The sequence below is a fragment of the Nicotiana tabacum genome, chromosome 6 (assembly GCF_000715075.1).
Source record: "Nicotiana tabacum cultivar K326 chromosome 6, ASM71507v2, whole genome shotgun sequence".
Classification (NCBI taxonomy): domain Eukaryota; kingdom Viridiplantae; phylum Streptophyta; class Magnoliopsida; order Solanales; family Solanaceae; genus Nicotiana; species Nicotiana tabacum.
In genome coordinates this window covers 109,484,928-109,557,016 of record NC_134085.1, presented here as the reverse complement: position 1 = coordinate 109,557,016, position 72,089 = coordinate 109,484,928, and the positions used below count along the sequence as shown (strand labels likewise).

The window sequence follows — 72,089 nt, the reverse complement described above, 5'->3', positions numbered from 1 at the left end:
CAATTCTGAACCTGGAGTATTGTGCAGATACCAAGAGAAGAAAATGTTGAGGCAGACGCCTTAGCTAATCTTGCATCTGCAGTGGAAGTGACAAATGATGAAAATGCTTCTGTAATTCATCTATTCCATTCTGTACTTGATCAGGACAAAAACGAGGTAAATTTCAATAATTTAACTTGGGATTGGAGGAACGAGATTGTCACTTTTTTGCAGTATGGAATTGTCCCTAAAGATAAGAAAAAGGCTCACGTGCTTCACAAAAAAGCTGCTCGGTACTGTTTAAAGTAAGGCAATCTTTATCGTAAAATGTTCGGTGCTCCCCTAGAAAGATGCCCCGGACCTTCTCAAACAGATTATGTGATGAGAGAAATACACGAGGGGCATTGTGGAAATCACTCGGGAGGAAGATCTTTAGTGAAAACCATGATTAGAGCAGGCTATTATTGGCCCAAAATGGAAGAAGAAGCGGAATATTTTGTGGCTAAATGTGACAAGTGCCAAAGATACGATAACAATATGCATAGACCTGTAGAGTTATTACATCCGGTCATTACACTGTGGCCCTTAATGAAGTGGGGGATGGATATCGTGGGTCCACTACCACAAGCAAAAGACAAGGTAAGATTTTTGCTAGTACTCACTGATTACTTTACTAAGTAGGTAGAAATAGGTGCTTTTAAACAGGTACGAGAAAATGAGGTCAGAGATTTCATTTGGCGAAATATCATATTCCGATTCGGCGTACCAAAGAAAATCGTATGTGATAACGGGCCGCAATTTATAGGCGCACAAATCACTGAATTTTTTCAGAGTTGGCAGATTAAAAGGATTGCTTCAACGCCTTACCATCCGGTGGGTAATGGACAAGCTGAATCAACGAATAAAGTCATTATCAACAATTTGAAGAAAAGATTGGAGGAATCCAAAAGCAATTAGCCAGAGGTATTACCTGGTGTTTTGTGGGCTTATCGCACAACAGCAAAAACAAGTACGAGAGAAACACCGTTCTCACTTGTATATGGAGCTGAAGCCTTGATCCCAGTCGAGATAGGGGAGCCAAGCACGAGATATACACAAGCAATTGAGGAATCTAATGAAGAAGAAATGCGAGTAAACCTAGATTTACTTAAAGAGAGAAGGGAAGTTGCACTAATAAGGATGACAGCGCAAAAATAAGTTATGGAACGATACTATAATCGGAAAGCTCGTATAAGATACTTCAAGATTGGGGACTTCGTACTCAAGAAGGTTTTTCAATCCACGAGAGCAGCTAATGCGGAAAAGTTAAGTCCAACTTGGGAAGGACCCTATAAGATTCATCGTATCTTATAGGAGCATACGAGTTGGAAACAATGGATGGCAAGATTTTACCTTCACATTGGAATGTTGTTCATCTGAAGAGATACTATTTCTAAGGAAAGGAAGTATCCACGGGCAGGTACCCTTATTTTAAAATTTTATTTTTGAATTGTTAAAATTTTACTAACGATTTTAGATGGTAGGCAAAAAGCTAACCGTACTAAGTGATGAATCACGACCTGCAAGACACGTGGAAAAATATAAATTCCCAGTCTATGGTTACAACTATTCTGATAGAAATTTAAATGGTCTAAGCAGTCTTCATCTAAAATCGTACCTCCGAGTCCCGTATGTTTTTCCTTTTCAGGAAAAGGACCTCATGATAGGAGTAATCAAGTGCTTGAGATTTCATACTTCAAAGATCAAATACTTGGGGGACTATATAATATACATAGAACATATGTATAAAGAAGGCAAAGAAGATTGAATGCAAGTTAAATTCAAGGCAAGCCCAAAAATCTACTAATCAAATATAACAAGTGCAGAGCAAAGTCACGAGCCAATAATACAAGCCAGTCAAAAAACCTTCATACAGATTTAACAATCTTATGATGTCTAGGTTAAAGGCAATGTTTAGTCATGGGTTAAAAGAAAAAACCCTTGGATTTTATTTCTTTTTTTGCAAATCTGTTGTAATCAAAATAATTACGAAAAGTTATAGAAGATATTTAAATACATGTAAGATGTTACTTAAACTTGACAAAGTTCCGATGAAAACTTTATCAAAGTTATTTCAAGAAACATGTATGTTCCTATTTTTTCCGTATATTTACACCATTATGAAGTTGATACGTCTTCTTCATTAAGTGTCGAGTATAAAAGGGTCCTCTTTTATAAAATTCATGTTTGATTCAGACATCCATGAAGTTAATAAAGCATCTTATAAAACAAAAAAAAAATGCAAAAAGGGTAAAACATAAACCCACAAATTAACTAACAAGTCCTTGAGTATAAAGGCAAGAACGAGCAAAACAGAAGCTCAAGATAATTAAGTTAAAACAAAAACTTCTTAATATTAAAGTTTAGACTAAGTATGAACCTAGTCGTAAACTATTTGTCAAAATGCCTCGAAAAGGTCTGGGGACTTGTCATTTCCAAAACACTAAACCCTCAAATGGGACCGAGGGTTAAAACCACATTCCACCAAGTTAGTAAAAAAAGTCACACTTCATAAGCTTTCACTGAGGGGCTAAAGAAGGATCTAAAGCAGTGTCACTTGTAGCAGAAGGTTCGGGTTGGCTTGAAAGAGTTGGGGCATTCACCGTACCCATGTCATCTTCAACATGCTCGGGAGTATCAGCCATAGGAGAATGAAAGTTTTGACCTTGCTGAGTTTTTTCAATAGTCTCCTTTATCTTGGCTAACTCGGCATCTAAGTTAAAACCCTCTTGGCTAGCCTCCACAAGGGTATCATGGTGTGTGTTTAAAATTGCTCAACTCACTTCAATAGTAGTCTTGTCCTCGAGAATCTCATAATCTTTCTCCCATTGGCCAATCTCATTTTTGAGCTTTTTATTCTCAGCCAAGGCCGAATCATAAGAAGCTTGTAGAGGAGCAAGTGAACTTTCTAAAAAATTGACCTTATTAGAAGACTCACGAAGATCTTCTTGGGTCTGAGTGAGTGATTGAACAAGTTCACCAACGCAAACTTCTTTTTCATTCAGCAAAGCCCTCAATTCTCTAATCTCTTCACTGGTTTTGGAGAGTTGCTCAGAAAACGATTTCTCGAGGAGATTTTTATCTTTGCCAGCTTGATTTGAGGAAGCTTTCTCAACCGCCAACTCTGAAGTTAAAACCTTCAATTATTGCTCTAAGGTGCACTTGTTTTCTTCTAACACTTCCATATCAATTTGAAGGCTTTCATATTGTTCTCTCTAGTTGTCCGCTTCAATTTGATAATCATGCATTAACTGCTCCGTGTGGGAAACCCTCTTCATCATCTATGTGCCAGCAAGATTGATCTAAAAAAAAAAGGGTAAGAACCTTAATAGAAAAAGGATGTAATAAAGTAACAAAAGAAACAAATACCTTTAATAATGACTGCACTATGTCATTCATCCAAGTTAAAGAGTTGTGACTCTCAAGCTTGGATTTCTCAACTGGACCGATCAGAGGTTTCAACCACACATCAGCCCGACCTGATTTTCTCAAAAGGTTACCATCGGCAGGAAACTCGATGATAATTTGCTTCATAGCTCCACTTCCACTTGAGGACCCAACCTCAGTATGATGGACAGTAGTAGGGGGAACTATGGAAGAAGTCAAAACAGCTTGGGGCAGAGCAGCAACGACAGCAGTTACAACTGGTAAAGAAGATGTCACAGGAACAGGCATGGAAAATGAGGCAAGGGGTACTTCATCAGAAACTAAACCCAAATTGTCACTATCAAACCCTCGAGCAAAAAGCTGATCGTCAGAGTCACGAGCTGCCACGGGAGTGTCATCATCAGAGATTACCATGGTGGCTTCAACAGGACCGATAATGGGAACAAAACAGGGATGAGGCGCTTCATTATCTGAAAAGACACGTCTTCTGGCTCGCGGCCTTTTTATCAAGGAACCCCTATCCTGTTCCTCCTCCTCTTCAGAATCTTGGACTGCAGCAACCTTCCTTTTCTATGAAGAACCCAAGATTATCTCTTGAGCTCTTTCCAAAGAAACTCTGGAAGCTATGACAACATCAACATTTATACCTTGAATAGGAAATCCTGATAAAAAGAAGGATCAAAACAAATTTCAAAGGAAAAAGTGAATGAAAGTACGAAGGATATATGAGAAAAAGCATTTACCATGAGTCTTCACTTTCCAACCAAACCGATGCGAAAGGTTTTTCTAAGATCTACCTTTCATCGGAGCAACATTCAATAACTTTCCTACCCAACCACGGAAATTGGGAATCTCATCAACAGTTCCCATGGTTGCTAAAAAAGAGGAAAAAGTTAGATGGTATCAAGTAAAATTGAGAGAAAAGGTAGAAAAAAGTTATAAAAAGAAAACTTACGTGCAAAATTCCACTTCTCAGGAAATGGAACATTTTCTTGACCCACTAGACCAACAGTGGAGGTAGCAACAAACCTGGCATACCAGCCACGGTCTTTATCATCATTTGGGCTAACTAGCACTCTCTTACTTCTCGCTACTAAAGTAAAAACCCCTTGGCGGAAAAGTTTAGGAGAGTAGAGATGAATCAGGTGAAATAAAGTAAAAGGCAAACCAGCCATATTGGCTAAATGCCTCAAGCAAGCAACAACCCTCCACACGATGGGGCCAATTTGTCCTAAACAAACGTCGAAAAAATGACAGAATTCGATGATAACGGGATCAATGGGGGGCTTGAAATTTAGTGTAAAAGGATATGTATACACAAAAGAAAACCCATTCAAGTAAGATGTAATCCTTTGTTCGCATTAGGAATTATAATGGGGAAATCATGTCTCCAGTGGCAATCCCTACTAACAACAGAGATCAGACCTTCAGTAATTTGAGATGGGTAAATATCAACACGATTTAAAGAAGACATAGAAGAAACTTGGTTTCTGATTGATTCTCTATCAGTATAAAAAGATAGTTCAGCAGGGATAATTTCGTCTACCAAAGGCTCACGAAGAGGTGCATTAGAGTCTTTATTCTAGAGGAAGACCTCTGGGAAAGAGAACCTCTAGTTCTCGAAGGTGGAGTAGAACATACTGAAGGAATAAAAGGGCCTCGTAACGATGAAGACCCTAAACTACGAAGTCTTTCTCCTCTCCTACTTCTAACAGGAGCAAGAGGAAGGTTATCAACAATGGGGACTCTTCAAGGGTTAGGGTTTGAAGAAGACATAGTAGTACGAGGAAGAAGAAAACAAGAACTAAATATTCTAAAACTTTTTATGAGAAAGACAAAGACGAAAAGTTATATTTATACTTAGAAGCAACCTTCAAAGGAAAAGGTGTAATAATGGAAACGTCATGATGGAAGCTGTCGCTTCGTAATTGATGAAGCCGTAAAAAAGCGCTAAAAGACGCCAAAAAGTTGCAGAAACAATCGGGGAATACCACGCGTCATGACCATTAAATGAAAGTGACATATGAAACGTCAGTTCTAGAGAAGAAATAATGGCGGCAAATATTCCTGCTTTAATAAGATCCACTTTTCAAATATTCTATTGAAGAATAAATGGCAAGTGGGGGGGGGGACTATCTGTATTGGAAAAATTAAGTTTATATATAGATTAATTATGCGGTGACATGTCATGACACGTGGACTGGTAAAAGAATGACAGTTGGCAAAAATAGTTGAAGAGGCACGAGCTTCAGTAGGCACGGGCAGAGATTCAAAGAAGTCAGAAAGGATAGGTGCTCGAACCTATTGATATTCAGAAGTCGCATCAGAAGAATGAACCTAAATAGCAAAAGGGGTATAGATATAAATTATTGGTAATTAATAGGCATTAATCACGGAAAACGTTATGGATTCTGTATTGAATCAGTTATGATTACCAATTATAACGTTACATTAAATGCCATTAATTGTCCATAATGACTCAATTATGAGAGAAACAAAACGTATTACTTAGAGATAGCTATAAAAGGTGAGGATTGAACATTTGTAAGGACACGAAATACTATTTAAATATACTGATTTACTTTACTTTCTATTCAGTTATTATTTACATCAATTATTTCTATTTCTATTTGATTATCAGTAACTCGAGTTCTTCTAAAATTAAGCTTTTGACCGAAATTCCTATTTTTGGTTAAACAGGTACAACTCAAGTTATGTAATAAACTTCCTTAGTATTAGTAACATAGTATCCTTTTAAGTTAAAAAGATACAGAGTTTGAGTTCCAGACAGTTGGAACTTGTGTACAAGTACACCTATTTATATGTTGGCCTTTACTGATGATATATTCCATATTGGCAAGCAGCACAATTAATGATGGGCCTTTCAAGTAGCCCTAGTGCAGGATGTGTATTTTATGTTTCAACTCATTTTCCCCCTATCTTTTCAAGCTCCCAAAGGTTGCATTTGGAACTTTAACATTACGTTAATATGGAATGGAAGTATATATATGTCTAAAGATTCTTAAAGAGCAGTGATACAGTGTAGTTCAGACTTCAGACCTCAAAGTTGACCATATTTGTGGTCCTTAATTTTGTCCATCTCCTCTGTATTCATGACACATTCGAACCAAGCTAGTACCGCTTGTTCCTGAAATTGCTTATACGCACAAGATTGACAAGGCCCAATAAAGCGAGGGCACTGCTCTAGCCTCTACAGAGAAATAAGAATGGATCAGTAGATATTTGTGAATAGTCGAAATGTGTGCAAACTTATTTCAGCATCCATTTTATGTATATAAAGAAAAAGGATGGCAAAAGAGTTACGAGGCATGTATAAGACACTTGTAATTGCAATGTCTTTTTTGTTGTTGAGGGAAGAATAAATTCTGCTACGGAACTTTTAGTTTGATTTACTTATGTTTCGCGTTCATCTAAGGTTGATACTTAATAGTATAATGAGATCGAGATCTTTCGATTTGTGAATATCTACTTGATGAACTTTAGTTAGTTACTTTGTGCTTTTAGTCGGAAGTTGACAATTTCCTTTTGTGTTTTGAGCATTTGAATATGTCCATATGGTTTGAAGGGACCCGAGGACCGTAGGTAAGTTTTCACGCGTTTGGAGTAAGTTTTGAAGTATCATATATAATGAAAGTAAAGGTTAAACATGACAAATTTACAAAAGAAATAGTAAAATAAAATTGGGTAAACCATCAATGTATGGTCAATTATCAAATGTACACAAGAGTACTGGCCAGTTAAACATTTGACTGAATATGTATACGAAAGGTTTTTTTTTAGGTGAGGGGACCAGCAACTATATTTCATATCCCCTTTTGATTTGACTCAATTGGCCAAAAGCGAGAGAAATCATAGATGTCGTTTTGACCTTAAATTTTGGGGGGAAAAGAACAAATACATGTTGTTTTGAAGTTCATTTTGACTGCATTCAGTGCCACTTCCACTAAATTGTGGTGTTGTGTACAAGTTTTCGTCAGCTCAGTTGGTGCCCAAAAGCCCAGGCCAAGTTCCAGTGCTTCTGACAATTTCCATTTCCCACTTAACTACTGTTCACCTACATGCATACCTTAGGCAATTTACTGCACCACTAAATCGTCAAATTTGGTCCCCCACAATGTTGATTATGGGTTCGTATTTGATTTTATATGATATCTTATCTTCAAAACAAAAGAAGTTTTTGGAGGTGTCAGCGAGTAGAGTCAAGATTGGACATGTTAATATAGAGTATTATTATTATTATTATGGATGTCTACTAATCTATGGATAATCCCCACTACTTCTCACAATTATAGTTGTAACTCTCACACCTTTATAACCTCTTTTATCAGTGTGGATCAACAATTACAATACTAGTCTGAATCCAGTACTTTCGACGTGCAACATAAATTTATGCGTAAAAATTCACTAAAATTGTAACAAATAGTAGATATGAACCCGTACTTTAAAATATAATGAGCTCAATGATAAAAACCTTAAAGGTTGAACGTATAGAGTTTAAAGCAATTTAATATTATGGTTGGATTAAAAGAATATCTCGCCATCCATTTACTTCATATTTAGTTTGATTTTCATATAGAGAATATTCAAGTTATTATTTTAGCCTAACGTAGACGGAGGAGAAGTAACATGTTGGCTTGCAATAGTTTAGCTTTTTCTGCACAGAAATTTTGGCATACAATTTGTATCCAACCCATTTTGATGATTTTAAATTATATCTCACACCTATGCTATTCAAATTTGGACGAGTACATAATTTAGGCTAAATTTCTATGCCTTAAAAAAAATTATAAAAAGAATTAATCCAAAACAACATATATAAGGTCGTAACCGTTCCCCAGTTTCCCCAGCTTTACTTTTTACAAACTACTTCATTTTCCTTTAGAATTTATTGCCTCCTCTTTATTGAGAACCTAAGTCTTTTCTAATAAATTCGCGGTTTCAAAATTTAAATATACGCTCTCACAATGCAAATTTTATTTTTTCACCCTCAAAATAATGCAAATTCACGAAGTTTGAAATTTACAAACACGTGCTTGAAATGAATCTATCTAGAATTATTTTCCAATATTTTATTGACATGCAAGAGAGAATTGTTTTTGACCCCAAATAATTGACCCACTGATACTAGGAGCTTAAATTCAGAGTGCAATTCTCAAGTCTCTTTGATAATGATAATCATACCACTTCTTTTTAGTGGTCAGCCTCCTACTCATGAAGAAGATTCAGTATCTACTTGCATTTTCTAGTGGAAGGAAGTCTACAAATGGTTTCAGTTTGTATTATCAATCATGCCATATGGGTCCGAATGTCGCTGCAATGGATGATTCCTTCTTCATTTTATTTTTTTTAAGCGAATATAACCGGCCGGATTAACTATTATTTTTTTAATCGATATACATAAATTATATATTAGTTATATACGATTATACGCATAATATACATGAATTATATATCTATCTTTAGTTTAAGCGATTAGATGAATGATTATTAGGATTAATTCTTCTAAATTGGATGGGTTACCGGGGAGGGGGGGGGGGGGGAGTTTATGACACACAGCAAGGATAGGCAAGGCTCAAACAGGTAAAATCCATGCATGTGGCTTTTCTGCATGATATCCAGGGGCAAAATCAACCTTGTTCCAAGGTACTTCCCTACCCAAAAATCAAACTGCGCGATACTATACACATCATCGGAGCAAGCTAGAAAATTGACAATCATACGTTCCACTAGAATTGAAACAAAAAAAATATCCTTCAAGAACTCCAAAATTAGGAAAACTTCAAGGAAATTATGGGTGACAAAATTAATCCATAAAATATGACCGGCCCAATTCATTTGTGTTTGGACTGGTTGGGCTGGGCATATTTTTATGGTGGGTCAATCTGGGAACAACCTAAGTTAGCCCATTTAAAAGTTGGACTGATTTGGGTTAAGTATGTGAGTTCTTTCGCAAATAGCCGGTTGGATTTCATTATTTACCTTTTACCGGTATACATAGATTATACACTGATTATATGCATTTATACGCATATTATATATGACTTATACATATACAGCTATTTAGGTTAATTCTTCTACAAAGATATACGTAGCCAATATTAACTCATAAGAAAGGGGAAAGTGTAGATATATCTGTATTATATAAAAATGTCACGACCCGGATTTTTCACCGTCGGGATCATGATGGCGCCTACTCTTGAAAGCTAGGCAAGCCGACAGATACAATTTTTCCACACTAATTATTAACCAGAACAGGAATAAATAATAGCTAAAGCCAAACAGAGATAAAATGCAGAAATTTTATAACATTTCAACAACTCTAATACATGACTACCCCATTGATCTGGTGTCACAAGTTCACGAACATCTACGAATTTTTACAAACACTGGTTTAGACGAAATACAACTGTTCTCGAAATGAAAAGAGACAGGAAATCTAAAACAGAAAGAAGGGGACTCCGGGGTCTGCGAACGCCGGCAGATCTACCTTGGGTCTCCTGTGGACTGAAGGCAGCAACCCAAGATCTACTCACGAGGTCCGTCACCAAAATTTGCACAAAACGTGCAGAGTGCAGTATCAGTGCAACTGACCCCATGTACTGGTAAGTGTCGAGCCTAATCTCAGCGAAGTAGTGACGAGGCTAGGACACGACAACAATATAAACCTATGTGGTTAAATCATATACGAGTAACAATAATAACAGAAATTTAACAGATAAAGACGGGAAAGGGAAACATGCTGAGGGGAATATCAAATTCTGACAGTAATAAAGTAAAAAAGCAAGGTAAATATCAAACTTTGAACCAACAGAAATGATAACACAGTAACACGTGCACAACATCATCCTTCGTGCTTTTACTCTCGTCCTCACCATAAAAATCAACAGAAACGGCACGACATCACCCTTCTTGCATTAACTCTTTCATAATCATGACACGACATCACCCTTCGTGCATTAACTCTCTCATAATCATGGCACGACATCACCCTTCATGCATTAACACTCACAGAAATATGGCACGACATCGCCCTTTGTGCATTAACACTATATCACAATATCGTGCACGGCATCACCCTTCGCGCTTTACACTCTTTTTTGCCCAAGCAATAGAAACAACAACATCCCAGCAAGGGAATCAGCTATAACCACTCTTGTTTCAACAGTTAAATTCACAATGTAAGTCTCAACTTGAGTCAATACTCAACAATGATCCAATACCAAGAAAATATCATAAGACTTGTTCAACATGGATAATCATCAATTTAAGCATGAACAGTACGTAATAAGAGACACAACAGTCACAGTATAAGACTCACTTACATGCTCGACACCAACGTATAGATACTCGTCACCACACCTATACGTCGTACTCAATAATAATACGTAGCAAATAAGACAACAAAACCTATTCCCTCAAGCTAAGGTTAGACCAAATACTTACCTCAATTATATGGCTAAAATCAAGCCCCAATCACCGCTTTACCCCTCGGTTCCACTTCCAATCCGCTTGTAGCTAGCCATAATTAACTTAATAACATCAATAAATGCTAAATAACTCAATTCCAATGCTTATTTATAGATTTCCCAATATTTTTCTCAAAAAGTCAAAATTCGACCCCGGGCCCGCTTGGTCCAAACTCGAAATTCGGACCAAAACCCGATTTTCCATTCACCCCCGAGCCCGGATATACAATTGATTTTGGAACCCAACCTCAATTTGAGGTCAAATTTTCCAAATTTTGAAATTCCTAAATTCTACCCAAAAACACCCAATTTCCCATGAAAAACCCTTGATTTTGTGATGAAATATTGTAAAAATATGGAATAGATTGAAAAAAATGAGTTAGAAATCGTTTACCTATGATTTGGGGAAGGACTCTCCTTTGGAAAGTCGCCTATGGGAGCTTAGGGTTTGAAAATTTGAGGAATGAGTTTAAAATCCTATCCAAGTGATACTTTGATCAGTTGCAGATGTCGCATGCGCGACAGGAGCTTCACAAATGCGAACCTGCTGCATGTCTGCTACTGTCACAATTGCGAACAATTTGTCGCAATTGCGAAGGTTGACCCTCCCTGTTGACTTTGCAAATGCGAAGGAATGTTTGCAAATGTGAACATGCTGGCCTAGCCTTTTGGTCGCATTTGCGATGAAAGGCTCGCAATTACCAAGTCTGTGAAGCTCGCAATTGCGAAGCCTGATCTCGCAATTGCGAGATCAGAGGCCTACAACAGCTGAAGCATACCAGCAATATTTTCCTAAGTCCAAAACACACCGTGGCCTATCCAAAACTCACCCGAGCCCTCGGGGCTCCAAACCAAACATGCACACAAGTCTAAAAATATCATACAGACTTTCTCGTGCGATCAAATCGCCAAAATAACATCTTAAACAACGAATTTAACACTAAAACTCATGAAATTCTCAAGATAGTTCAAAATTTCTATTTTCTCAACCAAGGGTCCAATTTATATAAAATCTCTTCCGTTTTTTTACCAAATTTCACAGATACGACTTAAATACTATATCAAACCTGTACTTAGCTCTAGAACCACAATACGGGACCGATACCAACGAGATTACACACTATTCCATTTCTAAAAATGCTTATATTTTCCATCAAATATTTTTCTTCAAAAATTCATTTCCCGGGGTAGAGACCTCAGAATTTGATTTCGGGCATACGCCCAAGTCCCATATTTTACTACGGGCCCTACGGGACCGTCAAATCACGGGTCCAGGATCGTTTATCAAAAATATTGACCGAAATCAACTTTAATCAATTTTTAAAGGCAAATTTTAACATTTTTCTTAAATTTCAAGGCTTCAGAACCCGAATTTGGATTTTAAAACAAAAGATGATCTTTTGGGTCATCACATTCTCCACCTCTAAAACAACCGTTCGTTCTCGAACGGACATAGAAAAGTAAATGAGTCGGTGAAAAGATGGGGATATCGGCTCCGCATATCGGACTCGAACTCCCAGGTAGCTGCCTCGACAAGCTGACCTCTCCTCTGCACACGAACCGAAGGATAACTCTTTGATCTCAACTGTCGAACCTGCCGACCGATAATAGCTACTGGCTCCTCCTCATAGGTCAAATCCTTGTCCAACTGGACAGTGCTGAAGTCTAACATGTGGGATGGATCATCGTGATACTTCCAAAGCATGGACACATGAAACACTGGATGCACTGCTAATAAACCTAGTGGCAACACAAGCTCGTAAGCTACCTCTCCCACTCTCCAAAGAATCTCAAAAGGCCCAATGAACCTAGGGCTTAACTTGCCCTTCTTCCCAAATCTCATCACGCCCTTCATGGGCGACACTCGAAGAAACACTCGCTCTCCGACCATGAATGCCACATCAAAAAACGTACGGTCGAAGTAACTCTTTTGCCTAGACTGAGCTATATGAAGTCTATCCTGAATAATCTTAACCTTATCCAAGGCATCTGTACTAAGTCTGTACCCAACAACCGAGCCTCGCCCGGCTCAAATCGCCCAACTTGTGATCGACACCATTTACCATATAATTCCTCATAAGGAGCCATCAGACTGCTCGACTGATAGCTGTTGTTGTAGGCAAACTAGCTAATGGGAAGAACTTATCCCAAGAACCTCCAAAGTCAATAACACAGGCGCGAAACATATCTTCCAAGATCTGAATAGTATGCTCGGGCTGTCCATTAGTCTGAGGATGAAATGTTGTGCTCAATTCGACCCGTGTACCCAACTCGTGCTATACCGCCCTCCAGAAATACAAGGTTAACTGCGTACCCCAATCAAAAATGATAGACACAGGCACACCACAGAGACGAATAATCTCACGGATGTAAATCTCTGCCAACATCTCCGAAGAATAGGAAACTGCCACAAGAATGAAATGCGCTAACTTAGTCTGCCTATCCATAATAACCCATATTGCATCGAACTTCCTCTGAGTCCGTGGGAGTCCAACAATGAAATTCATAGTGATACGCTCCCACTTCCACTCAGGAATATCAATCTATTGAAGCAAACCAACAGGTCTCTGATGCTCGTACTTTACCTGCTGACAATTCAAACACCGAGCTACATATGCCACAATATCCTTTTTTATTCTCCTCCACCAATAATGCTGCCGCAAGTCCTGATACATCTTAGCAGCACCAGGGCGAGTAGAATATCGGGAACTATGGGCCTCCTCTAGAATCAACTCCTGAAGTCTATCCACATTAGGCATACAAACATGACCCTGCATCCTCAAAACCCCATCATCTCCAATTGTAACCTGCTTGGCATCTCCGTGCCACACTGTGTCCCTAAGGACAAGTAAATGAGGGTCATCATACTGCCAATCCCTGATACGCTCAAATAATAAAGACCGAGCAACTGTACAAGCTAGAACACGACTGGGCTGAGAAACATCCAACCTCACGAACTGATTGGCCAAAGCCTGAACATCCAAAGCAAGCGGTCTCTCACCGGCCGAAATATATGCAAGACTGCCCATACTAGCTGACTTCCTACTCGGAGCATCGGCCACCACATTGGCCTTCCCAGGATGATACAAGATGGTGATATCAGTCCTTCAATAACTCTAACCACCTTCTCTACCTCAAGTTTAGATCCTTCTGCTTGAACAAGTATTGCAAACTCTTGTGATCCGTGAATACCTCACATGACATGCCATATAAATAATGCCTCCAAATCTTCAGCACGTGAATAATGGCTGCTAGCTCCAAGTCATGAACTAGATAATTCTTCTCATGGATCTTCAACTGTCGCGAAGCATATGCAATAACCTTTCCATTCCACATCAACACCGCACCAAGTCCAATACGAGATGCGTCACAATACACTGTATATGGCCCAAAACCTGTGGGCAACACCAACACCGGCGTCGTAGTCAAACTGTCTTGAGCTTATGAAAGCTCACCTCACACTTGTCCGACCATCTGAACTAGGCACCCTTCTGGGTCAATCTGGTCATCGGGGCTGCTATAGATAAAAACCCCTCCACAAACCGACGGTAATAACCTGCCAAACCCAAGAAACTCCAGATCTCTGTAGCTGATGTAGGTCTAGGCCAGTCCTTGACTGCCTCAATCTTCTTAGGATCCACCTAAATACCCTCTGCTGATACAACGTGACCCAATAGTGCAACTGAAATCAACAAAAACTCACATTTCGAAAACTTAACATATAACTGACTGTCTCTTAGAGTCTGAAGAGCGGTCCAAAGATGCTGCTCATGCTCCTCCCGACTGTAGGAGTAGATCAAGATATCATCAATGAAAACAATCACGAAAGAATCCAGGTAGGGCTTGAACACTTGGTTCATCAAATCCATAAGTGCTACTGGGGTATTTGTCAACCCAAATGACATCACTAAAAACTCATAATGCCCGTACCTAGTGCAAAAAGTTGTCTTAGGGACATCGTATGCCCTAATCCTTAACTGATTGTAGCTAAATCTCAAGTCAATCTTCGAAAAAACTTTGGCACCCTGAAGCTGATCAAATAAATCATCAATCCTCGTCAATGGATACTTGTTCTTGATGGTGACTTTGTTCAATTGCCGATAATCTATGCACATCCTCATTGATCCATCTTTCTCTTAACAAACAACACTGGCGCAACCCAAGGCGAGACATTGGGCCTAATGAAGCCCTTATCAAGCAAATCTTGCAATTTCTCCTTCAATTCTTTCAAATCTGGAGGGGCCATACAGTATGGCGATATAGAAATGGGCTGAGTGCCCGAAGCCAAATCAATGCAAAAGTCAATGTCCCTGTCGGGTGGCATCCCCGGTAGGTCTGCAGGAAATACCTCTGGAAACTCGCGAACAACTGGTACGGAATCCATAGAAAGAACCTCTGCACTGGAATCGCAAACATAATCCAGATAAGGCAAACACCCCTTCTCGACCATACGCCAAGCCTTCATATAAGAAATGACCCTACTAGTAGAATGACCAGGAATCCGTCTCCACTCCAATCAAGGCAACCCCGGCAAGGCTAAGGTCACGATCTTGGTGTGATAGTCCAATATAGCATGATAAGGTGACAACCAATCCATCCCTAAAATGACATCAAAATCGACCATATCAAGAATGAGGAGATCTACACGGGTCTCAAGACCCCCAATAATAACCACACACGAGCGATAAATACGATTTAATACAATAGACTCACCCACCGGTGTGGACACATATATAGGAGCACTCAAAGAATCACGAGGCACAAGGAAATATGTAGCAAAATAAGATGACACATAGGAGTATGTAGACCCTGGATCAAATATGTCACGACCCAAAAATCCCTCCAAAGAAGTCGTGATGGCACCTAGTCTCTAAACTAGGTAAGCCTAACATTTACTGAAATAATATGGGTATTTACTAACTTTAAATTAAATTACTCTAAACAAATTACAATTCCCAAAAACCGGTAGTACAAGTCATAAGCCTTTCTAGGAGTAGTTATACAAAATAAATACATCACTGTTCTGAAACAAGGGAACATCTGGAAATAAGTACAATTGAAGGTGACTCCGAGGCCTGCGAACACTGCAACAATTTTACCTTGAGTCTCCACCACAACGATCCATACAACCACTAACGATCAATTACCTGGATCTGTACAAAAAAATATACAGAAGAGTAGTATGAGCACACCACGGCGGTGCCAGTAAGTATCAAGACTAACCTCGGTGGAGTAGTGACGAGGTACAGTCAAGACACTTACTAGTCTAACAACCTATGCAATATAGTGTACAAAAATAATAGGAAGCAGATAACAATGATGGAAACAATGATCAACCAGTAATATAAATAGCAAGCAACAAGAACACCATAAATATTTCTCAACAAGTAATAAATACAAGTGTAATCAATTAATCAAGTCCTTCAATTATAAATCTTTCGAGTAAAGGTCACCTTGTGACGCCTCATTTCATAATCATAAATAATATAGCTCTCAACCCACTTTCATAAATTTTTTACGGCATCTCGTGCCCATATTTCTATTATAGCCGCACGGACAACTCACGTGCCATTAAATAAAATCATAATAGTTTCCCCGACACCTTGTCCCCACATATTTCTGTCTCACATTGCGCAACAGCGTTCTCAAGTTACTCAATTCATAGGGTCCATAACCTAATACAATTAAGAATGTTCACGGAGCCTCATTTACTTAACATGAATTAGAGTACAACTTCTAAACCAATTAGGAACTCATCAAGAAAAGATGAAGTTATTTTTAGAAATCATTTGAATAAAGAATGTATCATTTCCAATTAGAATACAACATCGAATGAATTATTACGTTTATCACAAGAAATCAATAAATTAAAACATAGTAGAAATTCCTTTTTAAGTAAAAATACGACCTCGGACGTTCTAAGGAGATTTAATTATGAAGCCAATTGAATTAAAGGCATAATAATTATTGAAAATTTAAGTATTGAAAGCTTTATATAAACACGGCGAAATATTGAAAACACTATGGGTTACAATACAAATTATCACATCGATAAACGAATCTGAACAGTTAAAATACTTGAATTGGTAACAACAAATAAAAATAGCAAACAGAAAATGCACGGCATCACCCTTCGTACTTTTACTCTCGTTCTCACCATAAGAATCAATATTCACTTTCATTCTTTCTTGTTGCAGGCGTGCAACCCAATCCCATTAAAAATGGTACCGTGGAGGCGTGCCACCCGATCCCATTTCATATATCTTGTTGCAGGCGAGCAACCCGCTCCCATTTCATATATCTTATTGCAGGCGTACAACCCGATCCCATTTCATATATCTTGTTGCAGGCGTGCAACCCGCTCCCATTTCATATATCTTGTTGCAGGTGTACAACCCGATTCCATTTCATATATCTAGTTGCAGGCATGCAACCCGATCCCATTTCATATATCTTGTTGCAGGCGTGCAACCCGATCCCAATATACTAATCAACACCAATCACAAAAGAATCCCAAATAATAACATCCCGGCAAAGGAACAATAGCATAACAATAATATCCCGACAAGGGAAATAATATCGTAAGCAATAATATCCAACAATCCAATCACAAGGAAATTTCGCCACCAATAGTATGATTACATGGCAACAAGAGAATCGCGGAGAAACCAAGAAGTGCAATAACCTTAACAAAACAAGACATAATAAGCACGTGATAACTACACCGACAATCACAACATTTTGGACACATAGCATATATACACGGGGTCATAGAGGAATTTCCAATTAAGAGATAACAAAACAATAAGGAGAACAGTTACTTCAATTAAGGCAAATAAGGCCACGTAACATGTAAGAATTAGAGAAAGGCTAACAACATTGTATGGAGCATATAGAGGTAAATTATGTAATTAGGTAACTTAATCATAACTGAATATTTCTCACATAATGAACATAAGGACCTAAGAATCTTAAAGGGTAATTCTCCCACAAATAAGACCGAGCACACGCTCGTCACCTCGGGTGCACAGACTACAATTAGCATAGAGGACTCAAATCCTAAGGGGTAGTCCCCCACACAAGGTTAGGCAAGATACTTACCTTAACGGAGTTAGTCCGATATTTCAAAATAGAATTCTTGCTCGAAACGACCTCCGGACGGCTCCAATCTTTCTTGAGCTTTTCTTACCTTACTACAATGTTCCGGAAACTCTAGCAACTTCAATCTATTTAGAATCATACAAAACTGAACCATAATTAGGAGGATATTCGTGGATTTACCTCATTTAGGCATTTCATCAAACACTATGTGTGTACATTTGACTACATCTCTTACCCATAGAATTAGTTCATCCAACTACTACAATTTACCAACAATTCATCCCACCATTATTCTTTAACAATTTATAATCCTAACATCACATGTGTGATCAACCATTCACACCCAACCAACAAAATTCCATCAAATAATCACCTTAAATCCCTACCATGATCATGTATTTAAATTGGGAATTTATGGCTTCCAATCACCATACCACAAGTTGTAATACTTGATTCATACTCATAATTCCATAATAACTCCATATATGTAAGACTAAGGGTAGAAGATTACCTCTTGTAGACCAAATCTTGAAAGACAACTTTGGGGTGTTCTTGAGATTTCGAACAAATCCTATGAAATCCAATCAAAACCATGTTGTAACTAGTGATTGAGAAGTCAAATCACCATGAAAATACACTTAAAAACTCACCTTAGGTGTGCAATTGGATGCCTTGGCCGGATTAGGGATGGAGAGGATGCGCTAGTCTTGAAAAATGACTTAAATCCTCTCCTTTCCCGTACTTCGGTGTATTTAGAGGTCTGCTACTAGCGCGGCCGCGCTAAGGCCGCGCTTGCGAGATAGAAATTTTTGAATATGCGAGGTCACGCACCTGGCCGTGCATATGATACAGGTTCAGTACAATGGTCATAACTTTCTGTATACACCTCCAAATGACGAACGGTTTGATGCGATGGAAACTAGACTCATAGAGATTTAATTTGATAGGTTGTGTATCACACAACTCCTTATATATATATATGTATATATGCTCGTCCAAAGTGAGGTCATGTGCGTACTCATTTGCAACTTTAGTCTATTATGAACTTTTCCAACTTGGCTTAGACTTAGGCCTTTCCTTAGACCCCATATATCTTGTAGTATACCTAGTACACTTGATATCATATCCAATTGGTATCCATCATAGTAATATACCTCTTCCACATATAAAATAATATAATTAGAACACGTCAACTTTCTTACTTCGCCAAAACGCGCCGAATTGTCCTATAGACTTCCAAATCCAATTTCGGACACACGTCTAAGTCCGAAATCACCATACGAAGCTATTGACATCATTAAAATTCCAATTTGGGGTCGTTTGCTCAAAGTCAACTCTCCGGTCAACTCTTTCCATTTGAGCTTCAAAAATAAGATTTTGATTTTTCTTTAAATTTAACTCCGAATCTTACGAAAACCAAACTTGACCATACATGCGGATTATAATGTGTATTACGAAGCTTCTCGGGGTCTTAAGACGTTGAACGAGATGCAAATTCTTAAAACGAAAATTCGGTTTGTTACATTCTCCACCTCTTAAACAAACGTTCGTCCATGAACGTGCTAAGATTGTTTTGAGGTTACCAAGTTGATGTTTCTACTTTTACACATATACTCGTGGTTGATCCTACATTACCAAATCCGAAATAAGTTCGACAATACCATTTCAATTGAGGCTATTTCTCTTACCCATATTTGTAAACTTTAAGACTGAATTTCTTACACTTCGAACATTTTCAAAAAGGTCCGATTTTCACATATCACACGATCTTAGTCTCACCTGGCTATAGCAACTCGTGCCTACGCACACATCAACTTTTTAATAGCGCTTAACGGTTGTTACATCCTCCCCCACTTAGGATCATTCACCCTCAAATAAGAAGTAGAGTCCGCTCTCAAATACATAATGTAACTTTTCTTTTTCTTCGCACATCTCAATGTCCCAAATTTTTTTCTAACTCTCAAATTTTTCAGAATTTTCGGCAGAGTCTCCCCTGTAATTAGGCCTATCCACCTGTCAGAGTAACACCAAAACAACTCCTAACAACACATCCACAACCCAACAAAGCACCACAATGTATATATCGATAACACAAATCTCCGCATTACAAGCGTGACATTATCACAAAGATATCTAGACATGAAACACATCATATGTATGACCATAACCATATCTCTGGTCTTAATAGTTGTTCATAATCAATTACAAATCGCCAATTAATCTCGTGCCAACAAAAATCTCGTTTCAAACCTCCATTTTCTAACAACGAGGCATGAAGACCTCATAATTAATTACCCGAATTAACGCCACCTGGGCAGTTATCTTGTGGGCTAAAACTCAATAGTTACAATACAAATTGGCAAATTATGCACAAAGATATTCATACAAGAATTTTCAAATAAGCCTCATAGGCATGACTCCCTTTAAGTACTATAGTAAAAAATTTTAATTTCACAAGGGAGAATTTAAATACATAAATTTTTCACCACAAGGATCTCGTCCTTATATAACTTTCACCGCAACTTGTAGCTGCGTTAAATATCTCACATCATATAAAAATACGAGGATCTCGTCCTTAACTCCGTACCACAAGTAATATGCACATTGTGCCAACTGAAATTTTGCATTTCCTTTCTTTCTTCTTCTAAATAAATTCCGTCAAACAAAATCACAACATATAATTAACCCTCATACCGGTAGGGCATATAATTCACAGTTGAAATAAATTATTTGGAAATTACATCAAACCCTGAAATGGTTAACAAAAGTCATTTTTAGCCTCACAACTATTTTTTTAGTGACCAACACATAATGATAGACATAGATATCTTCATATAATCTCCCAACATGAGTATTCACATAAATAGATTTCAAGATTACGAATCTCACTCATGATTGGCGTATATTAGGAGGACTTGCCTCGATACTCAGAAACGAATCAAGTTAATGAAATTGTTACTTTATAATAACTCGAGATCATACTTGTAATGACATTATCTGGTGTAGCGATATCAGCCATACCGTAGCAAATACATCAATAGGTCGGGCCTCCACCTCTTAGGTGCCATCTACCCTTTTTTCCTCCACTCTTAATTGGTAGTGTGAGTAGAGTACTAACTGTAATGGAGTACGTGGCATGTGTGCTCTGATGGAAAAGATTTCTCTCAAGTCTAGGACAATTTCTCAGGATGTTCCTAGTATCACCATATTCATAACAACCCATTCGCAATTCGACTGCTCATACTGAGTCCGTACCGGATAACTTAAATAACCATTGCAGGAAATTCCACGCCACTGGTACATTAAAAGATGACTGCCCCACGCGAGTATTGTGATTAACTTAAGTACTACGAGTGTACTGAATATGTTTCCACGACCCCGCTGATACTGAAATGTAGAATTATTAAGAATGCGGGAATACTAAAAGTCCCATCGTCATCTCATTCAAATCTCAGCTCTTAATCATATACAAGTTTCGACAAACCTTTTAATACAACATATATACATCCCAGGCCAAAATTGGTATAACACATGACCCCGCAAGTTGATCGTTGATAGTGGACTCCCCTCACTTGGCACGAAGCTATAGGTCACAACATCCGATAATCCACAATGTTAACCTTCACAGCTCATATAAGTCAACCAGACGCCAGGGCCCATTGCACCCCTACATGATTCACTGGGTGATCTCTCAATACTTTCGCATCTTCAATCTTGGAAACACGTGGTAACAATGATTGAGCAATCTTGGCTCCCTTATAACCCCTCTGTGGTACCACTGACCGTTGGCGCATAATTATTAGCGAGTGTCATACACGAGTGGATGTAAAAGAACATAAGATATATGCTTCAAGCTGAATAAATGTTGCACGATAAGGAATGAATGAAGTGGATTTTTTTTCCTACTAGTTCTGTAGCCTCTCGAAGATAAGTACAGACGTCTCCGTACCGATCCGCAAGACTCTACTAAACTCGCTTATGACTTGTAGCACCTATGAACCTAGAGCTCTGATACCAACTTGTCACGACCCAAAAATCCCTCCAAAGAAGTCGTGATGGCACCTAGTCTCTAAACTAGGTAAGCCTAACATTTACTGAAATAATATGGGTATTTACTAACTTTACATTAAATTACTCTGAACAAATTACAATTCCCAAAAACTGGTAGTACAAGTCATAAGCCTTTCTAGGAGTAGTTATACAAAATAAATACATCACTGTTCCGAAGCAAGGGAACATCTGGAAATAAGTACAATTGAAGGTGACTCCGAGGCCTGCGCACGCTGCAACAGTTTTACCTTGAGTCTCCACCGCAACGATCCGTACAACTACTAACGATCAATTACCTGGATACAATACAAATTGGCAAATACAAATTGGCAAATTATGGACAGAGATATTCATACAAGAATTTTCAAATAAGCCTCATAGGCATGACTCCCTTTAAGTACTATAGTACAAATTTTTAATTTCACATGGGAGAATTTAAACACATAAATTTTTCACCACAAGGATCTCGTCCTTATATAACTTTCGCCGCAGCTTGTAGCTGGTTTAAATATCTCACATCATATAAAAATACGAGGATCTCGTCCTTAACTCCGTACCACAAGTAATATATGCACATTGTACCAACTGAAATTTTCCATTTCCTTTCTTTCTTCTTCTAAATAAATTCCGTCAAACAAAATCACAACATATAATTAACCCTCATACCGGTAGGGCATATAATTCACAGTTGAAATCAATTATTTGGAAATTACATCAAACTAACTGAAATGGTTAACAAAAGTCACTTTTAGCCTCACAACTATTTTTTTAGTGACCAACACATAATGATAGACATATCTATCTTCACATAATCTCCCAACAGGAGTATTCACATAAATAGATTTCAAGATTACGAACCTCACTCATGATTGGTGTATATTAGGAGTACTTGCCTCGATACTCAGAACCGAATCAAGTTAATGAAATTGTTACTTTATAATAACTCGAGATCATACTTGTAACGACACTATCTGGTGTAGCGATATCAACCATACCATAGCAAATACATCAATAGGCCGGGCCTCCACCTCTTAGGTGCCATCTACCCTCTTTTCCTCCACCCCTAATTGGTAGTGTGAGTATAGTAGTAACTGTAATGGAGTACGTGGCATGTGTGCTCTGATGGAACAGATTTCTCCCAAGTATAGGACAATTTCTCAAGATGTTCCTAGTATCACCATATTTATAACAACCCATCCGCAGTTCGACTGCTCATACTGAGTCCGTACCGGATAACTTAAATAACGATTGCAGGAAATTCCACGCCACTGGTATATTAAAAGATGTCTGCCCCATGCGAGTGTTGTGATTAACTTAAGTACTATGAGTATACTAAATATGTTTCCATGACCCCGTTGATACTGGAATGTAGAATTATTAAAGATGTGGGAATACCAAAAGTCCCATCGTCATCTCATTCAAATATCAGCTCTTAATCATATACAAGTTTCAACAAACCTTTCAATACCACATATATACATCTCAGGCCAAAATTGGTATAACACATGACCCCGCAAGTTGATAGTTGATAGTAGACTCCCCTCACTTGGCACGAGGCCATAGGTCACAACATCCGATAATCTACAATGTTAACCTTCACAGCTCATATAAGTCAACCAGACGCCAGGGCCCATTGCACCCCTACATGATTCACTGGGTGATCTCTCAATATTTTTGCATCTTCAATCTTGGAAACACGTTGTAACAATGATTGAGCAATCCTGGCTCCCTTATAACCCCTCTGTGGTACCACTGATTGTTGGCACATATTTTTTACCGAGTGCGCAATTTCATATACGAGTGGATGTAAAACAACATAAGTTATATGCTTCAAGTTGAATAAACGTCGCACGATAAGGAATGAAAGAAGTGAGGTTATCCTAATAGTTCTGTAGCCTCTCGAAGATAAGTACAGACGTCTCCGTACCGATCCGCAAGACTCTACTAAACTCGCTTATGACTTGTAGCACCTATGAACCTAGAGCTCTGATACCAACTTGTCACGACCCAAAAATCCCTCCAAAGAAGTCTTGATGACACCTAGTCTCTAAACTAGGTAAGCCTAACATTTACTGTAATAATATGGATATTTAGTAACTTTACATTAAATTACTCTGAACAAATTACAATTCCCAAAAATCGGTAGTACAAGTCATAAGCCTTTATAGGAGTAGTTATACAAAATAAATACATCACTGTTCCGAAACAAGGGAACATCTGGAAATAAGTACAATTGAAGGTGACTCTAAGGCGTGCGAACACTGCAACAGTTTTACCTTGAGTCTCTACCGCAACGATCCGTACAGCCACAAACGATCAATTACCTAGATCTGTACAAACAAATGTACAGAAGAGTAGTATGAGCACACCACAACGGTGCCCAGTAAGTATCAAGACTAACCTCGGTGGAGTAGTGACGAGGTACAGTCAAGACACTTACTAGTCTAATAACCTGTGCAATATAGCGTACAAAAATAATAGGAAGCAGATAACAATAACGGCAACAATGATCAACTAGTAATATAAATAGCAGGCAACAAGAACACCAAAAATATTTCTCAACAAGTAATAAATACAAGTGTAATCAATTAATCAAGTCCTTCAATTATAAATCTTTCGAGTAAAGGTCACCTTGTGACGCCTCATTTCATAATCCTAAATAATATAGCTCTCAGCCCACTTTCATAATTTTTACGGCATCTCGTGCCCATATTTCTATCATAGCCGCTCGGGAAACTCACGTGCCATTAAATAAAATTATAATATTTTCCCCAGCATCTTGTGCCCACATATTTCTGTCTCACATTGCGCAACAACATTCTCAAGTTACTCAGTTCATAGGGTCCATAACCTAGTACAATTAAGAATGTTCACGGAGCCTCATTTACTTAACCTGAAGTAGAGTACAGCTTCTAAACCAATTAGGAACTCATCAAGAAAAGATGAAGTTATTTTTAGAAATCATTTGAATAAAGAAAGTACCATTTCCAATTAGAATACAACATCGAATGAATTATTATGTTTATCACGAGAAATCAATAAATCAAAATATAGTAGAAATTCCTTTTTAAGTAAAAATACGACCTCGAACGTTCTAAGTTGATTTAATTATGAAGCCAATTGAATTAAAGGCATAACAATTATTGAAAATTTTAAGTATTGAAAGCTTTATATAAATACGGCGAAGTATTGAAAACACTATGGGTTACAATACAAAGGATCACAGCGATAAAGGAATCTGAACAGTTAAAACACTTGAATTGGTAATAACAAATAAACATAGCAAACAGAAAATGCATGGCATCACACTTCGTTCTTTTACTCTCGTTCTCACCATAAGAATCAATATTCACTTTCATTCTTTCTTGTTGCAGGCGTGCAACCCAATCCCATTATAAATATTACCGTGGCGGCGTGCCACCCGCTCCCATTTCATATATCTTGTTGCAGGCATGCAACCTGCTCCCATTTTATATATCTTGTTGTAGGCATGCAACCCGATCCCATTTCATATATCTTGTTGCGGGCGTGCAACCCGCTCCCATTTCATATATCTTGTTGCAGGCGTGCAACCTGATCCCATTTCATATATCTTGTTGGAGGCTTGCAACCCGATCCCATTTCATATATCCTGTTGCAGGCATGCAACCCGATCCCAATATACTAATCAACACCAATCGCAAAAGAATCCCAAACAATAACATCCCGGCAAGGGAACAATAGCATAACAATAATATTCCAGCAAGGGAAATAATATCGTAAGAAATAATATCCAATAATCCAATCACAAGAAAATTTCGCCACCAATAGTATGATTACATGGCAACAAGAGAATCGCGGAGAAACCAAGAAGTGCAATAACCTTAACAAAACAAGACATAATAAGCACGTGATAACTACACCGACAATCACAACATTTTGGACACATAGCATATATACACGAGGTCATAGAGGAATTTCCAATTAAGAGATAAAAAAACAATAAGGAGAACAGTTACTTCAATTAAGGCAAATAAGGCCAAGTAACAGGTAAGAATTAGAGGAAGACTAACAACATTGTATGGAGCATATAGAGGTAAATTATGCAATTAGGTAACTCAATCATAACTGAATATTTCTCACATAATGAACATAAGGACCTAAGAATCTTAAAGGGCAATTCTCCCAAAAATAAGACCGAGCACACGCTCGTCACCTCGTGTGCACGGACTACAATTAGCATATAGGACTCAAATCCTAAGGGGTAGTCCCCCCCACAAGGTTAGGCAAGATACTTACCTTAACGGAGTTAGTACGATATTTCAAAATAGAATTCTTGCGCGAAACGACCTCCGGACGGCTCCAATCTTTCTTGAGCTTTTCTTACCTTACTACAATGTTCCGGAAATTCTAGCAACTTCAATCTATTTAGAATCATACAAAAGTGAATCATAATTAGGAGGATATTCGTGGATTTACCTCATTTAGGCATTTCATCAAACACTATGTGTGCACATTTGACTACATCTCTTAACCATAGAATTAGTTCATCCAACTACTACAATTTACCAACAATTCATCCCACCATTATTCTTTAACAATTTATACTCCTAACATCACATGTGTGATCAACCATTCACACCCAACCAACAAAATTCCATCAAATAATCACCTTTAAATCCCTACTATGATCATGTATTTAAATTGGGAATTTATGGCTTCCAATCACCATACCACAAGTTGTAATACTTGATTCATACTCATAATTCCATAATAACTCCATATATGTAAGTCTAAGGGTAGAAGATTACCTCTTGTAGACCAAATCTTGAAAGACAACTTTGGGGTGTTCTTGAAATTTTGAAGAAATCCTATGAAATCCATTCAAAACCATGTTGTAACTAGTGATTGAGAAGTGAAATCACCATGAAAACACACTTAAAAACTCACCTTAGGTGTGCAATTGGATGCCTTGGCCGGATTGGGGATGGAGAGGATGCCGTAGTCTTGAAAAATTACTTAAATCCTCTCCTTTCCCATCGTTAAGTGTATTTAGAGGTATGCTACTAGCGCACCCGCGCTAAGGCCGCGCTCGCGAGGCAGAAACTTCTGAATATGTGTGGTCGCGCACCTGGCCGCGCATATGAAACAGGTCCAGTACAATGGTCAAACTTTCTGTATACACCTCCAAATGACGAATGGTTTGATGAGTTGAAAACTAGAATCATAGAGCTTTAATTTGATAGGTTGTGCATTATACAGCTCCTTATATATATTTAGATATGCTCGTCCAAAGTGAGGTATTGTGCGTACTCATTTGCAACTTTAGTCTATTATGAAATTTTCCAACTTGGCTTAGACTTAGGACTTTCCTTAGACCCCATATGTCTTGTAGTACACCTCGTACACTTGCTATCATATCCAATTGGTATCAATCATAGTAATATACCTCTTCCACATATAAAATAATATAATTAGAACACGTCAACTTTCTTACTTCGCCAAAACGTGCCGAATTGTCCTATGGACTTCCAACTCCGATTTCGGACACACGTCTAAGTCCGAAATCATCATACGAAGCTATTGACATCATTAAAATTCCAATTTGGGGTCGTTTGCTCAAAAGTCAACTCTCCGGCCAACTCTTTCCATTTGAGCTTCAAAAATAAGATTTTGATTTTTCTTTAAATTTAACTCTGAATCTTAATAAAACCAAACTTGATCATACATGCAAGTAATAACGTGTATTACGAAGCTTCTCGGGGTCTTAAGCCATTGAACGAGATGCAAATTCTTAAAACAAAAATTAGGGTCATTACAAAATAGAACTGAAACATATCTACTGCAAACTGAAACTGTACTTGTGATAACGGCATCGGATGCCTCAACCTCAGGCCTGGTTGGGAAAACATAACATCGGAGCTGGGCCGCACCTCTCTGGACTACATCTCTGGGATGGCCTCCTGCTGGCTGGCCTCCACCTCTAGCGGCCTGACCTCCACCTTTAACACCTCGACCTCTACCTCTAGCTGCTTGACCCCTACCTCTAGCTGGCCGAGCGGGTGGTGGAACACCCGGTGCCGGAACTATGGCACGAGAGCCCATATGTAGAGAACTGCTCGATGCTCGAGGGCAAAATCTAGCAATGTACCTTGGATCACTACATGTATAACAAGACCTCGGTTGCTGAGACTGCTGACCCCGAAACTAACCCTGACGGCCGGAGTAACCACCCTGAAAACTCTGGATCGAAGGTGCACTGATAGGAGATGGTGGTGCACTGTAGGGTAGCTGATCAGACTACTGCATGTGAGAACCACGACCACCTGGAGCACCGTGAGAAGTCTGAAGTGCTGAATGAAACGGCCTAGGAGGATGGCCTCTACCGAAAGAATCCCTACCTCTAGACGAGGCACCACTGAACCTGCTAGAATGATGGGGCCTCTTGTCAAACCCCTAACCACTCCCCTGAGCTAAAACTATCTCAACTCGCCTGGCCACATTTGCTGCATCCTGGAAAGAAATCTCACCTCCTGTCTCCTTAGCCATCTGCAATCTGATAGGCTGAGCCAGTCCCTCAATAAACCTCCTCACCCTCTCCCTCTCGGTGGGAAGTATAAGAAGAGCATGATGGGCCAAGTCAATAAATCTGGTCTCCTACTGAGTGACGGTCATAGAACCCTATTGAAGACACTCAAACTGCCTCCGATAGTCCTCCCTCTAAGTGATAGGAAGAAACTTCTCCAGAAATAGCTGAGAGAATTGATCCCAAGTCAAAGCCGGTGACCCAACTGGTCTAGACAAACAATAATCCCTACACCAATTCTTTGCGGAACCTGACAGACGAAAAGCAGCAAAGTCGACCCCATTGGTCTCCATTATCCCTATGTTCCGTAGAACCTCGTGACTGTTGTCCAATTAGTCCTGGGGATCCTATGAAGATGTACCGCCATAGGTAATAGTGAAAAGCTTGGTGAACCTGTCTAATCTCCACAAAGCATCAGAATACATAGCTGCTCTATCACCGGTCTGAGCTACAACACCCGGCGGAACTACCCCAACTGGTTGAACTGCTGGAGTCTGAAACTGGGGAGCCATCTGCTCCGGAGTGCGAGTAGCGGGAGTCTGTGCTCCTCCCCCAGCCTAAGAGCCGGCTGGTGCTACATGAAGTAAGCCTGCATGGGCAACACTCTCCATAAGGCCCACTAGACGGACCAAAGCATCCTGGAGTATCGGGGTAGCGATGAACCCCTCTAGGACCTGAGCTGGCCCTGCTGGAATGGCCTGGGCTGGAGCCTCCTCCTCAAACTCTGCTTGAGGCGCCGCTGCTGGTGCTACTGCTCTGGGCTGAGCCCTGCCCCTGCTTCGACCTCTAGCACGGCCTCGGCCTCATCCTCTGTCCTCGTAGGAGCTGCCACTAGGGGCTCGGGTTGCAGATCAGCTGATGAAGCGGTACGTGTTCTCGCCACATGCGAAAGAACAGAGTAGAGAGTTCAATTAGTATTGAGAGATCAAACCGTACGACAGAGATGAATAGAAGTAAAATTCTACCTAACTTTGTAGCCTCTAGGGGATAAACACAGACGTCTCTGTACCGATACCTCAGACTCTACTGAGCTTGTTTGTGAATTGTGAGACCTAGACAACCTAGTGCTCTGATACCAACTTGTCACGACTCTGATTTCCCACCATCAGGATCGTGATGGCGCCTACTCTTGAAAGTTAGGCAAGCCGACATATACAATTTTACTACATTAATTATTAACCAGAACATGAATAAATAATAGCTAAAGCCAAATAGAGATAAAATGCGGAAATTTTATAATAGTTCAACAACTCTAATACATGACTACCCCAATGATCTGGTGTCACAAGTTCACGAACATCTACGAATTTCTACAAACACTGGTTTAGAAGAAATACAATTGTTCTCGAAATGAAAAGATACAGGAAATCTAAAACAGAAGGAAGGGGACTCCGGGATCTGGGAACGCCGTCAGATCTACCTCGGGTCTCCTGTGGACTGAAGGCAGCAACCCAAGATCTACTCACGAGGTCCGTTACCGAAATCTGCACAAACAGTGCAGAGTGCATTATCAGTACAACCGACCCCATGTACTGGTAAGTGTCGAGCCTAACCTCAGCGAAGTAGTGACGAGGCTAGGACACGACAACAATATAAACCTATGCAGTTAAATCATACACAGGGAACAATAATAACAGAAATTTAACATATAAAGATGGGAAAGGGAAACACGCTGAGGGGAATATCAAATTCTGACAGTAATAAAGTAAAGAAGCAAGGTAAATATCAAACTTTGAACCAGCAGAAATGATAACACAGTAACACGTGCACGACATCACCCTTCGTGCTTTTACTCTCGTCCTCACCATAAAAATCAACAGAAACGGCACGACATCACCCTTCGTGCATTAACTCTCTCATAATCATGGCACTGCATCACCTTTCGTGCATTAACTCTCTCATAATCACGGCACCGCATCACCCTTCGTGTATTAACTCTCTCATAATCACGGCACAGCATCACCCTTCGTGCATTAACACTCTCTCACAATATCGTGCACGGCATCACCCTTCGTGCTTTACACTCTTCATCACCCAAACAATAGAAATAATAACGTCCCGGCAAGGTAATCATCTATAACCAATCTCGTTTCAACAGTTAAATTCACAATGTAAGTCTCAACTTGAGTCAATACTCAACAATGATCCAATACCAAGAAAATATCATAAGACTTGTTCAACATGGATAATCATCAATTTAAGCATGAACAATGCGTAATAAGAGACACAACAGTCACAGTATAAGACTCACTTGCATGCTCGACACCAATGTATAGATACTCGTCACCACACCTATACATCGTACTCAATACTAATACGTAGCAAATAAGACAACAACACCTATTCCCTCAAGCTAAGGTTAGACGAAACACTTACCTCGATTCCACGGCCAAAATCAAGCCCCAATCACCGCTTTATCCCTCGGTGCCACTTCCAATCCGCTTGTAACTAGCCATAATTAACTTAATAACATTAATAAATGCTAAAAAACTCAATTCCAATGCTTAATTATAGATTTCCCAATATTTTTTCCAAAAAGGTCAAAACCCGACCCCGGGCCTACTTGGTCGAAACTCGAAATTCGGACCAAAACCCGATTTTCCATTCACCCCCGAGCCCGGATATATAATTGATTTTGGAATCCGACCTCAATTTGAGGTCAAATTCCCTAAATTTCGAAATTCCTAAATTCTACCCAAAAACACCCAATTTCCCATGAAAAACCCTAGATTTTGTGATGAAATATTGTTAAAAGATGGAATAGATTGAAGAAAATGAGTTAGAAATCGTTAACCTATGATTTGGGGAAGAAATTTCCTTTGGAAAATCGTCTATGAGAGCTTAGGGTTTGAAAATTTGAGAAATGAGTTGAAAATCCCGTCCAAGTGATGTTTTGATAAGTTGCAGATGTCGCATTTGCGACAGGAGCTTCGCAATTGCGAAGCTTACAAATACGAGACAGGCTTCGCAAATGCGAACCTACTGCATGTCTACTATTGTCGCAATTGCGAACAATTTTGTCGCAATTGCGAAGGTTGACCATCCCTGTTGACTTCGCAAATGCGAAGGAATGTTCGCAAATGCGAACATGCTGGCCTAGCCTTTTGGTCGCATTTGCGATGAAAGGATCGCAATTGCCAAGCCTGTGAAGCTCGCAAATGCGAAGCCTGATCTCACAATTGCGAGATCAGAGGCCTGCAACAGCTGAAGCATACCAACAATATTTTCTTAAGTCCAAAATATCTCGGGGCCTATCTAAAACTCACTTGAGCCCTCAAGGCTCCAAACCAAATATGCACACAAGTCTAAAAACATCATACGGACTTGCTCGTACTATCAAATCACCAAAATAACATCTTAAACAATGATTTTAACACCAAAACTCATGAAATTCTCAAGATAGTTCAAAATTTCTATTTTCTCAACCAAGGGTCCGATTTATATCAAATCTCTTTCGTTTTTCATCAAATTTCACAGATACGACTTAAATACTATATCAAACCTGTACCGAACTCCGGAATTACAATACGGGCCCGATACCAACGAGATTACACACTATTCCAATTCTAAAAATCCTTATATTTTCCAGCAAATAATTTTCTTCAAAAATTCATTTTTCGGGCTAGGGACCTCGGAATTCGATTCCGGGCATACACCCAAGTTTCATATTTTATTACGGACCCTACGAGACTGTCAAATTACGAGTTCGGGTCCGTTTATCAAAAATATTAACCAAAGTCAACTTTAATCAATTTTTAAAGGTAAATTTTAATATTTTTCTTAAATCTCACATAAAAGCTTTCCGGAAACGCGCCCAGACTGCGCACGCAAATCGAGAAGAAGGAAAATAAGGTTTTCAAGGCCTCGAAATCCGAATTTGAATTATAAAATAAAAGATGACCGTTTGGGTTATCACAAAAAATTTATAAAAAGTTCATATTCACATCTGAAGCTACAAATTGAGGGTTTCAAAATCGGATTTGAAGTTCTTCTATATCTCGTCAATGCAATTTCATAATTGGATCTGAAATTCTATCTCTTCAATAGAACTTTATAATCGGGATATGAAAATTTTCTATCTATTCAATGCAACTTCAGAATCGAACCTAAAGTTTTTCTATCTCTCAAACATTTCATTTTATTGATTTTAGCGAGGTCACCATCGAGCAAACTTTCTCTAGGTTCAATAATGGTGGCTTTGAATTTCTCCACTACAGTTTACGAGTACCAACTCAAAGTTTGAATCTCAGTTTTTAGAAGAAGAAGAATAAGAAGAATAGAAAAGCAGCAGGATAGAAGAAGCAGCAACGAAGAACCTTCGAAGAAGCAGCAGGCAGAGAAGAAGCAGCACCAGTAGCAAAGAAGCAACTGAGAAGAAAGGAATATCTAAATTTACCTAATATGGTACTAGTTAAACTTTTACAAAAAAAAAAATAAAATAAAATAGGTATATGTTAAATAGGGGTGACCAATTAGGACGCTTTGTCAAATTTTTTATCATAAGAAATTTTATAGGGGTAAGGTTTGTGTACACACTATCTTTCCTAGACATCATTTATGGGATTAGATTGGATTTCTTGTTGTTGTTGTAAGAAACTTTGCCGGAAACTTTTACATCAGAAATTTATGTTTGATTCGTTATATATATTCATAATAAAGAACTGAAAGGTTTTATTAGATAATTAAATAAATTATTAAAAATAATAAAGAAATAAAAAATTGGTTAGAGTAGGGTATGTGGAGTTTTGACTCATTGCTTACCCAATCTCAGCTCAATAATCTTTGGATAAGTTATTGACCGACACATTTATTTCTTCTGCCTATTTTGACTCGCTCAATTTAGTCAACCCGACCATTTTTCACTCCTAAAAAAATTCTAGGAGTGAGCTGATTGAAATTAAAGTTGTCAAAGAACTCAATAATAGTCTTCAAAAATAAGGGATAGTTTTGGTTTAAGTATAAGAACATTTAATATTCATATAAAATTCCGTAATATTTTTTATGATGTCTGGTTTTTAATATAAAATTTTGCACAAGTAATATAAATTCCTTAGATGGTCTTTTAGTGTCATTATCATTATCTTTCTCCGAAATACTATCCAAGCATTATCATCAAACAACTTAGCATAATCACCCTTAGCTCGATCATTCCCACACACCAGGGATATTTCTTCATATATTTCAATATTTTTGTTAATGAACTTCTCATGTACATATAATAAGCCTATAATACAATGACAAAGTAAAAAGTATATAAAACTGATGTATGTTTAGTTAGTTGAAGGAAAATACAAAGATAAAGTATCAATAAAGATGGTGCACGTTCAACTAGTCCATTTAACTAAGTAGTTCATTATGACTTTCTTTATAACTAAGACGGCAAAAATAACAACTCTTACCAACAATACAATATACTATATTCCAAATATGCAGTAGTTTTAGAATCCAAGAATATAAATAATTGAAGAGACCAAACTAAACTACCAAGAAAGTATATGTAATACTGACTTTCGCTGATATTTTTGTTTAAGTATGACACCAGATGGTTCAATTGAAAATTCATGGAGTTTACAAGGTTAAAGTTTTGTAAAACTTCAAGGTACAAATATAATCTGAAGATGCTATGATATGGAATGGCACTTGCAAGAAAAGTCAACAAAATAAAATCAAACATTTTCCCAATAGGGGTTTGCACATAGGACTACAAATATTAGGAGCAACACATTGACATATGATACAAGAAATAAAATATTGAACGATTCCATATCTACAAACTATCCTCATCTTCATAGCAATTTGGTGCAAGAAGCGACATAAGTATCTCTAAAAACAGAACAAGTAAAGCATTACATACATGAAAATATTTACCTGAACATAGTGAGCATAGACTTTAGGACGGACAATAATCATCTTCAAGTTATCATCCCATCCAAGAGCACTTTTGTATAGTAGAGTTTGCATTGTATTTCATGTGCCTCTTAGTGTTTTAAGATGATTCTCCACATGCTTAAGTGAACACTATTCCACTCTTAGTTGTTGCTTAATGGCATCTGAAATGAGATGACTTTAAATTGATTACTCAAATTATTCCCTTATTTCATTTTATCGGCTAGGATCTCCAACATCAAATATTTCATTGGTAATTTTGACAATCTAAACTTTTTATCTACCTCTTTTTCCCATAGATAAATGTTATAGGAAATATTTCAAATATGAAATTTAAGATAAATAGAGATTGGACAGCTGAATCACATAGAATGTAAAGTCACTATTCATAAGAGTATATGGAAACACAAATAATTAAAACTAAGATGACTATGAAATCTATTTTTTGATAGACTAAATTCATCAATTCCTCCTCCTATCATAGTTTGTAAACATGGCATGAGCAATAACATCTCTTCATACCTTTCTCTAGGTATTTGATAGTTTTGACTCCCATGAGAACTTTGATATTACTCTATATAATATTAATTTCTTCTCAATCTTCCAAAAGTTATATTTGTGGTATCAAATGTTTTTGCATTAACTTTTAGTGACGACACAGACGACTTATATATTCACGATGTTGTCATATTATGCCATTTTTGTTGCAGTTTTAACAACTTTACACTTTCATTGATTCATTGCCAATATAGAGAGAGCGACTATAGGAGCTTCAGGTTTCTATTTGAGTCTTATTTTGTTATTTAATTTTAAAAAAAAAATCTTTACAATATTATATTTTGCATAGTCAACTCATCATCTACTAGCTAGAAGATGTCTTTGTGATCTTTTCAAGTGTCTGTTGAGACAAACTACTACTCAAATTACTGGATAATTGGTACATGAGTCCAGCCGCCCTAATATGATCATTATTTATTTTAAGTAATATTATTTAATTATTTTGAATAATTGTAAATCTATGAATTGCCTTTCTGCCCCTTAATTATCTATACAACACTTATATGCAAAGCCTAGTTGCGTCCTTTTCCAGAGCAAAATCTGTAGGCGCAAAATCTAGACGGTGCAATTTTCCCTTTGCTCATTTTGTACACTTAGAATTGAAATAAGATAGACCAAAATGGAGAAGTTTTACGCAAGCGATCTTACATAAATAGATGATCGAATTTATTATTAACATTTTCTAGTGGTATTCATAGATCATGCACTGATTATATATGGTTATATATATTATATTAAAAAGGACTAAAACTACCTCTGAACTATCAGAATTACTACAAAATTGTCATCCATCCACTTACTGAGCCAAATTTGCCCCTACTGTTAAATTATTTGGCTCAAACCTATCCATATAACTAACAACCCAAAATTAATTAAAACAATTATAAATTTTAATGACATGTCTCATTCTTATTGGATGAATTTAAACCCCACTCCCCACCCGTATAACCTGACCCATTGGATCAACCCGATCCAAAACTAGTGTAGCTAATTATCGGTTCCGTCTTGCGAATTAGTTTTAGAATCCATGTATATTTGTTTGAAATCTGCTGCAACCTTCAATTTCACGATATTTTAATTTTATTCTGTTAGGTTTGAGACGGCTGTCTAAAGACAAAAGAAATAAGAGGGATTAGGGTAAATAAGGGTAAATACATGTAGACACGTGGCAGCAGTAGAAGGTTGCTTAATAAAAGATTGACGGCTCAGACGCATTGGATCCAACGGTGCAGATAATCTGATACCAACTTGTCACGACCCTAAAACCGACCCGGTCGTGATGGCACCTATCATGAAACTAGGTCAGCCGATACAAATCCCAAATCAAACCAGTATTTCATAAAAGACATTTTTAGTCTATTAATCGATAAAAATTCCATAACATGAGTCTAATAACAAGTGCAGAAAACAACAAAAGCCCGACATCGGAGTGTCACAAGTCACGAGCGTCTACTAGGAACTGTCTGAATACAATGTAGTCTATCAAAGTCTGGGAATAATACTAATATAATATAGGGAAGATAAGAGGGAGAAGAGCAAGGCTGCGAATGCCATGCAGCTACCTTGCCGACTCCAAAGACCCGCTGGATGAAGATAAGCGCTCGCTAGCACAACCCGCAACTCCTGGATCTGCACACAAGGTGCAAGGAATAATGTGAGTACACCAACTCAGTAAGTAATAAGAGTAAATAAAGACCGAGTAGTAATAAAATACATAATCCACGTCATAACACCACAATAAGTACAGTGTGTTTCAAAAATAGTGTGTAAATCAAATCATTTCGTTAAAAATTCAGTTGTCGGTAGAAATCATTTGAAGATGTGAAAAATCCATTTAAAGCATCTTTCAGCAGTTTTCAAACAAGTGATGAAATAGTGAGTAGAAATGATGAAAACATAGTCGACCGCTCAGGTAAAAACTCACTCGTATACAGCCCATCGGGCAACATAAATCATAAACAGCCCCTCGGACAACATAAGTCATAAACAGCCCATCGGGCAATCATCACTGTCACTCATACACAGCCCCTCGGGCATACCTCACAATCACTCGTAAGCAACCCCCCGGGCATAACATGAATCAAGAACAGCCTTTTGGGCAACAACATATCACTCATTCAGGGTACCCGCGCTCACTGGGGGTGTAAAGACTCCGGAGGGGCTATTACAGCCCAATCGCTAGACGTGCACTCACTGGGGGTGTGCAGACTCCTACAGCCCAAACACTATAACAATCTATCTCGTGGCATAATAAATCAGGCCTTCGGCCTCATAACAACAAGCTACCTCATGGCATGAATCAATCTAGGCCCTCGACCTCACAATATCATGAATCAGTAACAACCTGCTGTGGCATGCAGCCCGATCCCATAATATCCTCACAACACAGGCCCTCAGTCTCACTCAGTCAGGAATCTCTCAAGCCACTCGGGCTAACAGTAAAACAGGGTGCTCAGCCCAAAATATCATTTTATGCATCAAAAACAGAGTAATAAAGACTGAGTTATAAAATCAGTATAACATAGCATGACTGAGTGCAGATATTAAATCAAAACAGTGAGCAATAATAGTAAAAGCCCCTAAGGGCCTAACAGCTTGACACGAGGCCCAAATATGGCATTCAGCCTAAAACATAGTAATACTTTCCAAAACACAATATTATCAAATAGTTTTCAATCAAATACGCGACTTAATAGTCATACGGGACGGACCAAGTCACAATCCCCAACGGTGCATGCCCTCACGCCCGTCATCTAGCGTGTGTGTCACCTCAAAGTAGCGTAACAATGTGAAATCCGGGGTTTCATACCCTCAGGACAATATTTAGAATCATTACTAACCTCAAACCGGACCGAACTCTAACCTGCGATGCCTTTGCCTCACGACTCAGCCTCCAAATGCTCCAAATCTAACCAAAATTAGTATTATATCATTAATATACGCTAAAGGAATAAAGCCCAAGCGAAAGTAATCAAATAAACTCAAAAATCCCGAAATTGGTCAAACCCGATCCCCGGGCCCACGTCTCGAAATTCGATAAAAATCATAAAACCATAATCCTCATCCTCTCACGAGTCCATACATACCAAAATTACCAAAATCGGAACTCAAATGACCCATCAAATCCCCAATTTATACTCTCCAATTTCAAGCCCTAATTCCCCAATTTTATCCCTAATTTTTCCACAAATTCCATGATTACACAATGGGAAATCATCACATATACGAGTATTAGGGCTCAAGCCATTTACCTTACTGATAAACCCTTGAATTCCTCCTCAAAATTGCTCTCAAAAGCTCCAAAGCCGACTAAAAATGGTGGAAAATGAACCAAAATTTGCAAAGTCCACAATTTATACTTTCTGCCCAGAGGTACCGCATTTGCGGTCAAAATGTCACTTTTGCGACACCGCACCTGCGGAAAATCCATCGCAGGTGCGGTTTCCACTTTTGCTCTTAGAAACCGCTTCTGCGATCACAACACCGCACTTGCGGTCTCGTAGGTGCGTTCTACTATCCGCACCTGCACCTGCACCTCCTGCCTCAGCTCTTCAAAATCCCGCATCCGGGAATCATCTTCCACATCTGCGATCATCGCACCTGCGGTTCCCACTCCGCAAGTGTGGAAATATCAGAAGCAGCAGCTTCAGCTGCCTTATTCCTCATCCAAACTCTCTGTTAACCATTTGAAATCATTCCGAGGCCCTCGGGACCTCAACCAATAATATCAACAAGTCACATATCACCATTCAAACTTATTCCAACCTTCGGAACACTCAAAACAACATCAAAACATCAAATCACCCTCGGATTCAAGCCTAAGGATTTTCAAACTTCCGAATTCTGCATACGATGCCGAAACATATCAAACCTCACACGAATGACCTAAAAGTTTGCACACACGTCACAAAAGACACTACGGACCTACTCCAATTTTTGGAATTCCATTCCGACCCGATATCAAGATTTCCACTGCCGACCGGAAAACACCAAATTTTCAATTTCACCAATTCAAGCCTAAATCTACTACGGACCTCCAAAATACATTCCGAACACGCTCATAAGTCCAAAATCACCCAACGGAGCTAACAAATCATAAAAATTCAAATCCGAGATCGAATACTAAAAAGTCAAGACTGGGTCAAACCTTTCAAATTTAAAGCTTCAAGTTGAGAATTATTCTTCCATATCTATTCTGATTATCCTGAAAACCAAAACCGGCGATTTGCATAAGTCATAATACATCATACAGGGCTAGTCATGCCCGATAACTGGTGAGTGAAGTGCAATTGCTCAAAACGATTGATCGGGTCGTTACATCATCCCCCACTTAAACATACGTTCGTCCTCGAACGTGCCCAGAGTTGTTCCAAAAGCCAACAAATCGCTGTATAACTTTACCATGCACATACCTGGGGGTGATCCCACATCACCCCATCCCATATAGGCTCGATAGCACAGCATAACTGAAATTTCACAATCCAACCTAGCCCATTAACCTTAGAACCAAATTTCCGCTTCCGAAATTATCTATAAGATCAGAACCTCACATCTATACTCTGAATAAGTCCGAACAAGCTGTAGCAAACCATACTTGTAACCTTAGATGCAATTACATGATATACCACATAGCTCAAACACTCGTAGCGATAACTTCTAATCACGACAACTGCTCAAACAACCAAATACCGGTAATAAACCCTCTTATCAAACAAGACCTCATTCCAACACTTTCGTATACTGCCAATGATGAATAAAACACGTAGAAAGTCATAACCATTCCTCAGATCAACCATTCTTGAAACTCCCTCTCCTTTGGCAAGGACCATAGTAAATTTCTAAGCCAAATCCCGATATTATCCTTCCAACATGCTGAAATCGAATCCGATAGTACTCATTCTAGATCTCAATAACCTCATCTCATCCAACACGACTACTCTAGTGACATGACACATCAATACAATCTAAAGCCACAATCCGGCCAACCCGTGCACTAATAAGCAATAGTCCAAAATGTACTCAAATCATGGAAAATAACTTAAATGAGAGAGTTGTACTGCAAGCTCACCAGTACCATCACACCACGATGCTAAGAACCCGCCACACACTGTAGAACCAGAACACACAAATCTAACCCGAAGGATCATACCTCCATATAACTTCGCGGCAATGCGCGACCCTATCCAAACCCTGGTCCATATGAAACACCTCATGTCACCATGCAGAAAATCAACTACCACACACAACTTGATGCCCAGTACCAAAAGTGAATCACCATAACCACGGAGAAGCAAACGACGCAATGCCATACCAGTCCGAAAGAACATATAAAATGCGCAATCAATCATACAACACCCAAATACCTGTCTCACTCAAATTCTTCTATAAAGCCCAAATAGAACTATATCACTTGTGCATAAATCAATGAATCACAACTCATCGCAACACGGAAAACTAACTCATAGATCACTCCAGAACACGAATAAGCTCAATGACAATCGAACGGCACATACCTCAATAATAGAAAATCGGAGTGAACAAAGCCGACTCGATGCAGAACACACATCCATATTGGCCTACCAATGAACCCCTTATCAAAGAGTTTCTGAAGCTACTCCTTCAACTCCTTTAACTCCGACAGTGCCATACGATACGGTGGAATAGAAATGGGCTGAGTGCCCGGCACCAAAACAATACCGAAATCAATAATCCTGTCCAGCAGCATGCCCGTCAGGTCTGCAGGAAACACATCCGAAAATCCCTCACCACCGGAACTGAATCAATGGTAGGAGTCTCTACACTGACATCCCTCACGAAGGCCAAATAAGAAAGACAACACTTCCCAAATCTTTACAAAAAAAATGAAAACACTCTACTGGGAACATAATCCGTCGAACCTCGCCACTCATTCTGTGGCATCCCCGGCATAGCCAATGCCACCACCTTAGCGTAACAGTCCAAAATAGCACGACACGGAGACAACCAATCCATACCCAATATCACATCAAAATTTACCATACTAAGAAACAAAGGATCCATTATAGTCACCACACAAGGCCGATACACGCGACCCACAACCATAACATAACCTGTTTATGAGAACTCCCAGTCTCAAAATCCATATAGCACACGAATCACCATATCCGATCCCAATTCCACCATCCGAATATATAATACACCTCTAATACCCAATCCTTCCATGACGAATATTCCTATAATTCTTTTGTGCCACCAAGCAAACTCGAATATCAGCAGTCGATCAAATAAGAGAATACGGAAATACCAATGATGTATCATTAACTCAATCACATTGCCCTTTCTGAAATGTATACCCTCATCAAGCCACACAAATTAGTAATATCATTTGCTTAACCATCTGAAACTGCACGTGCTGCCTAAGAATTTATTACCTTCCTTTCAGAACTGAATTGTGACCTTACACATGCAATCTCAACCCTACACAACATACCGCATATACCATGCCATCCTATGTCAAATATGAGGGCTTCATAATCCCTTCCGATCCACAAACAACTACGTACTCAACTAGCAAAGAACTTCCATTTGATCACATCTAGAAGAAAATCACTATACATCACATGCTCCTCATGCCAATAGAAATTACGCATCTCCAACCGTAATAGAAATCACCAAGAACTCTCCGAATCCCCTTTTCACAAAACCAAACTATCAATACTGAATCCTTCTAACTCAACCAAGCTACGCAGATCACCAAAAACCCAAGAGCATTGCCACGAAACACCTATAGAAACTCATTACCTCATAAGCACTCAAAGAACTAATCATATCCCTTACCATGCCGATCCAACCTACTACCAAGCCGTCCTATTTATCCAAGTTCCTTTTGAATTCCCTTCAAATTGATACCTCCCCTCATCGTAATACCCCAATTCTCAACCCAGACTCACCACACGAGACCCAAGCATAAAACTACACTGTCTAAGGCTCATAATACTTACCTTGAAGAGACTTCCTGCGAATCCAAAGCCATTAACTTCACCTTCCTGATATTGATATGTAGAGTCCATAATGATGTAGAAATGTCACAAGTCTTGACACCATCCAAGGAAAACCTCGATTTCTAGCCAATTACACATCCTGAAGATCCCCAATTACATATAAATCTTGAATCCATTAGAACCCTTCTCGAGATCCATCCACTCTACTCAAAACTCAATTAAACTGATCAAATAGACCGAACGACCTATGTTCCATTAGCACTCCAACACCCCAGAAAGTAACCCCACCTTAATGCAACCAAATAAATTCCTACTCCATGTACATTACATCCTTCACCAATAACAGCTCAAGTCATTCCATGATTCTTATACACCCATAAAGCATAACACAACCCCTATCCAAAATTTCTTTTACTCAAGTCATCCTTAATCTCAACCTCTGTAAGACATAACTAATTCACCAGTATACCTCAAACTAAAACTGATACGATATTTAGCCGCGCAATCAACTTATCAATGGCAGACTCCCCCACTTAGCTCAAAGCCATAGGCCAAAACCCTCAAAAACTCATAATGCCCATACTCTATTACTGTTATAATACCATAGTAAGGTTTAACTAAATCATTCATAAGCTCGTGCAACACAAACCATCTAGTACTTCAAATCATCTACAAATCTCGCATTCACCCTCGTAACAATCAAGACAACTCTCATACACGATCCAAACTCAAACTGCAACATATGTAATTCACTATTAAAAGAGGACTTTCAACAAACAACATAGGGATAACACAAACTTCAGAACACTCTGCAGGAGATAACCCACCCGCTCTGCCTCAAACTAACTTCTCTTTATACCATTCCACCGCCATAAACATCATGCAATCACCTAATCTTCCTAAGTCTGAACTCATATCACGACATAAAATCTACCTCACTCCCCAACTAAACAACATGAAAAGATCCTTCAACACATCCCTAACTAGGGGCTATACATCAAATCAAGATGGAAATCAAGCATCAATTAGTTCTTTCTACCCTCAAACGGACCCTTCTCGTTATATTAAATCATATAAACACATCTCGCGGTAACATCATGTTCATCACGTAGCCATCCAGCCGTCACTTCCACTAATAGGGACACTACCGAACATATAAGTCCAAAAGCATGTGCTCACACAATTAACACCTCAGTGCTCAAGCTACAGGCAAAGCCCGACCTTAAGTCCTCCAAACTGGCCCAACATCAACATACAAAAATCACATCTCGTCCCTCATTCAGGGAATCATAAGCCATCGATGCACAGATGAATGAGCGCTCATGTGTGCACACGAATGCGTGGAAGGAATTCAAGGAGTTAAGCTTCAAGCTGAATCAATGTCATACGATAAGAATTCAAGAATGTAACGTTTTTCCTAAAGGTTCTGTAGCCTCTCGAAGATAAGTACAGATGTCTCCGTACCGATCTACGAGACTCTACTAAACCCGCTCATGACTCGTGAGACCTATGTAACATAGGCTCTGATACCAACTTGTCACGACCATAAAATCGACCTGACCGTGATGGCGCCTATCATGAAACTAGGCCAGCCGACACAAATCCCAAATCAGACCAGTATTTCATAAAAGACATTTTTAGGCTATTAATCGATAAAAATTCCATAACATGAGTCTAATAATAAGTGCGAAAAATAACACAAGCCCAACATCGGGGTGTCACAAGTCACGAGCGTCTACTAGGAACTGTCTGAATACAATGTAGTCTATCAAAGTCTGGGAATAATACTAATATAATCTAGGGAAGATAAGAGGGAGAAGAGCAAGGCTGCGAACGCCATGCAGCTACCTTGCCAACTCCAAAAGACCCGCTGGATGAAGATTAGCGCTCGCTATCACAACCGCAACTCCTGGATCTGCACACAAGGTTCAGGGAGTAATGTGAGTACACCAACTCAGTAAGTAATAAGAGTAAATAAAGACTGAGCAGTAAGAAAACACATAATCCACGTCATAACACCACAATAAGTATAGTGTGTTTCCAAAACAGTGTGTAAATCAAATTATTTCGTTAAAAATCCAGTTGTCGGTAAAAATCATTTGAAGATGTGAAAAATCCATTTAAAACATCTTTCAGCAGTTTTCAAACAAGTGATGAAATAGTGAGTAGAAATGATGAAAACATAGTCGGACCCTCGGGTAAAAACTCACTCGTATACAGCCGCTCGGGCAACATAAATCATAAACGGCCCCTCGAACAACATAAGCCATCAATAGCCCCTCGGGAAATCATCACTGCCACTCATACACAACCCCGCGGGCATACCTCACAATCACTCGTCAGCAGCCCCTCGGGCATAACATGAATCAAGAACAGCCCCTCGCGCAACAACATATCACGCACTCAGGGTACCCGCGCTCACTGGGGTGTAAGACTCCGGATGGGCTCCTATAGCCCAAGTGCTAGACCTACGCTCACTGGGGGATGTGCAGACTCCTAGAGGGGCTCCTACAACTCAAGCTCTATAACAAGCCATCTCGTGGCATAATAAATCAGGCCCTCGGCCTCATAAAAACAAGCCATCTCTTGGCATGAATCAATCTAGGCCCTCGGCCTCACAATATCATGAATCAGTAACAACCTACTGCGGCGTGCCACCCGATCCCATAATATCCTCACAACACAGCCCATCAGCCTCACTCAGTCAGGAATCTCTCAAGCCACTCGGGCTAACAGTAAAATAGGGTGCTCAGCCTAAAATATCATTTTATGCATCAAACACGGAGAATAAAGACTGAGTTATGAAGTTAGTAAAAAATAGCATGACTGAGTATAGATATTAAATTAAAACAGTGAGGAATAATAGTCAAAATCCCCTAAGGGTCCAACAGCTTGGCACGAGGCCCAAATATAGCATTCAGCCCAAAACATAGTAATACTTTCTAAAACACAATATTATCAAATAGTTTTCAATCAAATACGCGACTTACTAGTCATACGGGACAGACCAAGTCACAATCCCCAACGGTGCATGCCCCCACGCTCGTCATCTAGCATGTGCGTCACCTCAAAGTAGTAGAACAATGTGAAATTCAGGGTTTCATACCCTCAGGAGAACATTTACAATCATTACTTACCTCAAACCGGATCGAACTCTAACCCGCGATGCCTTTGTCTCATGACTCAACCTCCAAATGCTCCAAATCTAACCAAAATTAGTATTATATCATTAATACACGCTAAAGGAACAAAGCCCAAGTGAAAGTAATCAAATAAACTCAAAAATCCCAAAATTGGTCAAACCTGACCCCCGGGCCCATGTCTTGGAATCCGATAAAAATCATAAAACCAGAATCCCCATCCTCTCACGAGTCCATACATACCAAATTTACCAATATCGGACCTCAAATGACCCATCAAATCCCTAATTTATACTCTCCAATTTCAAGCCCTAATTCCCCAATTTTATCCCTAATTTTTCCACAAATTCCATGATTACACAACGCGAAATCATCACATATACGATTATTAGGGCTCAAGTCGCTTACCTTACTTATAAACCTTTGAATTCCTCCTCAAAATCTCTCTCAAAAGCTTCAAAGCCGACTAAAAATGGTGGAAAATGAACCAAAATTCGCGAAGTCCACAATTTATACTTTCTGTCCAGAGGTACCGCATCTGTGGTCAAAATGTCGCTTCTACGATGCCTTACCTGTGGAATATCCATCGCAAGTGCGATTCCCACTTATGCCCTCAGAAACCGCTTCTGCGATCACAACACTGCACCTGCGATCTTGCAGGTGCGCTTCACTATCCGCACCTGTGCCTCCTGCCTCAGCTCTTCAAAATCCCGCATCCGTGATTCATCTTCCGCATCTGTGATCATCACACCTGCGATTCCAACTCCGCATGTGCGGAAACATCAGAAGCAGCAACTTCAGCTGCCTTATTCCTCATCCAGACTCTCCGTTAACCATCCAAAATCATCCCGAGGCCCTCGGGACCTCAACCAATAATACCAACAAATTACATATCACCATTCAAACTTATTCCAACCTTCAAAACACTCAAAACAATATCAAAACATCAAATCACCCTCGGATTCAAGCCTAAGGATTTCCAAACTTCCGAATTCCTCATACGATGCCGAAACCTATTAAACCTCAGCTGAATGACCTGAAATTTTGCACACACGTCACAAATGATACTACGGACCTACTCTAATTTCTGGAATTCCTTTCCGACCTCGATATCAAGATTTCCACTACCGACCGGAAAACACCAAATTTCCAATTTCGCTAATTCAAGCCTAAATCTACCACAGACCTCCAAAATACATTCCGAACATGCTCATAAGTCTAAAATCACCCAATGGATCTAACCAGATCATAAAAATTCAAATCCGAGATCGAATACTAAAAAGTCAAGACTGGGTCAAACCTTTCAAATTTAAAGCTTCAAGTTGAGAATCATTCTTCCATATCTATTCTGATTATCCTGAAAACCAAAACTGGCGATTTACATAAGTCATAATACATCATACGGGTCTAGTCATGCCCGAGTACTGGCGAGCGAAGTGCAATTTCTCAAAACAACCGATCGGGTCATTACATTAAGGGATTGGGCTATCTTAACAGATTTGGATTGGGCCCAACAGAATTAGTTTTGGCCAGTAATTCTTTCTTTCTCTTCTCACTATTCTCTCTCACGTTCATCTCCCTCCTCTCTTCTTCTTTTACTCATCTTAATATTTTTTCAGGTTGTGAATTCATTAATGGAGTTGCAGATTAATTTCAATTCAATTTGTAATTCCTATTGTAACTGAGTAGAGGAAATAATAAAAGTTCATTGTTCATTCATTTTCGTGACAATTTCTTAGTTTACATTTCAATTTTATAAGTTCATTACAATTGGTATCAGATCTATTTCCTGGCCACATTCACGATGACAGGAGCAGAAATAAGGTCTAAATCTACTGACGAGTCAGTCAAAAAACTAGAAGTACAATCGCAGAATTACATGTCATCGAACGACTCGAAGATTGAATATCTAGGTAAACATATTGGCATGCTAATAGAGAAACTCATTCCCCAACAAGGAGGAATCCTGGGTAGTGCGCCGACTGAAGGTCTGCAAATCATGGGGTCTGGCAGTAGACATCGATTGGGGGAAAATGGTGATTCTTCTTTGGGCCAATCATAAAGGAACTCTTCTCATTCAAGGTGGGAAATTCCATATTTTGAAGGCATGGATCCATGTGCCTAGTTGCACAGATGTGGGAGGTATTTTCAGTACAACCACATCACAGACCCAGAGCAGAAATGGGAAGAAGCTGTTCTTCACCTTAATGGTAAGGCTGAATCTTGGTTCTTCTCCTACCATATTAGAAAATAAATAGTTAGATGGACAGATTTTACTATAGAAATCTGTAATAGATTTGAAGGTGCAGCTAACAGTAAATTGAACCTCATTGATGAATTAAAAAATGTAGAACAAAAAGGAACTGTTAGCGAATACTTAGAGGAATTAGAAGAGTTGAAGGCCTGGGCGTTAATTAGAAACCTTACAATTCCGGAAGAATTCTTCCTAAAATTCTTCATTGAAGGGTTGAAGGAAGAGATTAGGCATTCAATGAAAATGTTGGATCCATATTCCTTTAGTAAGGTTGTGAAGAAGGCTAGGCTTCAGGAGAATTTGTTGGAATCTTTGAACAAGAAAGAAAGGTTGCAAAGGAATAAAGGACTAGTTATAGGCTACTTATCTTAGGCCACTAGATTTCCTAATGGTTCATTGGGTAATCAAGGAAATAAATTGTTTGAAAGCAGGAGAGCCCAAGGACTATGCTACAAGTGTGGAAATAAATATCATTCAAGGCACCAATGCAAACAATGACAGCTAAATGCCATCTCTGCAACCACTGATCAAAATGCAGAAGAGCCAGGGGATGCACGGTGTGAAGAAACAACCTTTGACCTACAAGAGGAAGAGGTAATTGATGAGGCAATCAGCCTTAATGCCTTATAAGGTACTGAAGTTCCTAATACCATTAAGCTAAGAGGAGAATCCAAAAATAACAACATGTCTATCTTGTTAGATTCAAGTAGTACCCACAGTTTTTTAGACATAGAGATCATTGCCAAGAAAATGGGGTGTATGATCAAGGAGACCTCTCCTATGAGAGTTACTGTAGCCATGTGATGAGTCATCATATGTTACGACCCAAAATTTATTATTCGTGATGGAACCTAACCCAACCCGCTAGGTAAGCCAACTATATTATCCAATTCCCATAATATTTAATAAGGCAATTTAAATAAGAGAATTATCTAAATCTTATACACTTTTCCAATGACTGGTAGTACAAATCATGAGCTTCTAAGAATAGAATTTACAAAGCTGATATGAAGTAAATACATCTTCTGTTTGAAAAGTACATAAACAGAGCTTTTATAAATCTACGGCTACCATGAACAAGAGGTAGCTACAACCGGAACGCATGTACATCTTCAAATCTAGCTCCCATCGAACACAACAACCACAGCAGCCAACATCTACATGCAATGTGTAGATATGTAGTATCAGTACAATCGACCCCATGTACTGGTAAGTAACAAACCTAACCTTAGGATGAAAGTAGTGATGAGCTGGAACATGGTCGGGTCCAACACCAGTAGCCAACAACAATTCATAATAACTATTTACCGTGAAAATGGTAAAAATAATTAAATTTATTGATGGGACTCTAAAAATACGTGATCTATTTTTAAGCTAGTTGTTTAGAGTAGTGGATGCTAGATATGTGAAGATAAAGGTGAAATGCAAGCTAAAACAGCATTATGATCAAACCGATGAGTTAGTTGTCCGGGTCTCGGGCTAACCGATGAAGGGTCTCGAGGTCGATGCCTGGGCTCGGGCTCGAGCTATCAGGGGTAATCGGGGAAGGGCTAACAGTTAGGATATAATCAAGGGAGGCTCTATATGGCCAATAACAAGCAATGAATGAAGAACAAATATGAAAGTGGTAAGCAACAGCGTCGAGAAAATACGTTAGAGAGAAAAGAGAGAGAGAGATGTTATTGATCCTATGTAGAATAGTTGGAGCAACAGCAACCCTTTACAAAGTCATGAGGATCCCCTTTATATAGGAGGGGAATCCCATTATAGTACAAAATGTATTAATTGTAAAGGCATGGAGATGGGACGGCTAGACGTGACACCTTGATACAGGCTCCAGGTAGGTCGGCTTTGTTAGACTCAGCCGTGTGCCTTGGGAACATCCTATTTTACTCTAGCCTCGATATGTATCCTCTTTAAGTCGGACCTCGACGAGCTCCGATGGAGGGAACTCGGTCACAGCTTCGCGTCCTCGGGGTCTCGAGGTGTCCTTCTGAAGTAACTCGATAGCAAGAAATTAGGCCCTCTTATTTCGCCGTATACAACAACATAGAGCATATAAATAAGGAAGTAATTTAGAGGTAAAATGTTCAGCTTTTCCACAGTTTTCCAAAAATAGTTTCACTTTTCAAGAATATAAGTGAAAATCCAATCCTTTAACGAAATCGTCGAAAAATATGAGATAGTTTGAAAATTGAAAATTTTCCCAAAAATCATTTCCACAATAAATAAGATGTTTCATTTTCTTTCTAGATAGCAAGTGTAAAATACCTCTCTATGCCCACATATCAATGTGGAGCGTTCTGGCATTATTTTTCTATCCAAGTGTCTTCATTTGATCATTCATCCTTTTCTCCTCGCCATCTTCCTCTATTGTTGATCACCATGTTCGGAGTTCACGGCCTTAAGGTTGTTTGGCAGCATTCCCATAGGCTATGTTGTGGCCTTTTGCATGAGCTTCCCTTTGTCGAGCGGGATTATAAAGTCTTACCATCGCTGTCGTTGTTTTTGTGATTGTTACTACTGTCCTTATTGGCTCGAGATGACGATAGATGAGGAATCGACTTTCCCCTTTTTTAGAAAGTTATTCGGACTATACACCACTACCCACTCTCCTACCCTGGCCTGGTGTGGCACTTCATCCCTTAGGTTTTTCTTTCCCAAGGGATAAAATGGCACAACTGGCCATTGAGGCAGGGGCCCGCCGAATCTTCAACCTTTGGCTTCGACGGGCTATGTCTCTTTTCTCTGCCTCTTCTGCATCCCCCCTTTTCCTGTTCTTCATCTTCTCCATCGGCGAGGACTTTTTGCGGGATTGAGCTGGGAACCTAGAGGAGATGGCGATCGAAGAAGTTGCCTTCGAGGATGCGAGTTCGAGGAGGCGACGCTCGGGGATGCTGATACCGGAGATGAACCTTCGAGGATGGACTAGCTTCTTAGGTTTTCACTATGGGTGTATACCCCTTTATTTCTTTGTAAGGACCCCTTGCGGGCTTTTGTAATTTGTATGTAAGGACCCCTCGAGGCCATTGTAAGCCAATATTTATGAAATAAAAGGACATCTTTTTTACTTCTACTTTTGATATTTGCCATATTCTTGTATATTCTTGTGCATTTGTGAGGATTTTGAATGTATGTCTCTGTTGACGATTGTCAATATTCAACTCGGGTGCGAGCATTCTTTCTAGTCTCCAGTTGATAGAAATGGCTCCTTTTCAAGCTCATCGTTGTTCCTCGGGTCAAGCCTGAAGCGGTCCGATAAACTCGGGTCATCAGGGCCCTCGAGCCTCATGGAGATAGAGCACCGAACCTTGAAATTTTGAGAGCGGCCTCTGAGTGAAAGTCAGCTTCGGGTACTCGGAGATTTACTTTTAACTTGATGCGAATAACCTTTTATGGCATTGTAGGCAGGTCTTTGAGGAGGGGTTACTTATATTTAGGCGACTTCCTGAGGTCGAGCCCTCATTGAAGGAGCTCGAAGTGCTTGTTTTTCTCCTTGAGAGGAAACCTCGAGGTCGGGTACTCGACCTTTTAACCCGTACCAAAGCCGTTGGTCTCTCGGGGCCTAACTCGGGTAGGCGAATCATTGCTGTTTCCCCACATATATTTGGGGTTGCTCCCGCTTCTTAGAATATCTCATTATTTTAGATAGTTATCCTCCCGTTTTGGCATCGAGTCCTTTGTTACCTTAGCGCTAAAGTGTTTGTATAGGTTCCCGCTTCAGTTTGCTAGTTCCACCATAGCCATGACTTCCACTTCAGGGTTTGCCCGACGGAGAGGGGAGAGTTCCACTCCCAGTGCTCAGGATCCACGGGAGTTTACTCTAAAGACTATGTCTTCGATAAGAGAGGAGCATATGGAGCTAGTGAGGAGAGACTGTGGATGGGGCGAGGGGGTCGCATTGCAGGCGCTTCCCCCAGATGAGGGTATCACGGACCTCGCCGATGGATTCCTGAATGTGTACTTGTACCCTTTCGCACTAGGCCCCCTTGATAGGGTCGTGCTCGATTTATGTTTAAAGTACCGGGTTACTTTGGCAAAGATACATCCATCGTTTTGGCGAATAGTGTTGATGATGAGGTTCTTTGTAGAGAAAGCAAGGCTTGAATTCATTCTCAGTCACCTCGTCAGACTGTACCGGCCCTTTCATCATCGAGGCCTGCTAACCTTGCGGTGTCGTTCGTCCACGCCCTTTGTTATTGATGATGAGGAAGATGGAGATCGAGAGTGGATTAGTCAATTCGTCCGGGTTCGGACGACTGACGTTATCCCTACAGAACTTATGCCATTCCCCGAGGAATGGAATTACACGCGTGAGTGGAGCATCTCATGCTTGCTCAGATTCGCTCATGGTGAAAGCTAGTTTAGTAATCGTGTTTCCTTCTTTTTTGCAAAAATTTCATGGGCGCCGAGCGAAGTTCATGTTTGCCCGGCTGGGTCCGGAAGCTGGTGACCCATTCGACTTGTGATGAGCATAGGTGGCGAGTTGTATCTCGGGGCAGATGGGAAGCTAAATACCACGGTACGTGCATACGCTGTTTTTACCTTATCCTTCGTACATTTGGGAAGATATTTTCCCCCCTTTTCATGTAATAATCTTGTCGTCGTAGGTATTGGAGGGTCTCCAAGGGTGAGGTTGTGCTCCTCCGGAGAGGGAGTGGAGTTGCCAGCTTCTGAGCTGAAGGACGATAATGATAATTGGAATATGCATTTGCAGTGCGATGGAGCTCACAGCAGGACGAAATGGGGCCGAGTCTTTGAGGAGAAAACATCGCCCGAGCCTGCTGTACCCAAAATCTCTGGCTCTGGAGAGGTGGTTTCTCTAAGTGATCATGCTTCGACCGAGGTTGGTTCTTCCAGGGCCGAGGGGGCTGGATCAACAGAAGTGTGCTCGGCCTTCGAGGAAGTCTGTCGGCTTCACTTTGCGGTGAGTTTTGGCACAGGCCTTCCGCATCTCGCGTCTTCCCTTCCTTATCGATTTTTTCTTCTGCAGGCCTTTGATAGGCTTAAGTCTAAGCTGCTCCATCATGGGGCTAGGCTTCAAAAAGCTCTGGATGAGGGTAGGTCCCTTAGGCTCCTTTGCGAGGAGAAGAAAGTTGAGTTGACACACTGGCGATATGAGGCGTACCGGAGCTCGAATTACGAGAGCTATTTGATGGAGCAGGTAATTTCTCGTGGTATGCGTTTTGCTTTTTAACCTTTTGGGTTAATTTTTTGCCTATCCCAGTTGCAGAAAAAGACGGAGGCTCTGGAGCGCCTTAGGGGTAAAGCCGACCGAGTTAGGAATGACTATGGCTAGCTAAGAGCTTAGGTGCAGGCTCAAGCTTCAGAGGAGAAGGGTGCCTTGGATAAAGTTCCTACCTTCGAGGCCCAACTCCCCTTGGATCGCGACAACGCTTCAGTTTAAGTGGATATGACCACGAAGCTCGAGTCCGAGCTTTCGAAGGTCAGGGCTGAGATCGTTGATGCTCGGGCTGAAGCAGAATTGAGTTGGACTAAGGTCGATCAGGAGATGGCAATTCCTATGAAGGATGCTACCGATGCCAAAGCCGAGTTGAAGAAGGTCCTCGATCATAAAGAGAGGATCGAGGAATATGTTCGTTGTAGATCCCAAAGAAGGGTTCTTGAGGAGATCGACGCCAGGGGTTTTGTTCTCCCGGAAGAGCTGGCGCGAGCGAGGGCGGACGAGCATGAAGCTCGGTTACTCCTGTCCAGCACTGAGGAGAGCAAAGATGAGGTTGATAGGTCGTAGCCCTTAGGGGCGGGGCGTAGACTTTGCCATCTTGTATGCGATATTTCCAGGGCGCATTTGTAGATAGAGGATGCACTTTTTCATGTATGTAAATAGGAGAGAACTTGAAGCTTCATTGCTTATGTACCCCTTTCTACTTTGCCTTTGACCAGGTGGACTGGTTTCGGAGTTGGTGAGAATCCTTAGATTCGTTAATACGGCTCTGGGGCTCATCAGGCAGGCCCGGGGGCTCTTACGCCTTGCCCTTGGGCATTTGTATTTTAACTATTTTATGTTCAATCTCCGAGTCGGGTTTTGACTCGAGCACAATTGACCCTTAAGTACAATATTTGTGTGGGCTAGCGACAACAGCTCTTATGCCTTGGGTCGAAGTGACCTTTTATGTGCGTAGCCCTGAGGCTCATGATGCTGGCGATAATGGCTCTTATGCTTTGACCCTGGGCATGTATAGTTAACTATTTTGGGTCCGGTCTCCGAATCGGGTTGCGACTCGAGCTCACTTTGACCCTCAAGCCTTCAAATTTTTAAGTTGGCGACAGTGGCTCTTACGCTTCTGGTTGTTGCGATCGTTTAGTGTGTGTGGCCCTGAGGCTCATTAGGCTAGCGGCAATGGCTCTTACGCTTTGCCCTTAGGCATTTGTAGGATTTGTTTTCCTATCGTTAAGGACTTTTTGAAATGATTTTGCCTGACCCGTCGTCGGTTCGGGAAGAACCTCGATTTCAAGTCGTTTGCGTCGATGTTCGAGCACCTTGGAAGGTTTAGCTCATAGGCTGAGTAGCTCGAAGCCCTGTGATTTGGAGCTGACATGGTCGAAGCTCATTTGCCTGTCGAGGGTATCCTGTTTAACTGGTTCTTTTTGAAGTAATGGCCTGTGATTTTATAGCGACGGTCGGGTGTCCTCGAGTCGCGTTAATTTGGCTGGTGCAGCTGTATTGACCGTAGTCATTTGTGTTTGGTCGGAGCCATTTTTGATCCCGAGTGTAGTAGTTTAGGCGTCTATATTGAGGGTATGCCCTTTCGGGAGTCTTACAAATGCGACATATAGCCTAAACATCGGGATTGAGTTTATGCCTGTAGTAAGGTCTTACAAAATTTTCATGCCTGTTGAGGACTTACAGTTTTGTTGACACTTGGTACAAGTGTGATTCATGCCTTGCTTGAGGTCTTACAGTATATTCATACCTGTTGAGGTCTTACAGTATGTTCATACCTGTTGAGGTCTTACATTATGTTCATGCATGTTGAGGTCTTACAGTATGTTCATGCCTGTTGAGGTCTTACAGTATGTTCATGCCTATTGAGGTCTTACAGTATGTTCATTCCTGTTGAGGTCTTACGGTATGTTCATGCCTGTTGAGGTCTTATAGTTTTTTCATGCCTGTTGAGACAGTTCTTGCTAGATCGAGTCTGCCCTCTTGGGGCCTTATGGCATCGGGTTTTTAAGTGAATAGCGATTGGCGACAGTCTCCGAGTCATCGAGTTTGTTTAGGCTCAGAGGTAGCTTGGAATTGCCTCAATGAGGGCTTACGTTTTTTCGGAGATTCCGAACCTGGGGTCATGTGTTTTCTGAGTTTGTGATGCCAGTCTCCAAGTGTTCGGGGCATCTTCTCTTTTGGAGACATTCCGCTATTTCCTTGCCGAATTATTGACGCTATTCTTCGAGTATCTCGGGGCGTTCTCGGTGAAGGGATCCTTGCTGTGAGGATGTTGGATTTTCTTTGGAGTACGAGATGCTTTGGCGAAAGATATTCTTTGATTGTTTGGCATAAGTACATGTTGTTTTGTTGCCGCGAGCCCGGCTTATGCGGACACGGTTCATTTGACCGTTTGGCCCGGTACGTTATTTTCTATTGGAACTTTGTTCATCGTTTCCTGGCCCTTCCGAGCAGACGTCATCTTCAAGAGAGGTACCTTCCAGCGTTCGAGGTTGATTGCAAAAGAAGCCCTGCAAGCTTGTCGGATCCTCCTTAGGTGGTGCGTGTACGTTGCCTCGTTAAAAACTTTGCTGGTGAAACCCTTTTTGGGACAAAAGCTCAGCCCAAGGAAAAGAATGCAATGGATACCGTTAAGGCCTTGAGATCTTCGGGTTGGGTCAGTATATCCGACCGCCCCGACCGGGTGTCTGCACATGGGTTAGTGTAAAATAATGAAAGAAGGAGGTGGTCTTACCTTATCGTGGGGTACGAAGGCAATGTTTCGAGGCCTGATGTGTCCCTATTGTTGGGAGCGAGGACTCGATACGGTCCTCCGCTGTGTTTAATCAGTCTTAGCTGAAGACGTAGTTTGATTATCCTTTGACCCTTCCGAGAGTGGAGATATTGGTGTCGACGCTACATTACGTATTGCGAACACTTCCCTTGATGAGTGTTGTTCCACGTAGACGGTTTTAATTCCACCCTTTGCTGGGGATTCCATCATTTGGTGAAGGGGGGATGGTACCGCTCTCATATGGTGCATCCGCGACCATCTGAATAATTAGGTGTTTATGCCTCGCGTCTCCTTTGATGTCATGGAATTTGGCATTCCGGTCTGCGCCGGTTGTGCCGGCTGAGAGAATGGTCTCTCCTTTCGTTGTTTCGATCGCCGTGTTAAATCCATCAAGGATTCGAGAGGTGGGCATGATTTGGTCTAGCAGTCTGAGCTACTCTATCACTCTCAACCCGATAATGTTGGTCGAGCTACCTGGATTCACAAGCGCACGTTTTATTCGAAATGGATGAATGAGGAAAGAGGTTACCAGTGCGTTGTTATGAAGTTGAGGCGAGGTTTCGGAGCCTTCCCTGCTGAATGTGAGGGCACCTTCAGGTACGTATCCCCAGGTTCGTCTTTCTTCGGCGATGGATATTTTTGTCCTCCTCTTCACAAGTTCCCGGGGCATGTCGACGCCCTTCCAATACCATGATAACGTGTTGTGGCCCATTTGATTCTCTCTTCTTGGCTGCCTTTCTTTCTCGGAGCTGAACTTGAGCCCGATCACTCAAAAGTTCTCGGCGGCAACTTTTACTAAGTAGCTTGGCCATTTCCTTTCGGTGCTGGTGGCAATCTTGGGTCCTATGGCTGTGCATATTATGGAGCTCACATACCAAGTGGTGACTCCTCTAGGAAGGATCCGACTGAATAGGCCTGGGCCATATGATGTCCCTAGTTTTGCTGACGGTGGACGCGATGTCCGATGCAGCAACGTTGAAGTTGTATCTTGATAGGTGAGGTTCCCCCGTTGGCCTCGTGTCTCCGTCGATTTTGGCTCTGTTGATGAGCCCTCGAGGATATTTTCCTTGATCCATTCTCTGACCGTTGAGAGGTAGGTTGTGCCACGGGGCATTCCTCCTATCTTTGATGTATTGCTGGTATCTTTCTTTGTTTGGTTTCGGTTCCTTTGCCAGGAGTCTGCTCGGATATACTGAGCCCGAGGGGGCTCCCAACTGATTATCCTCGACCCTGATTTTCGACAAGTACCGGTTGTGGACGTCTGACTAGGTCGTAGCTAGATACTCGATCAAGTTCTGTTTCAACTGTCCTGAAGCCACCGAGCTTCATTCATTCAGGCCTTGAGTGAAGGCCTGCACCTCCCAGTCGTCGGAGACCGGGGGTAGTTCTGTTCGTTCCGTCTGGAAACAAGATACGAATTCTCGCAGTATTTCATTCTCCCTTTGCTTAATCTTGAATACGTCAGACTTTCTTGTTGCTACTTTGATGGCACCAGCGTGTGCCTTTATGAAGGAATCTGCCAATGGCAAATGAATCTATGGAGTTGAGAGCTAGGTTGTGATGCCACACCATGGCCCCCTTTGAGAGCGTTTCTCCGAACTTCTTCAGTGAGACGGACTCGATCTCGTCGTCTCCTATGTCATTGCCCTTTACCGCGCACATGTAGGCAGTGACATGTTCGTCGGAATCTGAGGTCACATTGTATTTTGGGTGTTTCGGCATTCTGAACTTCTTTGGAATGGGTTTCGGAGCTACTTCCTCTGGGAACGGCCGTTGCACGAACTTCTTCGAATCTATACCCTTCAGGACCGGGGGTGCGCCCAGGATTTGGTCAACCCTGGAGTTGTAGGTCTCGACCTTCTTATCGTTGGCTACTATCATTTTCTCGCCTGATTAGATCCTTTTGGTAAGGTCCTCGAGCATTTTCACGATGGCAGGGTCAGCTATCGATCCGTTGTTGCTCGATCTCTCCGGTACCTGTTCAACTGGGGGAGTAGTTTCCGGTGCTACTGTGTTGGGAGTCTTCGGGTGGCTTTGCAACTGAAAAATAGCAAACTGTTGTGCCTGCAATATTTCAAAAATAACTTGAAGACTAACTTCTTGTTCTTCCCGCACCGGGGTTTTTTGGGCTTCCTATTGGTCTCCATGTTGTATTCTCCTGTCTTTGTGTGAGGTTTCGTCGACCTGTTACGCGTCTTGCAAATCCGCGTCCGCTGGAATAGGTCCGAGTGCATTATCGGGGTTCTGTGGTAGCGCGCCAACAATTGGAGCAGCCACACTGTTTTCTCCGTGGTTTTCAAGGTTGTCATTCTCAACTCTGTTTACCGAGCCAGATATTTTGACCTGAAATCGAAGATCTTGGACAAGAAAAAGTGTGAAAGATAACTTGTGTTGTGTAACGAAACCAGCAAGAAAATAATCACTATTATTTTTAGCCCCACGGTGGGCGCCAAACTGTTTACCATGAAAATGGTAATAATAATTAAATTTGTTGATGGGACTCTAAAAATACGTGATCTATTTTTATGCTAGTTGTTTAGAGCAGTGGATGCTAGATATGTGAAGATAAAGGTGAAATGCGAGCTAAAACAGTGTTACGATCAAACCGATGAGTTAGCTGTCCGGGCCTCGGGCTAACCGATAAAGGGCCTCGAGGTCGATGCCTGGGCTCGGGCTTGAGCTATCGGGGGTAACCGGGAAGGAGCTAACAATTAGAGTATAATCAAGGGAAGCTCTATATGGCCAATAACAAGCAATGAATGAAGAACAAATATGAAAGTGGTAAGCAATAACATCGAGAAAATACGTTAGAGAGAAAAGAGGGAGAGAGAGAGAGAGAGATGTTATTGATCCTATGTAGAATGGTTGGAGCAACAGCAACCCTTTACAAAGTCATGAGGATCCCCTTTATATAGGAGGGGAATCCCATTATAGTACAAAATGTATTAATTGTAAAGGCATGGAGATGGGACGGCTAGACGTGACACCTTGATACAGGCTCCAGGTAGGTCGGCTTTGTTAGACTCAGCCGTGTGCCTTGGGAACATCCTATTTTACTCTAGCCTCGATATGTATCCTCTTTAAGTCGGACCTCGACGAGCTCCGATGGAGGGAACTCGGTCACAGCTTCGCGTCCTCGGGGTCTCGAGGTGTCCTTCTGAAGTAACTCGATAGCAAGAAATTAGGCCCTCTTATTTCGCCGTATACAACAACATAGAGCATATAAATAAGGAAGTAATTTAGAGGTAAAATGTTCAGCTTTTCCACAGTTTTCCAAAAATAGTTTCACTTTTCAAGAATATAAGTGAAAATCCAATCCTTTAACGAAATCGTCGAAAAATATGAGATAGTTTGAAAATTGAAAATTTTCCCAAAAATCATTTCCACAATAAATAAGATGTTTCATTTTCTTTCTAGATAGCAAGTGTAAAATACCTCTCTATGCCCACATATCAATGTGTGTAAAAAGTCATGAATCACGTGATATCGTACAACATGAGAAAAAATGCATCTCTATGCATGTATGTAATGTGTGCATGCCAATTCCATGTATCTCAGAGATGAATCATGTACTCACACTCTCAGAGTACTCAATCTCACTGTTTCAGACTTTCCACTCATCAATGCTCAACCACTCGGTACTGTATATGGCCCATACGGCCCAGAGAAGCTCCATCCCGGAATATATACATCACTGACCATCAGTCACTCAGTACCGAGGAAGGCCAATCCGACCCCATGGAGAAGATCCATCTCCAGGTATATAAATGCTTCGGGCAAGATCCATGTCCAGGGAAGATCCATCCCTCAATATAATCAACCGCGCTCACTGGGGGTGTGTACAGACTCTGGAGGGGCTCCTACAACCCAAGCGCTATCATAAGCCAGATCCAGGCATAAATCAATATAACATGCTGCGGCGTGCAGCCCGATCCCATAGTTGTCACTCATAATCAGGCTCTCAGTCATCAATCTCTCCATTCTCACTCACGGGCTCACAATGTCATAAAACTAGCCCGACAACAATGATATGATGTATCAATAAGCAACAACTGAGACAGAGATATGATATGAATGCATGAATATGACTGAGTACGAAATATCAATAAAGTCAATGAGATGACAGTAAGAAACGACCACTATGTGTCCTAACAATATCATCATAAAACCTAAACATGATATCTAGCATGATTGACAGCTCAGTTACTTAATCACATGGTAAAAATACATATATCAACAAAATAGGGCCACTAAACAGTGCTATGAAAAAACAGAATCACAATTCACAGGTTGCACACCCACACGCCCGTCACCTAGCATGTGCGTCACCTCAACATCAATCACATAGCACGTAATTCAGGGTTTCATACCCTCAGCACTAAGTTTAGAAAAGTTACTTACCTCGAACAAGCCAATTCCAATACCGATCAAGCCAAGCGATGCTCCAAAAATGTCATCACGTGCGTAGTGACCTCCGAACGGCTCAAAACTAGCCAAAAGCAACTCAAATACATCAAATAAAGTCCAAGGAAACATTTTCAAATTATAAAAATCGAATCCTAAATCAAATCCCAAATCCGGTCAAAAATCACACCCGGGCCCGCACCTCGGAACCCGACAAAACTCACAAAATCCGACAACCCATTTAATTACGAGTCCAACCATACTAGTTTCACTCAATTCCGACTCCAATTCGATGTTCAAAACTCAAAAATTCATATTATGAAACTTTAGGCCAAAACCCTCAATCTCCTCTTTAAAATTCATCAACCAAAAGCTAAAATTGAAGATAAATTCACGAAATATAACCAAACCCGAGCAGCGAACACTTACCCCAATCCTTGCAATGAAATTTGCTCCAAATATTGCTCCATTCCGAAGTCCATAGCTCAATATGTGATAAAAATAACCAACCCTCGAACTTATAACATTCTGCCTAGCGATTCCGTATTTGCGGTTAAAATGTCGCATCTGCGACCTCCGCTTCTGTGAATGGAATCTCGCATCTGCGAAGCCCATGAAGACCGACCCTTCCGCAGCTGCGGATATTTTCCGCCTCTGCACACGCGTAGGTGCACCAACAACCTTCGCTTCTGCGCCACTCGCCGCTTCTACGGCTCCACTGTCACTTCTACGACCATCGCACCTACGAAAACTAGCCGCATGTGCAGTCACACCAGAACCAGCAGCAACAAGCCTTAACCAAAAATTTCCAAAATGCTCCGAAATCAATCCGAAACACGCCCGAGCCCCCCGGGACCCTGTCCAAACATACCAACAAGTCCCATAACATAACACGGACCTACTCGAGGCCTCAAAATACACATAACAATATCGAAACGACGAATCACACCTAAATTCAAAAATCAATGAACTTGAAACTTCAAACTTCCACATCTGATACTGAAACCTATTAAATCACGTCCGATTAACTTCAAATTTTGCACATAAGTCACATTTGACATCATGGACCTGCTCCAACTTTCGGAATCGGAATCCGATCCTGATATCAAAAAGTCCACTCCTGGACAAACTTTCCAATATTTTAGCTTTCGCCACTTCAAGCCAAATTCTACTACGGACCTCCAAATCACAATCTGTACGCGCTCCTAAGTCCAAAACTACCCAATGGAGTTAATGGAACCATCAAAATTTCAATCCGAGGTCAAAATACTAAAAAGTCAAACTTGGTCAAACCTTTCAAATTTAAAGCTTCTAGCTGAGAATCATTCTTCTAAATCAATTTTGAATAACCTAAAAATCAAAACCGACGATTCACATAAGTAATAATACATTATATATAGCTACTCATGCCCTCAAACAACCGAGCGTGCCTAGAGTTGTTCCAAAAGCCATCAAATCGCCGTGTAACTTTAACATGCACATACCCAGGGGTGATCCCACGTCACCCTATACCATATAAGTCTGATAACACAACATAACTGAAAATTCATAATTCAACCTAGTTTATAAACCTTAGAACCAAATTTCCAACATTCGGAATTTTCCATAAGATCTGAATCTTACATCTACACACTATATAAGTCTGAACAAGTTGTATCAAGCCGTAGTCATAACCCAAGATGTTATCACATGATACACCGCATAACTCAAATACTCATAGTGATAATTAGAATCTAATTACAATAGCTGCTCAAAATAACTCAATACCAGTAATAATTCTCATATCAAACAAAGTCTTGTTCTAAAACCTTCGTACACTGCTAATGATAAAAGAAACACGCAGAAACTCATAACCATTCGTCAGATCAACCAGTTGTGGAACTCCCTCTCCTTTTATAGGAACTATAGCAAATTTCTAAGCCGATCAGCAACAATATCCTACCAAATATACCGCAATCAGATCCGATAGCACCCATTCTAGGTACGATGACCTCATCTCATCTAACATGATCACTCTAGTGACATGCTACTTCAATACAATCTTAAGCCACAACCCATGCACTCCGCGCACTAGTAAGCAACAATCCAAATGTAGTCAAATCATAAAAAATAACTCAAACAAGATAACTGTCCCGCAAGCTTAACAAGTACTACCCCAACGAAATGCTGAAAATCCATCACACACCGTAGAACCAAAACACACGAACCTAACACAAAGGATCATACCCCAATATAACTCTGCTACAATGTGTGACCCCATCCAAACGTTAGTCTATATTATATACCTCGAGCCACCCTTCTCAAAATCAATGACCATGCGAAATTCAATATCAAGTATCAAAAGTGCATTACCATAACCACGGAGGGAAAATAACACAATTCCACAATCCGGAAAGAATATAGCCAACGCGCAATCAATCACAAAATACCCAAATACTTATCTCGCTCAAATTCCGCTATACAGACCAAATAGCACCACACCATGTGTGCATATAACCAACGAATCACAACCCCTCATGGCATGAAAGAGTAACTCACAGATCATTTCAGAACACGAATAAGCTCAACAACAACCGAATGACACATCCCGCAACAATAGCAGTATGGAGCCAACTAATCCGGCTCGGTGTAGAATACACATCCTAATTGGGCCTACCAATGGACCTCCGAATTAGCTCTAGACACCCAAAAATAGATAAGTAACCCTCCGAGGATCCACAATGACACAACCATAACACATACCATCCTCTTACTAGCTTTGGCCACATTTTCACGGTCTACAACCACGAAATAATCTACTTATGAGAACTCCAGTCTCCAAATCCATAACACACATGAATCACCGTATCTGATCCCAACTCCACCGCCCGAATATCTAATACATCTCTAATACACGATCATCCCATGAGGAATACTTCTAAAATTCTTCTGTGCCACAAAGTAAAATTTGAACATCAGCAGTCGATCAACCAAGAGAGTGTTGCAATATGAATGAAGTATCCATAAATCGAAACACAGTGCCCCTTCTGAAACTTACACTCTCATCAAGCCATATCTAATAGTAATATCATTTATCTAGCCATCTGAGATCGTCCATACTGCCTAAGAATTCATGTCATTCCCTTCAAATTTGAACTGTGACCTTACACATGCAAATCTCAATCCTACACAATACACCGCATATACCATGACATCATATGAAAAATATACGAGAACTTCGTAATCCACTCCAAGTCACAAGCAACTACATACTCAATTAGCTAAGAACTTTTCATTTGATTCCATCCGGAGAAAATCACTATACATCACATGCTCCTCACGCCCGTAGGAAATATACTCTTTGAACTATGGTAGGAATAATTGAGAACACTTCGAAACCCATTTTCCCATAATCAAGCCATCAAAACTAAATATCTCTAACTCAACCAAGCCACGCATGTCACCAAAAACCGAAGAGCATTACCACGAAACACCTGTAGAGACTAGCCACATCTTAAGTACCCAAGGAACCGATTTTATCCATTATTGTGCTGATTTAACCTACTACTAAGTTGTCCAAATTCTCCGAGTTCCTCTCGAATTACCTTCAAATTGATACCTCTCCTTGCCATAATACCACAATCCTCAACCAAAACTCACCACACTAGACCCTAGCATAAAAACACACCGCCCTAAGGCTCATAAGCTGTTGAATGCTCTCTTAAGCACCCCAAAAATACCACAACTGAGATACTCACTCCGAAGAGACCTCCTACGAATTTCAAGTTGTTCTTTTACCTTCCTGATACTGAAATGTAGAATCCATAAGGATATAGAAATATCGAGAGTCCCGACACTCTCTAATGAAGATCTCAGTTTCTAACCATATACAAATCCTAAAAGTTCCCAACTGCTACATTTAAATCTTGCATCCATTAGAACTATTGTTGAGAGTCTTCCACTCTACTCAGATCTCAATTAAACCAACCAAGCGAACCAAACGACTTGTGCCCCATTAGTACAACAACACCCAAGGAAGTAATCCATGCTCCGAAGCAACCGAGTGAACCCCTACTTCATGCACACTATATCCTTTACAATGTTTCCCATATACCCACAAAACATAATACAACCCATATCCAGAAATTTCTTTACTCGAGTCATCCTCGATCTCCACCTCTGCAAATCATAATTTATTCACAAGTATACCACAAACCCGAAACCAATACAACACATAACCATGCAATCACCCCGTCGATAGCAGACTCCCCCACTTGGCTCAAAGCCAAGGAATAAAGCATCTGATAACTTATAATAGCCACCCCCATACAAGCATAATACCGCAATCGGATTCATTTAAATCCTTCCTAAGCTCATGTAACACAAACCATATAATACCTCAAATTATTTGCAAATCTCGTATTCATCCTCGTAACACTCAAGCCAACTTTCACAAGCGATCCAAACTCAAATTGCACTATATATAATTCACTTGTAAAGAGAACTCTCAACAAAATAAAGTAGGGATCACACAACCTCAAGACATCCCGTAGGAGATAACCCACCTGCTTAGCCTCGAACTAACATCTTTCTATACCCTTCCACAGTCATAACTACTACACAATTACTTAATCTTCCTGATTCTGAACTCGTCAACAAGACATGAGAATCTAATTTATTCCACAATTAAACAACATGAAAGATCCTTCAATTCACTCATAATTCGAGACTATACGTCACATCAAGACATAAATCAAGCACCCGATAGTCCTTTCTACACCTCAAGCAAAAATTTCTTGTCACATTCAACCTATATGAACATATCTCTTCAGTCATATCATACTCATCACACAGTCATCCAGCCACAAATTCCACTAATAAGGACACTACCGGACATATAAATCCAAAAGCACGTGCTCACACAATCAACATCTCATGCCTCATCCATGAAATCACAAGCCGTCGGTGCACAGCTGATACCGAGTGCTCATGTGTGCATACGAATGCGTGGAAGGAATTCAAAGGATTGCGCTTCAAGCTGAATCAATGTCGCACGATAAGGAAAGAAAGATGGGAAGTATATCCTAAATGTCTTGTAGCCTCTCGAAGATAGGTATGGACGTCATCATACCGATCCGCAAGACTCTACTAGACACTTGCTCATGACTTGTAGAACCTATTAACCTAGAGCTCTGATACCAATCTATCACAATCCAAAATCCACTAGTCGTGATGGAACCTAACCCAACCCGCTCAGTAAGCTAACTATACTATCCAATTCCCATAATATTTAATAAGGCAATTTAAACAAGAGTATTATCCAAATCTTATACACTTTCTCAAGGACTGGTGGTACAAATCATGAGCTTCTAAGTATAGAATTTACAAAGCTGATATGAAGTAAATACATCTTCGGTTTGAAAAGTACATAAACAGAGCTTTTATAAATCTACGGCTACCATGAACAAGAGGTAGCTAAATTGGAATGCAGGTACATCTTCAAATCCAGCTCCCATCGAGGTTTCATACACTCAGCACTAAGGTTAGAAGAGTTACTTACCTCAAACAAGCCAAATTCCAATACCGAGCAAGCCAAGTGATGCTCCAAAAATGCCATCACGCGCGTAGCAATCTCCGAACGGCTAATAACTAGCCAAAAGAAACTCAAATACATCAAATAAAGCCCAAGGAAACAATTCCAAATAATAAAAATCAGATCCTAAATCAAATCCCAAATCCGGCCAAAAATCACACCTGGGCCCGCACCTTGGAACTCGACAAAACTTACAAAATCCGACAACCCATTCAATTACGAGTCCAACCATACTAGTTTCACTCAATTTTGACTCCAATTCGATGTTGAAAACTCAAAAATTCATATTATGAAACTTTAAGCCAAAAGCCCCCATCTCCTCTTTAAAATTCATCAACCAAAAGCTAAAATTGAAGATAGATTCACGAAATATAACCAAACCCGAGTAGCGAATACTTACCCCAATCCTTGCAATGAAATTTGCTCCAAAAATCGCTCCATTCCGAAGTCCATAGCTCAATATGTGATAAAAATAACCAACCCTCGAACTTATAACATTCTGCCCATCGATTCCGTATTTGCGGTTAAAATGTCGCATTTGCGACCTCCGCTTCTGTGAATGGAATCTCGCATCTGCGAAGCCCATGGAGACCGACCCTTCCGCACCTGCGGATATTTTCCGCCTCTACACACGCGCAGGTGCGCCAACAACCTTCGCTTCTGCGGCTCCACCAGAACCAGCAGCAATAAGCCTTAGCCAAAAATTTCCAAAATGCTCCAAAATCAATCTGAAACACGCCTGAGCCCCTCGGTGTCACACCTCCTTTTTACTACCCCCGGAAGGATTATATAAGGGAGTTTTTTCCAATTTAAGTGACAATCGAAACGGGATTATTTTATTTAAAAATCAGAGCCGCCACTTGGGATAATTTATGGTGTCCCAAGTCACCAGTTAAATCCCGAATCGAGGAAAGATTGACTCTGTTTTACAGTCTGCGAATATAAAAATCCGGGTAAGGAATTCTGTTAACCCGGAAGAAGGTGTTAGGCATTCCCGAGTTTCGTGGTTCTAGCACAGTCGCTCAACTATTATTATTGACCTAATTATCTGATTAATTACTTATTTCATACCCATTGTGCATTTTTTAACTTTCTAACCGCCTTTAATGTTTATGGAACAAATCACGATTGTCGTACATATTGCGAACCGCGTCATATGAAATGTACCCGTAATTTACAACATGTTTATTTCTATATTATTATTATTCAAGATTATGGTCGGGTCATATGAAATGCACATCCGAATTGAGATTTATGTATCGCGACCATGCCACGGGAACCGTACCCATGGCCACGATAATTTATTACGCGCTGAAAAGTTTTCCCACCCTATGGTCGGCCTAAACATGGTACTAGCGATTTATAAGTAAATAAGACAACTCTGAAAGCAACAGGAAAAAGTATCACAAGACTATCAATTGGTTCCTGCCCTTCAATTAAGTTTGCTCATTTTTGGAGATTCATCATTATACCCCAACAACACACTAATTCTCTTGATAACAGATATTTTGCATTCTTATTTTAGTTACCCATTTAATGACTTAAAGAATGTATCCAAATTATCATGAAAATTTACCTATTACCTTAATGCATGAGTCCTCTTGTGCTTGCGATGTTAGCAAGTTTGGTTAGTTATTGCATCTTTTAAAAATTAGTAACACGTTTCTACTTGAATTTGATGCCTTTACTTCTATTATTTTACGCCTAATCATGTTAGCATTACATATAAACCAACCAATACTTTTTGGTAATTAGATTTTGCTATAGGCATGTAGTAGTTACTACTTATTAAACAGATTGTGAAATTGACTAAATAAAGGATCGAAGAGCCGCAAATAATTAACACAATTCATCAACTAGCGTAACGAGATAGGTATAAGAAACAGACCTTAGTTTGCGGATTTATCTCCGATCAATAGAACTCTGGATTTACATCTCTGTTTAATCGGAAAGCAAAACGAGAATCTAGCCGAAAAAATTGAGCAATGACCAAAGATGCCAACGGGAACACGAATGCGACAGAACCTCGAACAAACCTCACGCCGACAACTCAAACCAGCTTCAAACTTCGGCTTATAGTCATATTTTGTTCTGATTTTTCCTTCACGAAATTGGATTAAAAACAGAGAGGAAAACTAAAGTATTTTGTATCTTCTTCACTGATATTCAAACACTGATTCGTAGCAGGTTAGATCACGATTTTCTTCAAAATTGAAAGTCACACAAATTCCAAAAAATATTGTATAGAATAATTATTGTGAGAGGAGAATAGAAGGACAGTATGAAACTAAAAGAATGGCATGGAAGGTGAGGTTGCTCAGGCGGTCTTGCTGCTATCACTTAGCTTTAGGAATTGTTTTTTCATTTTTGGGAAATTAGGTCTCCTTGTGTATTGTGTCTAGGTCTGGAGAATTGGGTGTTGAGGGAGTGGTTGACGATTTTGCTCTTGAATGTCTAAGGTTTTTCGGCATTTTTTTGATGAAGAAGATGACTGAAGCCGTTGTTGTATTCCCTCAAGTCAGAAAAAATGGCGGATCATATAGGGTAGGGATCTAAGTCTAGGATATTTTTTTAGACTAGTTTTTTGTTATATAGAAGGGTTTTTAGGTTAATGGGGTATGAGTTTGGTATTATTGGGCCTTAAAATTGGGCTAAAGAACTAAAAAAACTACAAAATTCATAAAGACGGGATAAACCAACCCAAAACTAATTCCTCCTTCTAAAATTATATACAATTTATAATATAAAAATATAAAATGAATCTTAATTGATTAAACTAAGCTATGTTAAAACATGAAACTATTATTTTTATGTTTTCAAGATTATATGAAAATAAAGATAAGGTACTATTTTTGTATTTTTTTATTTAAATTTATGAAAGATACGTAAACTAAAATATTTTTGTAATTTTCATTTTTTGTGATGAAATAAAGTAAAAGAGTCAAAATTAGTTGAAATAGCGATATTAGGCCTAAACTAAATATTTACATGCTAAAATATAAAAAATCTTGGGGAGGGTCAAAAATCACATGTCTACAGCTGCCCCTCTTTGACTGGAAACGCGAACAGTTTTTAGACAAAGAACGACTAGACAGGTTTTTTGACCCGACCCTTATTTAAGGAGACCAAAAATTAAGAGGAATGAGAATGTGATCGAGCTCTGGTATTTGAGCTGCCTACATATTCTTGGCTATAAAGGAATCAGGCCACGTGTAGTTCAGAAGTGAATGAGGTGATGGAGTATACTGAGGTGGAGAGCCGATTGAGGTGCTATCGAGGTTCCGGTCCGTGCTTCCTGTTATTACATCAAAAATCAAAAATGAAAAAGACTAACTAAGCCTGTCAACTATGAGTTACAAGATTCCTATCTATAAGTCTTCTGAAGCTTGATCTTGAGTCTTGAATGGTTCTTCATGCAGACTTTGGATTTAAACCTTGACGCTTGCTAGTTGCAGGTGCTAGTTCATTTTTCTTCAGCTTTTCGGACCAAAATCGGACATACCATACTGGCGACTTCAGTCATGTCTTGAGCAGCTCACATTTTCATCAACTTCTGCATCTGGATTCACTTCTTGCCTTTCCCTTTTTTATTCTGGATTGTGACTAATTTCCGTTGATCATCTTGGACTGTTGCCTCGTATTCTTGCTGTGAGCTTCTTTTGTTGCCGACTTGAATTGCATTCTGAAGTGAATTCCCTTATTCTCCAGGTGGTTCCTGATTGCCAACATTTGAACTGCATCCCTTTGTTCTCCAGGCGGGCGCCTGATTACCAAAACTTGAATTGTATTCCCTTTGTTACCTTAAACTATTTTCCTTTAAAACCTGTGTTGTCTTCCTTTGAAACTTGAACTGTATTCCCTTGCTTTCCATGTGGGCGCTTGATTGACAAAACTTTAATTGTATTCCCTTGCTCTCCAGGTGGGCGCCTGATTGCCAAAACTTTAACTATATTCTCTTGCTCTCCAGGTGGGTGCCTGATTGCCAAAACTTTAACTATATTCCCTTGCTCTCCATGTGGGTGCCTGATTGCCAAAACTTTAACTGTATTCCCTTGCTCTCCAGGTGGCCGCCTGATTGCCAAAACTTCAACTGTATTCCCTTGCTCTCCAGGTGGGCGCCTGATTGCCAAAACGTGAACTATTTTTCCTTGAAACTTGAACTTCTCCTCCTTGTTCTCTAGGTGGATGCCTGATTTCCAACACTTGCATTGTATTCCTTTCCTCTGAAACTTGAATTGTTTTCCCTTTATTTTCCAGGTGGGTGCCTAATTGCTGAATTTGAACCGTCTTCCTTCGAACATTGCTTCTTTCCCTTTGTTCTCCAGGTGGGCACCTGATGACCGACATTTGCATTGTTTTTTCTTGAGACTTGAACTGTTTTCCTTTATTCTCCAGGTGGGCTCCTAATTGATGTCTTCCTTTGAACATTGTTGCTTTCCCTTTGTTCTCCAGGTGGGCTCCTGATTACCAACGCTTGAATTGCTTTCCCTTTGTTCTCCAGGTGGGCTCCTGATTACCAACGCTTGAATTGTTTTCCCTTTGTTATCCAGGTGGGCTCCTGATTACCAACACTTGAATTGTTTTCCATTTGTTCTCCAGGTGGGCTCCTGATTACCAACACTTGAATTGCTTTCCCTTTATTCTCCAGGTGGGCTCCTGATTACCAACAATTGAATTGCTTTCCCTTTGTTCTCCAGGTGGGTTCCTGATTACCAACACTTGAATTGCTTTCCCTTTGTTCTCCATGTGGGCTCCTGATTACCATCACTTGAATGGCTCTCCCTTTGTTCTCCAGGTGGGCTCCTGGTTACCAACACTTGAATTGTTTTCCCTTTTTTCTCCAGGTGGGCTCCTAATTACTAACACTTGAATTGCTTTCCCTTTGTTCTCCAGGTTGGCTCCTGATTGCTGAACTTGAACTGCTTTCTGTTCTTGAAACTCGTGTTGTTTTCCCTTGCTCTCTAGGTGGATACCTGAATTATGTTACCTAGAATTTTCTACCCCAGTTTGGTAGCTGGGCACATCTGTGAGTGTTAACTGAATTATGTTACCTAATATCTCTAAGAATTTAAAAGCTAGATCTCATTATCCAGGAGGGTCCTGAAAATTAAAATCAAATATCATCTTAAGAATGACAACTTTAAAGCTAAACTCAACTTCCTAAAGGTGAAACTTATGCTAAATCTCATCATCTAATGGAGGTCTCAAAACTAAGTCCCATTATTCATGAGGGTCCTGAAAATTTCAAATTGAATCTCTTCCTAAGAATGAAAACTTCAAAGCCAATTTATATTTCCTCAAGGTAGAGCTTATGCTAGATCTTATTATTCGTGAATGTTTTGAATTTTAACTAGGTCCCATTGTCTAAGAGGGTCCTGAGAACTTCAAATTAAATCCCGTTATCCATGAAGGTCCTGAAAAGCCTAGAATGAACTTACCTGAGCCATGCTCTCTTCCTGAAGGATCTCTGCAGAACGAACAAAATTCCTTGCCCCTGAGCCATGCTTTCCTCATGGAGGGATCTTGCAGAACAAACAAAATTTCCTGCCCCTGTTTTAATTAAAGAAAACTTGTGAGCTTAAACATGGTGGTTGGTTTGCGGCCTTGACTTTGAGAGCGATTGCTCCTTCACTTCCCATGATAATTGCGATTTCAACTCGAAAGACCTTGCCTGTTTATTAACTGACTACTTTCTCTGTCACCCTTATCACAGAAAATACCTCTGATCCATTCAAAACCAATACCATTTATCTGTTGCATTTTGCCCATGAATTGACATTTACCGAACCTTTGTATTTCACATGAATCCCAAAACACGTTGATTTTTACCAACTCAGTGCGCTTGCTGTTCTTTCCTAATGTAGGTCACTGGCCTTGGACTTGAGGTCTGTTTCTCCTTCACTTGCCATGATAACTTTAATTTCCGCTTGGAAGACCTTGCTTGTCACTGGTTAACCACTTTCTCTGTCAACCATATCACAGAAAATACCTTTGATCTGTTCACCCAACATCCTCGATCTGTTGCACTGTTCATGAATTAACATATACCAAACCTTTGTATTTCACATGAATCTCAAAGCACGTTGATTGTTACCAACTCAGTGCGCACGCTGTTCTTTCCTGACTTACGCCACTTTGATGTGCTAGCCAGATCCTGTTTTGTGCAATTGGAAAACTGGTGGCAAATTTTGAAGTCATTTCTCACTTGTTCTGACCAAATAGACTCAGGAAGATGAAGTAAACAAGACGAAAGGAACAAAGTAAAGGACAATGGAAAGAGATGATTCCAAACAAGAAAACTACAAAGTAGAAACTTATCAGATGTGGATACCAACTCTAATGACCATGACATGCACCTGTGACCTAATCTACCAAGCAAGTCTGATGTTCAACTCTTGTTATACCCCTAACCCGTGAAACTGGGCTTCAATGCTCTGATTATCCAATCTGATTCACGATCCTTATTCGACTTGTAGTGCCCGAAGGGTTTTCACCATCAAGCCTCTATCATTTTGTTCTTTCTCTCAACTTACCATCGCCTTATGGTTCCTGTGAAGGTTTTCACCGATAAGACTCTCTCATTTTTTCTTTTCTTCTTCTTTCCTCCGATTTTGTAGATGACAAGGCATTAACCATAGTAAAAACATCATATGCTCCTGGCATGGCTAACTCAGCACTCTCAAAGATTATCTGGGAGGTATTTTTGGACTGTAATGTGGCTTTTGG

General features: G+C 40.1%; 1 long non-coding RNA gene across 1 annotated transcript; it reads right to left on the bottom strand.

The window, feature by feature from the left end:
* Window positions 1-43,681: 43,681 nt before the first annotated feature.
* On the bottom strand, window positions 43,682-67,914 carry LOC142181704 (uncharacterized). The gene is made up of 3 exons (XR_012710620.1): window positions 67,252-67,914; window positions 59,789-59,876; window positions 43,682-43,947 (listed from the first exon to the last, which is right to left on the bottom strand). It is a non-coding gene; the product is annotated as an uncharacterized LOC142181704 (long non-coding RNA).
* Between the last annotated feature and the right edge of the window lie 4,175 nt (window positions 67,915-72,089).